The following is a 72,089-nucleotide window of genomic DNA, read 5'->3' as shown; positions in this document are numbered from 1 at the left end:
CAGCCATGTGGTGTAGTCTTTGGAATCAAGTGGAGTTTTCCAAAAATGGAGTCTAGCTTCTGCCCCATGCGGCATTGTAGGGACAATTGTGTTGCTGGGTGTCGTGTATATAGGGACAGGCAGCATGGGTAAGCTCAAGTACTTTCTAAACAAAGATTCTCAGCATTGACTGACTGCGCAGCGATTGTTCCTCACATGTGTAAGCTTTCTCTGCAATCATATTTGTCTTCTTGTTATTGTGAGCCATTTCTTTCTCTCTCTCCCTTCTCCTCTTCCCCTCTTATTTTCCCTTAAACGTAATTGTATTGTATTGTATTTCCCGTGTAGTTATCTGGTTAGGTAGTCTATGTTATATTGTAGTGTATGGCTTGTATTGTGTTAAATTCTTTTGCAAGTATATCATTCATAATATATATTTAGGCGTTGGACCCTGAGCACGGTATCTGTGTATTTCTTATAGTATTAAGTAATCTCAGAGCGTCGGTGACGCTCGAACAGCTTTTGAGGTAATAAGGTTATACTGTGTTGCATTTACACTCTACCACTACACAGAGGTTTACAGTATAAGTACATTCCTTAAGGTATAGTTAAGGGAGTACCCTTGCGGTACTTTTTGCGCCAATTGCGTACTGTGTTCTTTAACCTTTAACGTGTTTTTAATAAGATAAATATTTAGCTTTGTTAGATGGGGGCTCTGGTCCGCGATATCACGATCTTAATGATGCACTGTACATTACAAACGCGGCTGTAATTGACCGGCTAATGATGGACATCTCGCAAAATGCTGAAAAAAAAACACCCACGTTAATGTATTGTGGTATCAGTAAGACGCTGATAGGAAATTTTAAGGGACAAGGCGTTTCTCATAATATTTAAGATGCTAAAATGTATTTTTATTGTCGCAAAACCAGGTTCAAATGGATCATATCGTGTTTGATTAAGATTAGATTGTTTATCTGTTTAAGTAGGTTTAAAAGTACATTTAAAAGTTACTTTGGGAGCTAGCATGGTGATTTTCTTTATGGCAGGAGAGGCCGCATGGTCTGTCCACCATTTTGTGTGACCCTCATGGAGGTGGAAGGGGGAGGAGCAGCGGCCATTTTGGGAAGGTCAAATCTTTTTTTTTTTTTTTTTTAACGGCTGCTTTTCAGTTGACTCAGGAAATAATCAGCCATCCATTGTCAAAAAATAAATAAATAAATAAATAAAAATAAAAAATAAAAAATCACCATTTATGAGTTACCAATGCATTTATTTAACCAGTGTCATAGTCAATTATAAATAGTTCAGATAGGGCTTAATGAAAGTTGTTGTTTTGTTTTTTGTTGTTTTTTTTCTTTTTCCCCTCTCACCTCCAAGATTCTAGGATTCTCTGCTAGTTGTGAGATGGGCCATTGAAATGCAAATTGGAAGCACTGAATAAGGTCTCATATATGTAATAAGTGATTAGTACATATATGTAATGTCTATATGTCTGTGCTTACATCAATGTATGTTATTAGATTAATTTAGAATTGCATTTTCATCTGTGTACTTTCACATATCTCACCTTCCTGTTTGCCATTTGCATTGATAACGTGCTGAGAAAATTTGCTGCTATTTAAAAAAAAAAAAAAAGGTAAGGGAGTAATTGAAAAAAAACAAGCACACAGCATAGAAGATACTGTGTGGTGTTTGGTAAGCGTTTATATAGTGAAATATCGCTTACATTTATAGTAAGGCGATACAGAAGCCACAAGACAATAGCACACATTTGTTCAGTTTCCAAAATTTAGTTTAAATACCTTACTTTACTGTAACGCCTCTGGGGAGAGCTATCAGACTACGGGAAATGATTTTTCTGATCAGAAAACTATAAGAATGATAGTGGGTTGAAAACGGTATGAGTGTATTGAATCCCGCTTTGTGGACTTTGTGATCTATGTGATAAAACGGTATTGAATTCCGCTTTGTGGACTTTGTGATCTGTGTGATCTTTAGTGGAACGTGATGAGCACGGTCTGAGTGAAAACGTGCAACAGAGTGTGATAAAGTTTTCGTTGTATTACGCTCTGGCTGTTTTGGAGCACAGTAGGGAGACTCCAATGATCCTACCATTTATGGGCAACAAGTGTCTATAAGTGGTACGATTGGACCGCACGGTTGTATGTGTGACCAATAACGCAACGTGATATGAGGTCGTATATCCATGCGTAAATCTTGCCCTCATACGTGTTGTAGGGAGCACATGCAAGCGTGATTTGTGTAAAGAAAAAGGAAGGGAATTTTCTCAGGAAAATCTCTAGAGATAGGGCCTGCAACGGCTACACGTGTCTGCTAGAAGGCGGACCGGAGATACCCGGAGCAGAAGAAGTTCAGTGGAAGAGCTTTAAGGATTTCCAACGAAGTTCTGTGTTTGGTGCATTTTAGGAAGTTTTTCTGTGTTAAAAAGGTCCACAATGGCAGCCAAGTGCACAACACAGAGACGGTCGGAGGTCAGGATTCAGACTCCAGAGGCTTGCAGACCCCGAGGGTCTGCTCGGTTAGTAATGTGGGGGAAATATGGTCCCCACACTGAGACCTTTTGTGATGAATGGACACGAATGACTGCGGGGGATAAGGCACCATTTCCCGGGATAGGTAGTTTTGACTCAGAGGTGTTGCATAATTTAAGGCAAAGGATCAGTCTCATAAAATCCTGGAAACAACGAGTTAAACATGATGATTGTTTGCAGTTATGGCAACAGGAAAGTGAAATGCAAAGAAATGTAACTTACATATCTAACTTTCATCTTGAGAGGAGAGACATGGCAATGAAGAGGATTATGGTTGCAGAGAAATGGCACAATGTTGTATGATAAAAATGCACTTAGTAACTGTATTAAGAACGAAAGTAACAAATGTAATAATGTTTATAAAAATGAAAGTGTAAAAATCACAAATGTTAACCTGTGCAAGTCGCACCCCATGTCAAACTTCCCTCAGAATTATCAGCAAGAAAGTGAGCCCAGAACGATGTCGGCATCTCTTCCAGCAGCCATCCTACAAGACATCCAGGTGGACGCGACCAAATTGGTAAAGGCAATAATCAAACCCCCTAACGGAGGGTCAGGTGAGGTCGTGTCCACAGGTACGTACAATGTTTTATATCACGCACAAACAAATGTACCCCATATTGTAAGACCAAAACAAGGTGATGTAATTGAGTTTAGTCCTGTCAGGGTGATCACAGTCCCCAATGGGAAGACTGACGATCAGGGAACCATTCCCGTCAAGGACAGTGCAATGCGCCATCCCTGGTCCCGGACAGAATTGAGATCAATCATGTCTGATTACCCAGATCCTAGGAAAGATCTAACTGTATGATCAAAGATTCACAGAAGGTATATCAACTCCCTAGACAACGACATAATCATGGTATCCAAGGAATCAGGTAGGTACAGGGAAAGCGGTTGATGGTGATGAGCATCCAAGCGTTTGAGGAGGCATCAAATCAACCAAAACCCCAGGCCATTGGCACATGGAGGAACTTAAGGATTTGTGATCTGTGCAAAAGAGAAGGGCATTATGCCAGTAACTGCAACAGCCCACATAAAATCAGACCCCCTAGACATGAAAATGAGCAAAAGTTATGACACACCAAATTATAATCAGGGATCATATAGGAAGGATTTTGGGCCACACCCATAATATATAGTCAGGAAAGGTGATCATTAGGACTGATGGTAAGCCTGAGGTAATGGTTAATAAATTGGGAGGTCATTCACTGAAAGACACAGGAATGACCAGGTGAAACGTTGTAAATGTATCTGTGAAATGTTTTTTTCTCTCTCTCTCTCTATCCCCATCTCTGACGAGTATTGGTAAGAATTCACACATTGCATATCCACTTGGTCCTTGCAGAAGTCTACCAAACCCCAGCATGACCTCCGCCACAATGTATTTCTGGCCAGATACAGACAGTGGAGTAATGCAGGTGCTGGTGGGGAGGGACTGCTCAAGGAGACCATTAGACACGTAGATATGACAGCCTGATAATCTGACAATGTTTTCCTAATGCTGAACAATGTTTTAAAAAAATGCTTTGATTCTCTTTTCCTATTGATGGTTAATGTCGAGTTATGTAATATATATATGCATATGAATTGTTCTCTATCTCTTTTGTTTTTTTTTTTTGTTTTCTCTCTCTTCTCACTCATGTTTTCATGGTTTAAAGATGGTATGTCACCCCTCAGTTGGACCAATGGTAATGCCAGATTTTTGCTCCTTACAGAAAGATCGCCGGTTAGGAAGGAATATTGCATCACCAGAATGTTCGTTTGGAAGACTGAGAGACAGCACCTTTGAGAGGACAGCAGAACAAGAAGAACAACAAGACGAGAGAACTTATTATCGTAACAAGTTCTCTCCCCCTCAAACTGATTTCTTATACCCCCTTTACAAATTTCTTCTTTTCTCCTCCTGTAAGATGGACTTGCCCCAAGAGACTGTGATATGGATTTTCCTGTTGACCATGATGTTGACCAGAACAGTCTGTTTCGGTGAGAGTACCAGTGAGGTCGAGAAAGGATCCAGAAAGGTCCTGATGACTGAGACAGAGGTGTAAATTTCCAATAGCAACCCAATCACCAAGCAAAGGCGAGTACCGGGCACGATCTAACAACCATGTTATTTGTAAACAATTGTGAAGGATTGTTAGTTCAAAAAGAAAACTGTATCTGTAGGCTCTGTGACAATGGTTGAGGATGGATGCATAAAGAAATGCCAATCCAGTTTTAATATCCATATGGACCGGCATCCATTGAGTGACTATCACTCCTTAGTGGGTAGCGTGTTAAATAAAACAGATTGTTGGGTATGCTCTCAAGTACCTCAAGGTCATAGCAAATCAGGGCTAGTACCATTTCCTTTAACGGTAAGGGAGGTACTTGAGCTAAAGGGTGGGAGACCGGTGGACAGGAGGTTTAATATCTCCAGCCCTCCTAGTTTGAAGCTCCACCAATACCATGTGGATAGGTCCCTATTATGTTTTAACATCTCCAATCCCCGAAAGCCGGGAAATTGGGAAGTGTCATGGAGCAACCAAACCATGACCTTTTCGCATAGAGCAGATAGAATGCCTACAGATACAGAGCTTGTACGCCACATAGCCAGTAGAGGAAAATCTTTCCGGTATAGGTATACCTTAGGAAATAGGATTACGAGAGTTGGAGAAGTATCACCAGGATACTGTGCACATATCGTACAAACTGATACGTGTACTAAACAGATGGGAGAATTAGGGTTAGGAGAGTTCACATGGAAAATGTGTAACATGGTAATGACATATTCCGTCCCATATGTTCTACCGAACAAAACTTCAACCGACAGATGTACATTAACCTGACATAGAATACCACTGCATTTACCATAAGTGTTCTTTATCTTCATCTCTACAACCCTCAGGTAATGACACACATAGTCGATAGGGATTACAGGCACAGATATCAGCAATCACATACCTCCCCCATTCATGTATCATCAACTAAAATGTGCTCCCCCATTTTGTTACAACCACAGCCGAAATGAGCTCGGTAAAGTTTGACAGCCCATCCACAGACCCTTAGTACGGGATAAGAAGGAATTCAAATGTATACTTCGCAATACCTCGAAGCTTGATGTACAACACGTACGGCACGATGATACATGACCCCCCCAAACATGGATTCATACATACATACTTCTGCTATCTCACTAGGTCATACCTTTTTCCCACCTTCTTCTCTCCTCCCTTACCCAATCATAGAAATGTATTTACATATGACATATATTTTTCTCTTTTTGAAATGTTTTAGGAAGTGGCAGTTATTGGTGACTGCCAAAGGGTGGACTGTCAAAGTCAAAAATATTACATAGAGAGAACATTCAAACCACACACACATTTAAGTCGCTATACTTGCAAATATGCGCAGCAAGCACAGCAATATATGGAAACACACGCATTTGCTCGGACATGGCACGGAGATGGATTCGGCGCTTGTTTCATACAGTACATGGTTATAATAATGTCAAGCACCAGACATCATGGAGATTTAGAATTGGCTGATGAATTGATGTCATGAATACGTATCATTTGAACAGAACCAGATGTGCCCATCATGTTTGGTATTGAAGCAAGCAGAATGATGTGTGGGTTAGTTTGATGCTGGTTGTGAAGTTGTGGGACATTGCAGCAGATAGATATGATTATATGTATAAAAGCTAAGATCACATTGTTAGAACAATGGATGCTCAAGACAACCTTTTACTAAGTTTTCAGGGCTGAACCTGATCAGCATATACAAAGAAAGAAAGACCCCTCCCCCAGGTACTGGTCAAACAGGAAGGTAGTGGTCAGGTGTGGCCTCAGAGAACAGATGTAATGTAGCTACACTCAGAACAAAGCACACAGCAAGCATGGCTGGATCATCACCGGGCTCCTTAGAAAAGACTAAGTATCATCTCAATATCTCATGGCTGATTGGCATAGAATAGTTTTAAATATGTGTTTGTAGCAATGTAGTTGTAGAATGGTTGGCATAGATTAGTTAGTTTGGAAATACAAATGGCTTAAGGTTAACGAGGTTTGGGCAGTTGTGTGATTGTTGGGTGTTTGTGGATACTCTGTGAAGTCTGTGATGAATTGGAACAGTATACAATCTGTAGCATAGTATTTGTGGTATTTGTTTGCCTATGGAGATTTAAAATAGATTGTGCTGGTTAGTTATACTATATATCTTGTTAATCATAAATACCACCATGCAGTTACGTTTGTGTTAATTACATTGTGATCTGGTCTTGTGATGAATATGCTCTGGTTATTGAGATACTGAAGTTGTTTGGAATGTGAAATTATAAGATGGTTCTAGGAAGTTGGATTACATTGTGAAAGGTGATTTAGATTGTTTGGAATTGTAAAATCAGAACATATGCATTGTTTTGAGGCTTGGACATTTTGGAATAAAATGGAGTCTTGTGTTTTCTGCTATGTGATTGTGGTGTAGTAGAGAGTGCCATGTGTTTGGACCTGCAAATCTAAAATGGCTGCTGCCGGGTATTTTCCCCTCCCCCTTTCAGCCATGTGGTGTAGTCTTTGGAATCAAGTGGAGTTTTCCAAAAATGGAGTCTAGCTTCTGCCCCATGCGGCATTGTAGGGACAATTGTGTTGCTGGGTGTCGTGTATATAGGGACAGGCAGCATGGGTAAGCTCAAGTACTTTCTAAACAAAGATTCTCAGCATTGACTGACTGCGCAGCGATTGTTCCTCACATGTGTAAGCTTTCTCTGCAATCATATTTGTCTTCTTGTTATTGTGAGCCATTTCTTTCTCTCTCTCCCTTCTCCTCTTCCCCTCTTATTTTCCCTTAAACGTAATTGTATTGTATTGTATTTCCCGTGTAGTTATCTGGTTAGGTAGTCTATGTTATATTGTAGTGTATGGCTTGTATTGTGTTAAATTCTTTTGCAAGTATATCATTCATAATATATATTTAGGCGTTGGACCCTGAGCACGGTATCTGTGTATTTCTTATAGTATTAAGTAATCTCAGAGCGTCGGTGACGCTCGAACAGCTTTTGAGGTAATAAGGTTATACTGTGTTGCATTTACACTCTACCACTACACAGAGGTTTACAGTATAAGTACATTCCTTAAGGTATAGTTAAGGGAGTACCCTTGCGGTACTTTTTGCGCCAATTGCGTACTGTGTTCTTTAACCTTTAACGTGTTTTTAATAAGATAAATATTTAGCTTTGTTAGATGGGGGCTCTGGTCCGCGATATCACGATCTTAATGATGCACTGTACATTACAAACGCGGCTGTAATTGACCGGCTAATGATGGACATCTCGCAAAATGCTGAAAAAAAAACACCCACGTTAATGTATTGTGGTATCAGTAAGACGCTGATAGGAAATTTTAAGGGACAAGGCGTTTCTCATAATATTTAAGATGCTAAAATGTATTTTTATTGTCGCAAAACCAGGTTCAAATGGATCATATCGTGTTTGATTAAGATTAGATTGTTTATCTGTTTAAGTAGGTTTAAAAGTACATTTAAAAGTTACTTTGGGAGCTAGCATGGTGATTTTCTTTATGGCAGGAGAGGCCGCATGGTCTGTCCACCATTTTGTGTGACCCTCATGGAGGTGGAAGGGGGAGGAGCAGCGGCCATTTTGGGAAGGTCAAATCTTTTTTTTTTTTTTTTTTAACGGCTGCTTTTCAGTTGACTCAGGAAATAATCAGCCATCCATTGTCAAAAAATAAATAAATAAATAAATAAAAATAAAAAATAAAAAATCACCATTTATGAGTTACCAATGCATTTATTTAACCAGTGTCATAGTCAATTATAAATAGTTCAGATAGGGCTTAATGAAAGTTGTTGTTTTGTTTTTTGTTGTTTTTTTTCTTTTTCCCCTCTCACCTCCAAGATTCTAGGATTCTCTGCTAGTTGTGAGATGGGCCATTGAAATGCAAATTGGAAGCACTGAATAAGGTCTCATATATGTAATAAGTGATTAGTACATATATGTAATGTCTATATGTCTGTGCTTACATCAATGTATGTTATTAGATTAATTTAGAATTGCATTTTCATCTGTGTACTTTCACATATCTCACCTTCCTGTTTGCCATTTGCATTGATAACGTGCTGAGAAAATTTGCTGCTATTTAAAAAAAAAAAAAAGGTAAGGGAGTAATTGAAAAAAAACAAGCACACAGCATAGAAGATACTGTGTGGTGTTTGGTAAGCGTTTATATAGTGAAATATCGCTTACATTTATAGTAAGGCGATACAGAAGCCACAAGACAATAGCACACATTTGTTCAGTTTCCAAAATTTAGTTTAAATACCTTACTTTACTGTAACGCCTCTGGGGAGAGCTATCAGACTACGGGAAATGATTTTTCTGATCAGAAAACTATAAGAATGATAGTGGGTTGAAAACGGTATGAGTGTATTGAATCCCGCTTTGTGGACTTTGTGATCTATGTGATAAAACGGTATTGAATTCCGCTTTGTGGACTTTGTGATCTGTGTGATCTTTAGTGGAACGTGATGAGCACGGTCTGAGTGAAAACGTGCAACAGAGTGTGATAAAGTTTTCGTTGTATTACGCTCTGGCTGTTTTGGAGCACAGTAGGGAGACTCCAATGATCCTACCATTTATGGGCAACAAGTGTCTATAAGTGGTACGATTGGACCGCACGGTTGTATGTGTGACCAATAACGCAACGTGATATGAGGTCGTATATCCATGCGTAAATCTTGCCCTCATACGTGTTGTAGGGAGCACATGCAAGCGTGATTTGTGTAAAGAAAAAGGAAGGGAATTTTCTCAGGAAAATCTCTAGAGATAGGGCCTGCAACGGCTACACGTGTCTGCTAGAAGGCGGACCGGAGATACCCGGAGCAGAAGAAGTTCAGTGGAAGAGCTTTAAGGATTTCCAACGAAGTTCTGTGTTTGGTGCATTTTAGGAAGTTTTTCTGTGTTAAAAAGGTCCACAATGGCAGCCAAGTGCACAACACAGAGACGGTCGGAGGTCAGGATTCAGACTCCAGAGGCTTGCAGACCCCGAGGGTCTGCTCGGTTAGTAATGTGGGGGAAATATGGTCCCCACACTGAGACCTTTTGTGATGAATGGACACGAATGACTGCGGGGGATAAGGCACCATTTCCCGGGATAGGTAGTTTTGACTCAGAGGTGTTGCATAATTTAAGGCAAAGGATCAGTCTCATAAAATCCTGGAAACAACGAGTTAAACATGATGATTGTTTGCAGTTATGGCAACAGGAAAGTGAAATGCAAAGAAATGTAACTTACATATCTAACTTTCATCTTGAGAGGAGAGACATGGCAATGAAGAGGATTATGGTTGCAGAGAAATGGCACAATGTTGTATGATAAAAATGCACTTAGTAACTGTATTAAGAACGAAAGTAACAAATGTAATAATGTTTATAAAAATGAAAGTGTAAAAATCACAAATGTTAACCTGTGCAAGTCGCACCCCATGTCAAACTTCCCTCAGAATTATCAGCAAGAAAGTGAGCCCAGAACGATGTCGGCATCTCTTCCAGCAGCCATCCTACAAGACATCCAGGTGGACGCGACCAAATTGGTAAAGGCAATAATCAAACCCCCTAACGGAGGGTCAGGTGAGGTCGTGTCCACAGGTACGTACAATGTTTTATATCACGCACAAACAAATGTACCCCATATTGTAAGACCAAAACAAGGTGATGTCATTGAGTTTAGTCCTGTCAGGGTGATCACAGTCCCCAATGGGAAGACTGACGATCAGGGAACCATTCCCGTCAAGGACAGTGCAATGCGCCATCCCTGGTCCCGGACAGAATTGAGATCAATCATGTCTGATTACCCAGATCCTAGGAAAGATCTAACTGTATGATCAAAGATTCACAGAAGGTATATCAACTCCCTAGACAACGACATAATCATGGTATCCAAGGAATCAGGTAGGTACAGGGAAAGCGGTTGATGGTGATGAGCATCCAAGCGTTTGAGGAGGCATCAAATCAACCAAAACCCCAGGCCATTGGCACATGGAGGAACTTAAGGATTTGTGATCTGTGCAAAAGAGAAGGGCATTATGCCAGTAACTGCAACAGCCCACATAAAATCAGACCCCCTAGACATGAAAATTAGCAAAAGTTATGACACACCAAATTATAATCAGGGATCATATAGGAAGGATTTTGGGCCACACCCATAATATATAGTCAGGAAAGGTGATCATTAGGACTGATGGTAAGCCTGAGGTAATGGTTAATAAATTGGGAGGTCATTCACTGAAAGACACAGGAATGACCAGGTGAAACGTTGTAAATGTATCTGTGAAATGTTTTTTTTTCTCTCTCTCTCTATCCCCATCTCTGACGAGTATTGGTAAGAATTCACACATTGCATATCCACTTGGTCCTTGCAGAAGTCTACCAAACCCCAGCATGACCTCCGCCACAATGTATTTCTGGCCAGATACAGACAGTGGAGTAATGCAGGTGCTGGTGGGGAGGGACTGCTCAAGGAGACCATTAGACACGTAGATATGACAGCCTGATAATCTGACAATGTTTTCCTAATGCTGAACAATGTTTTAAAAAAATGCTTTGATTCTCTTTTCCTATTGATGGTTAATGTCGAGTTATGTAATATATATATGCATATGAATTGTTCTCTATCTCTTTTGTTTTTTTTTTTTTGTTTTCTCTCTCTTCTCACTCATGTTTTCATGGTTTAAAGATGGTATGTCACCCCTCAGTTGGACCAATGGTAATGCCAGATTTTTGCTCCTTACAGAAAGATCGCCGGTTAGGAAGGAATATTGCATCACCAGAATGTTCGTTTGGAAGACTGAGAGACAGCACCTTTGAGAGGACAGCAGAACAAGAAGAACAACAAGACGAGAGAACTTATTATCGTAACAAGTTCTCTCCCCCTCAAACTGATTTCTTATACCCCCTTTACAAATTTCTTCTTTTCTCCTCCTGTAAGATGGACTTGCCCCAAGAGACTGTGATATGGATTTTCCTGTTGACCATGATGTTGACCAGAACAGTCTGTTTCGGTGAGAGTACCAGTGAGGTCGAGAAAGGATCCAGAAAGGTCCTGATGACTGAGACAGAGGTGTAAATTTCCAATAGCAACCCAATCACCAAGCAAAGGCGAGTACCGGGCACGATCTAACAACCATGTTATTTGTAAACAATTGTGAAGGATTGTTAGTTCAAAAAGAAAACTGTATCTGTAGGCTCTGTGACAATGGTTGAGGATGGATGCATAAAGAAATGCCAATCCAGTTTTAATATCCATATAGACCGGCATCCATTGAGTGACTATCACTCCTTAGTGGGTAGCGTGTTAAATAAAACAGATTGTTGGGTATGCTCTCAAGTACCTCAAGGTCATAGCAAATCAGGGCTAGTACCATTTCCTTTAACGGTAAGGGAGGTACTTGAGCTAAAGGGTGGGAGACCGGTGGACAGGAGGTTTAATATCTCCAGCCCTCCTAGTTTGAAGCTCCACCAATACCATGTGGATAGGTCCCTATTATGTTTTAACATCTCCAATCCCCGAAAGCCGGGAAATTGGGAAGTGTCATGGAGCAACCAAACCATGACCTTTCGCATAGAGCAGATAGAATGCCTACAGATACAGAGCTTGTACGCCACATAGCCAGTAGAGGAAAATCTTTCCGGTATAGGTATACCTTAGGAAATAGGATTACGAGAGTTGGAGAAGTATCACCAGGATACTGTGCACATATCGTACAAACTGATACGTGTACTAAACAGATGGGAGAATTAGGGTTAGGAGAGTTCACATGGAAAATGTGTAACATGGTAATGACATATTCCGTCCCATATGTTCTCCCCGATGATGCATATTTCATATGCGGGAGAAAGGCGTATGAGCGGCTTTCCCCAAACTCTGAAGGATTGTGTTATATTGGAAAAGTACTACCTGAGGTAATGAGTCTAAGGAGTGAGGAAACTGTAATCCCAATGGATTTGATTTATGACCCAACGGTAGAAACAATGATGTAATGAAAATGCGATTATACGGTCCGTTTCTTTCACCTGTTTTTCCGTTTTCTCCAAGATAAAAAGACCTCCTTGGACGAGGAAGTTGACGAGACGCTATACAGACAACGAATAGACCAAAGAAGAAGTTTTGACAACCTTAGATACGGACACTTGATGAACTTTGCCATGGATCCCCAGTTTCCCTAGAATTCTTAAACTTACGCTAGCCCAACATTTTTTGTAAATCTATGAGCATTGACAAAGCTTTTTGCTCGCACCTAATGGGCAAAACAGCGCAAAGAAGACGACTTTCAACTGATACCGAACAAAACTTCAACCGACAGATGTACATTAACCTGACATAGAATACCACTGCATTTACCATAAGTGTTCTTTATCTTCATCTCTACAACCCTCAGGTAATGACACACATAGTCGATAGGGATTACAGGCACAGATATCAGCAATCACATACCTCCCCCATTCATGTATCATCAACTAAAATGTGCTCCCCCATTTTGTTACAACCACAGCCGAAATGAGCTCGGTAAAGTTTGACAGCCCATCCACAGACCCTTAGTACGGGATAAGAAGGAATTCAAATGTATACTTCGCAATACCTCGAAGCTTGATGTACAACACGTACGGCACGATGATACATGACCCCCCCAAACATGGATTCATACATACATACTTCTGCTATCTCACTAGGTCATACCTTTTTCCCACCTTCTTCTCTCCTCCCTTACCCAATCATAGAAATGTATTTACATATGACATATATTTTTCTCTTTTTGAAATGTTTTAGGAAGTGGCAGTTATTGGTGACTGCCAAAGGGTGGACTGTCAAAGTCAAAAATATTACATAGAGAGAACATTCAAACCACACACACATTTAAGTCGCTATACTTGCAAATATGCGCAGCAAGCACAGCAATATATGGAAACACACGCATTTGCTCGGACATGGCACGGAGATGGATTCGGCGCTTGTTTCATACAGTACATGGTTATAATAATGTCAAGCACCAGACATCATGGAGATTTAGAATTGGCTGATGAATTGATGTCATGAATACGTATCATTTGAACAGAACCAGATGTGCCCATCATGTTTGGTATTGAAGCAAGCAGAATGATGTGTGGGTTAGTTTGATGCTGGTTGTGAAGTTGTGGGACATTGCAGCAGATAGATATGATTATATGTATAAAAGCTAAGATCACATTGTTAGAACAATGGATGCTCAAGACAACCTTTTACTAAGTTTTCAGGGCTGAACCTGATCAGCATATACAAAGAAAGAAAGACCCCTCCCCCAGGTACTGGTCAAACAGGAAGGTAGTGGTCAGGTGTGGCCTCAGAGAACAGATGTAATGTAGCTACACTCAGAACAAAGCACACAGCAAGCATGGCTGGATCATCACCGGGCTCCTTAGAAAAGACTAAGTATCATCTCAATATCTCATGGCTGATTGGCATAGAATAGTTTTAAATATGTGTTTGTAGCAATGTAGTTGTAGAATGGTTGGCATAGATTAGTTAGTTTGGAAATACAAATGGCTTAAGGTTAACGAGGTTTGGGCAGTTGTGTGATTGTTGGGTGTTTGTGGATACTCTGTGAAGTCTGTGATGAATTGGAACAGTATACAATCTGTAGCATAGTATTTGTGGTATTTGTTTGCCTATGGAGATTTAAAATAGATTGTGCTGGTTAGTTATACTATATATCTTGTTAATCACAAATACCACCATGCAGTTACGTTTGTGTTAATTACATTGTGATCTGGTCTTGTGATGAATATGCTCTGGTTATTGAGATACTGAAGTTGTTTGGAATGTGAAATTATAAGATGGTTCTAGGAAGTTGGATTACATTGTGAAAGGTGATTTAGATTGTTTGGAATTGTAAAATCAGAACATATGCATTGTTTTGAGGCTTGGACATTTTGGAATAAAATGGAGTCTTGTGTTTTCTGCTATGTGATTGTGGTGTAGTAGAGAGTGCCATGTGTTTGGACCTGCAAATCTAAAATGGCTGCTGCCGGGTATTTTCCCCTCCCCCTTTCAGCCATGTGGTGTAGTCTTTGGAATCAAGTGGAGTTTTCCCAAAATGGAGTCTAGCTTCTGCCCCATGCGGCATTGTAGGGACAATTGTGTTGCTGGGTGTCGTGTATATAGGGACAGGCAGCATGGGTAAGCTCAAGTACTTTCTAAACAAAGATTCTCAGCATTGACTGACTGCGCAGCGATTGTTCCTCACATGTGTAAGCTTTCTCTGCAATCATATTTGTCTTCTTGTTATTGTGAGCCATTTCTTTCTCTCTCTCCCTTCTCCTCTTCCCCTCTTATTTTCCCTTAAACGTAATTGTATTGTATTGTATTTCCCGTGTAGTTATCTGGTTAGGTAGTCTATGTTATATTGTAGTGTATGGCTTGTATTGTGTTAAATTCTTTTGCAAGTATATCATTCATAATATATATTTAGGCGTTGGACCCTGAGCACGGTATCTGTGTATTTCTTATAGTATTAAGTAATCTCAGAGCGTCGGTGACGCTCGAACAGCTTTTGAGGTAATAAGGTTATACTGTGTTGCATTTACACTCTACCACTACACAGAGGTTTACAGTATAAGTACATTCCTTAAGGTATAGTTAAGGGAGTACCCTTGCGGTACTTTTTGCGCCAATTGCGTACTGTGTTCTTTAACCTTTAACGTGTTTTTAATAAGATAAATATTTAGCTTTGTTAGATGGGGGCTCTGGTCCGCGATATCACGATCTTAATGATGCACTGTACATTACAAACGCGGCTGTAATTGACCGGCTAATGATGGACATCTCGCAAAATGCTGGAAAAAAACCACCCACGTTAATGTATTGTGGTATCAGTAAGACGCTGATAGGAAATTTTAAGGGACAAGGCGTTTCTCATAATATTTAAGATGCTAAAATGTATTTTTATTGTCGCAAAACCAGGTTCAAATGGATCATATCGTGTTTGATTAAGATTAGATTGTTTATCTGTTTAAGTAGGTTTAAAAGTACATTTAAAAGTTACTTTGGGAGCTAGCATGGTGATTTTCTTTATGGCAGGAGAGGCCGCATGGTCTGTCCACCATTTTGTGTGACCCTCATGGAGGTGGAAGGGGGAGGAGCAGCGGCCATTTTGGGAAGGTCAAATCTTTTTTTTTTTTTTTTTAACGGCTGCTTTTCAGTTGACTCAGGAAATAATCAGCCATCCATTGTCAAAAAAAATAAATAAATAAATAAATAAATAAAAATAAAAAATAAAAAATCTCCATTTATGAGTTACCAATGCATTTATTTAACCAGTGTCATAGTCAATTATAAATAGTTCAGATAGGGCTTAATGAAAGTTGTTGTTTTGTTTTTTGTTGTTTTTTTTCTTTTTCCCCTCTCACCTCCAAGATTCTAGGATTCTCTGCTAGTTGTGAGATGGGCCATTGAAATGCAAATTGGAAGCACTGAATAAGGTCTCATATATGTAATAAGTGATTAGTACATATATGTAATGTCTATATGTCTGTGCTTACATCAATGTATGTTATTAGATTAATTTAGAATTGCATTTTCATCTGTGTACTTTCACATATCTCACCTTCCTGTTTGCCATTTGCATTGATAACGTGCTGAGAAAATTTGCTGCTATTTAAAAAAAAAAAAAAAGGTAAGGGAGTAATTGAAAAAAAACAAGCACACAGCATAGAAGATACTGTGTGGTGTTTGGTAAGCGTTTATATAGTGAAATATTGCTTACATTTATAGTAAGGCGATACAGAAGCCACAAGACAATAGCACACATTTGTTCAGTTTCCAAAATTTAGTTTAAATACCTTACTTTACTGTAACGCCTCTGGGGAGAGCTATCAGACTACGGGAAATGATTTTTCTGATCAGAAAACTATAAGAATGATAGTGGGTTGAAAACGGTATGAGTGTATTGAATCCCGCTTTGTGGACTTTGTGATCTATGTGATAAAACGGTATTGAATTCCGCTTTGTGGACTTTGTGATCTGTGTGATCTTTAGTGGAACGTGATGAGCACGGTCTGAGTGAAAACGTGCAACAGAGTGTGATAAAGTTTTCGTTGTATTACGCTCTGGCTGTTTTGGAGCACAGTAGGGAGACTCCAATGATCCTACCATTTATGGGCAACAAGTGTCTATAAGTGGTACGATTGGACCGCACGGTTGTATGTGTGACCAATAACGCAACGTGATATGAGGTCGTATATCCATGCGTAAATCTTGCCCTCATACGTGTTGTAGGGAGCACATGCAAGCGTGATTTGTGTAAAGAAAAAGGAAGGGAATTTTCTCAGGAAAATCTCTAGAGATAGGGCCTGCAACGGCTACACGTGTCTGCTAGAAGGCGGACCGGAGATACCCGGAGCAGAAGAAGTTCAGTGGAAGAGCTTTAAGGATTTCCAACGAAGTTCTGTGTTTGGTGCATTTTAGGAAGTTTTTCTGTGTTAAAAAGGTCCACAATGGCAGCCAAGTGCACAACACAGAGACGGTCGGAGGTCAGGATTCAGACTCCAGAGGCTTGCAGACCCCGAGGGTCTGCTCGGTTAGTAATGTGGGGGAAATATGGTCCCCACACTGAGACCTTTTGTGATGAATGGACACGAATGACTGCGGGGGATAAGGCACCATTTCCCGGGATAGGTAGTTTTGACTCAGAGGTGTTGCATAATTTAAGGCAAAGGATCAGTCTCATAAAATCCTGGAAACAACGAGTTAAACATGATGATTGTTTGCAGTTATGGCAACAGGAAAGTGAAATGCAAAGAAATGTAACTTACATATCTAACTTTCATCTTGAGAGGAGAGACATGGCAATGAAGAGGATTATGGTTGCAGAGAAATGGCACAATGTTGTATGATAAAAATGCACTTAGTAACTGTATTAAGAACGAAAGTAACAAATGTAATAATGTTTATAAAAATGAAAGTGTAAAAATCACAAATGTTAACCTGTGCAAGTCGCACCCCATGTCAAACTTCCCTCAGAATTATCAGCAAGAAAGTGAGCCCAGAACGATGTCGGCATCTCTTCCAGCAGCCATCCTACAAGACATCCAGGTGGACGCGACCAAATTGGTAAAGGCAATAATCAAACCCCCTAACGGAGGGTCAGGTGAGGTCGTGTCCACAGGTACGTACAATGTTTTATATCACGCACAAACAAATGTACCCCATATTGTAAGACCAAAACAAGGTGATGTAATTGAGTTTAGTCCTGTCAGGGTGATCACAGTCCCCAATGGGAAGACTGACGATCAGGGAACCATTCCCGTCAAGGACAGTGCAATGCGCCATCCCTGGTCCCGGACAGAATTGAGATCAATCATGTCTGATTACCCAGATCCTAGGAAAGATCTAACTGTATGATCAAAGATTCACAGAAGGTATATCAACTCCCTAGACAACGACATAATCATGGTATCCAAGGAATCAGGTAGGTACAGGGAAAGCGGTTGATGGTGATGAGCATCCAAGCGTTTGAGGAGGCATCAAATCAACCAAAACCCCAGGCCATTGGCACATGGAGGAACTTAAGGATTTGTGATCTGTGCAAAAGAGAAGGGCATTATGCCAGTAACTGCAACAGCCCACATAAAATCAGACCCCCTAGACATGAAAATGAGCAAAAGTTATGACACACCAAATTATAATCAGGGATCATATAGGAAGGATTTTGGGCCACACCCATAATATATAGTCAGGAAAGGTGATCATTAGGACTGATGGTAAGCCTGAGGTAATGGTTAATAAATTGGGAGGTCATTCACTGAAAGACACAGGAATGACCAGGTGAAACGTTGTAAATGTATCTGTGAAATGTTTTTTTTTCTCTCTCTCTCTATCCCCATCTCTGACGAGTATTGGTAAGAATTCACACATTGCATATCCACTTGGTCCTTGCAGAAGTCTACCAAACCCCAGCATGACCTCCGCCACAATGTATTTCTGGCCAGATACAGACAGTGGAGTAATGCAGGTGCTGGTGGGGAGGGACTGCTCAAGGAGACCATTAGACACGTAGATATGACAGCCTGATAATCTGACAATGTTTTCCTAATGCTGAACAATGTTTTAAAAAAATGCTTTGATTCTCTTTTCCTATTGATGGTTAATGTCGAGTTATGTAATATATATATGCATATGAATTGTTCTCTATCTCTTTTTTTTTTTTTTTTTTGTTTTCTCTCTCTTCTCACTCATGTTTTCATGGTTTAAAGATGGTATGTCACCCCTCAGTTGGACCAATGGTAATGCCAGATTTTTGCTCCTTACAGAAAGATCGCCGGTTAGGAAGGAATATTGCATCACCAGAATGTTCGTTTGGAAGACTGAGAGACAGCACCTTTGAGAGGACAGCAGAACAAGAAGAACAACAAGACGAGAGAACTTATTATCGTAACAAGTTCTCTCCCCCTCAAACTGATTTCTTATACCCCCTTTACAAATTTCTTCTTTTCTCCTCCTGTAAGATGGACTTGCCCCAAGAGACTGTGATATGGATTTTCCTGTTGACCATGATGTTGACCAGAACAGTCTGTTTCGGTGAGAGTACCAGTGAGGTCGAGAAAGGATCCAGAAAGGTCCTGATGACTGAGACAGAGGTGTAAATTTCCAATAGCAACCCAATCACCAAGCAAAGGCGAGTACCGGGCACGATCTAACAACCATGTTATTTGTAAACAATTGTGAAGGATTGTTAGTTCAAAAAGAAAACTGTATCTGTAGGCTCTGTGACAATGGTTGAGGATGGATGCATAAAGAAATGCCAATCCAGTTTTAATATCCATATGGACCGGCATCCATTGAGTGACTATCACTCCTTAGTGGGTAGCGTGTTAAATAAAACAGATTGTTGGGTATGCTCTCAAGTACCTCAAGGTCATAGCAAATCAGGGCTAGTACCATTTCCTTTAACGGTAAGGGAGGTACTTGAGCTAAAGGGTGGGAGACCGGTGGACAGGAGGTTTAATATCTCCAGCCCTCCTAGTTTGAAGCTCCACCAATACCATGTGGATAGGTCCCTATTATGTTTTAACATCTCCAATCCCCGAAAGCCGGGAAATTGGGAAGTGTCATGGAGCAACCAAACCATGACCTTTTCGCATAGAGCAGATAGAATGCCTACAGATACAGAGCTTGTACGCCACATAGCCAGTAGAGGAAAATCTTTCCGGTATAGGTATACCTTAGGAAATAGGATTACGAGAGTTGGAGAAGTATCACCAGGATACTGTGCACATATCGTACAAACTGATACGTGTACTAAACAGATGGGAGAATTAGGGTTAGGAGAGTTCACATGGAAAATGTGTAACATGGTAATGACATATTCCGTCCCATATGTTCTCCCCGATGATGCATATTTCATATGCGGGAGAAAGGCGTATGAGCGGCTTGCCCTAAACTCTGAAGGATTGTGTTATATTGGAAAAGTACTACCTGAGGTAATGAGTCTAAGGAGTGAGGAAACTGTAATCCCAATGGATTTGATTTATGACCCAACGGTAGAAACAATGATGTAATGAAAATGCGATTATACGGTCCGTTTCTTTCACCTGTTTTTCCGTTTTCTCCAAGATAAAAAGACCTCCTTGGACGAGGAAGTTGACGAGACGCTATACAGACAACGAATAGACCAAAGAAGAAGTTTTGACAACCTTAGATACGGACACTTGATGAACTTTGCCATGGATCCCCAGTTTCCCTAGAATTCTTAAACTTACGCTAGCCCAACATTTTTTGTAAATCTATGAGCATTGACAAAGCTTTTTGCTCGCACCTAATGGGCAAAACAGCGCAAAGAAGACGACTTTCAACTGATACCGAACAAAACTTCAACCGACAGATGTACATTAACCTGACATAGAATACCACTGCATTTACCATAAGTGTTCTTTATCTTCATCTCTACAACCCTCAGGTAATGACACACATAGTCGATAGGGATTACAGGCACAGATATCAGCAATCACATACCTCCCCCATTCATGTATCATCAACTAAAATGTGCTCCCCCATTTTGTTACAACCACAGCCGAAATGAGCTCGGTAAAGTTTGACAGCCCATCCACAGACCCTTAGTACGGGATAAGAAGGAATTCAAATGTATACTTCGCAATACCTCGAAGCTTGATGTACAACACGTACGGCACGATGATACATGACCCCCCCAAACATGGATTCATACATACATACTTCTGCTATCCCACTAGGTCATACCTTTTTCCCACCTTCTTCTCTCCTCCCTTACCCAATCATAGAAATGTATTTACATATGACATATATTTTTCTCTTTTTGAAATGTTTTAGGAAGTGGCAGTTATTGGTGACTGCCAAAGGGTGGACTGTCAAAGTCAAAAATATTACATAGAGAGAACATTCAAACCACACACACATTTAAGTCGCTATACTTGCAAATATGCGCAGCAAGCACAGCAATATATGGAAACACATGCATTTGCTCGGACATGGCACGGAGATGGATTCGGCGCTTGTTTCATACAGTACATGGTTATAATAATGTCAAGCACCAGACATCATGGAGATTTAGAATTGGCTGATGAATTGATGTCATGAATACGTATCATTTGAACAGAACCAGATGTGCCCATCATGTTTGGTATTGAAGCAAGCAGAATGATGTGTGGGTTAGTTTGATGCTGGTTGTGAAGTTGTGGGACATTGCAGCAGATAGATATGATTATATGTATAAAAGCTAAGATCACATTGTTAGAACAATGGATGCTCAAGACAACCTTTTACTAAGTTTTCAGGGCTGAACCTGATCAGCATATACAAAGAAAGAAAGACCCCTCCCCCAGGTACTGGTCAAACAGGAAGGTAGTGGTCAGGTGTGGCCTCAGAGAACAGATGTAATGTAGCTACACTCAGAACAAAGCACACAGCAAGCATGGCTGGATCATCACCGGGCTCCTTAGAAAAGACTAAGTATCATCTCAATATCTCATGGCTGATTGGCATAGAATAGTTTTAAATATGTGTTTGTAGCAATGTAGTTGTAGAATGGTTGGCATAGATTAGTTAGTTTGGAAATACAAATGGCTTAAGGTTAACGAGGTTTGGGCAGTTGTGTGATTGTTGGGTGTTTGTGGATACTCTGTGAAGTCTGTGATGAATTGGAACAGTATACAATCTGTAGCATAGTATTTGTGGTATTTGTTTGCCTATGGAGATTTAAAATAGATTGTGCTGGTTAGTTATACTATATATCTTGTTAATCATAAATACCACCATGCAGTTACGTTTGTGTTAATTACATTGTGATCTGGTCTTGTGATGAATATGCTCTGGTTATTGAGATACTGAAGTTGTTTGGAATGTGAAATTATAAGATGGTTCTAGGAAGTTGGATTACATTGTGAAAGGTGATTTAGATTGTTTGGAATTGTAAAATCAGAACATATGCATTGTTTTGAGGCTTGGACATTTTGGAATAAAATGGAGTCTTGTGTTTTCTGCTATGTGATTGTGGTGTAGTAGAGAGTGCCATGTGTTTGGACCTGCAAATCTAAAATGGCTGCTGCCGGGTATTTTCCCCTCCCCCTTTCAGCCATGTGGTGTAGTCTTTGGAATCAAGTGGAGTTTTCCCAAAATGGAGTCTAGCTTCTGCCCCATGCGGCATTGTAGGGACAATTGTGTTGCTGGGTGTCGTGTATATAGGGACAGGCAGCATGGGTAAGCTCAAGTACTTTCTAAACAAAGATTCTCAGCATTGACTGACTGCGCAGCGATTGTTCCTCACATGTGTAAGCTTTCTCTGCAATCATATTTGTCTTCTTGTTATTGTGAGCCATTTCTTTCTCTCTCTCCCTTCTCCTCTTCCCCTCTTATTTTCCCTTAAACGTAATTGTATTGTATTGTATTTCCCGTGTAGTTATCTGGTTAGGTAGTCTATGTTATATTGTAGTGTATGGCTTGTATTGTGTTAAATTCTTTTGCAAGTATATCATTCATAATATATATTTAGGCGTTGGACCCTGAGCACGGTATCTGTGTATTTCTTATAGTATTAAGTAATCTCAGAGCGTCGGTGACGCTCGAACAGCTTTTGAGGTAATAAGGTTATACTGTGTTGCATTTACACTCTACCACTACACAGAGGTTTACAGTATAAGTACATTCCTTAAGGTATAGTTAAGGGAGTACCCTTGCGGTACTTTTTGCGCCAATTGCGTACTGTGTTCTTTAACCTTTAACGTGTTTTTAATAAGATAAATATTTAGCTTTGTTAGCATAATGGAACTTAAGGTCCCCATACACTGCTGTAAATTCTCAGAGGGAAGAAGTCGCATACGTCTCCCTTGAACTGCTCGGCAGCTTCCTGGGCGGCAGGATTGCATATGATACATCGTGTACAGTCCTTTTGCATATGATGTATCGTATGCAATCCCAGCCAATGCTGCCAGAGGCCCTCGGATCCGAGAAATCTATAGTGCCGCCCTTGCGATCTACAGGCTCCAATCCAATGAGCACAGGATCACTTTTCATCTGATTTCTTGGACCGATGCGTCGGAATCAGATTAAAAGGGCCCAAATCGCACTAGTGTATGGTCACCTTTATGGTTCTACCAAAGCCAATGAGGGATCTTTCTGTAATGCAGTCCTTTCTCATTTCATGAACCTCCCAGAGTACCTGAGTGCTGCCCCTGGTGGATGTCTCCCTGGAAGAATGGAGGTGGGGCCCCTTCCTGAGTGTGTAGTCTGGGGGATGATGATCTCTTACTTCTTCCTAAAAAGCGGCAATGTAGGGCAGCTAGCATAGCACTGCCGTGTATGCAGCTCAAGGATTGATTTGTGCTGCCTGAGACTGGCTGTGCTCCTTGTTTCTCCTGTGAAGGGAGGGACAAGAGGGTAGGGACACTGTTGGCCTGTCTGCAATGCTAAACCAGACAGGCATGTTATACATTCATAGAATTAAGAGCAAGGAAAAAGCACGAGTGCGGCCGCAGTCTTTAAAATCTGCTTCTGCTGTCAGTTAAAGTAGCATACAGACCTTTATTCTTGTGCTGGCAACCTCAACCTACCCACACCCAGGACCCAGCTCCCCTAGGCAATTGCCTAAAGCTGCCTGATGGTAGCTCCAGTCTTTTTTTTTAATTAGCAGTGAGTTCTGATATCGTCAGTTCATTAACCAGTTAACTGACGATTTTTCCCCCAAAAAAACAATCCTAAATTGTCGGGGTTTTTATGAGTGAATTAGGTGAAGAACATGAATTTAACCTTATCCAAAATGATTTTAATTACAAAAAAAAATAATATTGTGGGGATTTTTTTAAATATAATTTTTCTGAAACATCGGAACATCGCTCAGGAATATTGGTAACATCGGTAACATCACGACCATCGCAACGTTACTTTTTACCCCCAAAAGAGCTGACAGGTACACAAGGGGGAGCTAAGGGAGGCTTGGAGAGGTTTATTTACCCTTTCCCAGCGGCTGCCATTGTCTGCAGCCGCTGGGTGGGGGGGGGGGAAGTCCTGTCGTTCTGTCTGATCAGCAGTGAGGGAAGGGTGCAGGGAGGCAGAGGGACTTTCTGGTCCCTCTGACAGCAGCAGTGGAAGGAAGTTTCCCATTCCCTGCCGCTGCTAACACTGTTAATCTGACTGGTCGCATACTGTGCGACCAGGTCAGATAAAACACTTGCTGGTGTGGTTTAGAGATGAGCGGGTTCGGTTCCTCGAGATCCGAACCCCCCCGAACTTCACACATTTTACACGGTTCCGAGGCAGCCTCGGATCTTCCAGCCTTGCTCGGTTAACCCGAACGAGGCCGAACGTCATCATCCCGCTGTCGGATTCTTGCGAGATTCGTATTCTATATAAAGAGCCGCGCGTCGCCACCATTTTCACTCATGCATTGGAGATTGAACGGAGAGGACGTGGCTGCGTTCTCTCCCTGAAAAGCTCCATAATCTGTGCTCAGTGTGCTGCAAATATCTGTGATCAGTGTGCTGCAAATATCTGTGCTCAGTGTGCTTAAAATATCTACGTTCTCGGCCTGAAAACGCTCCATATCTGTGCTCAGTGTGCTGCAAATATCTGTGCTCAGTGTGCTTTATTGTGGGGACTGGGGACCACCAGTATATAATTAATTATACTTATAGTAGTACAGTACAGTAGGCCATTGCTGTATCTTGCAGCTCTGTGTCACTGCAAGTATCCATTCCATATCTGTGCTGCATTTTTGTGAGCAGTATATAGTATTACAGTGCAGCATTTTGGTGACCGAACAGTATATAGTTGTGTACAGTAGGCCATTGCTGTATCTTGCAGCTCTGTGTCACTGCAAGTATCCATTCCATATCTGTGCTGCATTTTTGTGAGCAGTATAAAGTATTACAGTGCAGCATTTTGGTGACCCAACAGTATATAGTTGTGTACAGTAGGCCATTGCTGTATCTTGCAGCTCTATGTCACTGCAAGTATCCATCCATTCAATTTTCTTCCAGTGATTTGGACCAATAATACCATTGATTAGAACAAATAATTCCAGTGATTTTGTCATTTTCTTCCAGTGATTTGGACCAATAATACCATTGATTAGAACGAATAATTCCTGTGATTTTGTCATTTTCTTCCAGTGATTTGGACCAATAATACCATTGATTAGAACGAATAATTCCAGTGATTTTGTCATTTTCTTCCAGTGATTTGGACCAATAATACCATTGATTAGAACAAATAATTCCTGTGATTTTGTCATTTTCTTCCAGTGATTTGGGCCAATAATACCATTGATTAGAACGAATAATTCCAGTGATTTTGTCATTTTCTTCCAGTGATTTGGACCAATAATACCATTGATTTGAACAAATAATTCCTGTGATATTGAGGTGTTTGTGTCGCTTAGCTTAGCCGTCCAGCGACCACAGTGCACCTCTTTTTCTCTTTTCTTTGCATCATGTGCTGTTTGGGGCCAATTTTTTTAAGTGCCATCCTGTCTGACACTGCAGTGCCACTCCTAGATGGGACAGGTGTTTGTGCCACCCTCTTGGGTCGCTTTGCTTAGTCATCCAGCGACCTTGGTGCAAATTTTAATACTAAAAATAGTATTGTGAGGTGTGAGGTGTTCAGAATAGACTGGAAATGAGTGGAAATTGTGGTTATTGAGGTTAATAATACTATAGGATCAAAATTACCCCCAAATTCTATGATTTAAGCTGTTTTTGATGGTTTTTTTTTTAAAAAACACCCGAATCCAAAACACACCCGAATCCGACAAAAAATTTTCAGGGAGGTTTTGCCAAAACACGTCCGAATCCAAAACACGACCGCGGAACCGAATCCAAAAGCAAAACACAAAACCCGAAAAATTTCCGGTGCACATCTCTAGTGTGGTTGCATCTGATGCGACCATGCCAGGCAAGTGGTTAATAATATTTGTGAAATATAATTATTAGACACCACTGTGAATTACCGCCACCTGTATAAAATCACTCCGTATGCAGCCTTGTGCTTTGTCACAGCAGCTTTTAATATCTGTAATTTACATTATGAAGTACATAATCTCATAGATAAGATATAATTTAAAAACAATACTCAAAAGGAAACCTGCATTTTAATAGTTCCAGGGTTGGATAAAAACAGTTTTTTTTTAAAAAAAGAGAGGGGGGGGGGGGTCAGTTTAAACTGATTTTTATGGTTTTTAAACCATTTTTTTTTTTTTCCACTAATGTTTTAATGGGAAAAAATGGAATCATGAATTAGAGACCTCGATCAACCATGTTTTAATACTTTTTAATGTCATTAGGCTTTGATTTGAGTTATTTTACATATTTCAATAAACCACATTTTTATAGCTTATTATTCCTATAACATCTGAATATATGTAGATAGACTAAACATATTATTACATACAAAGTACACTCATAGATACAGTAGATGAAATTGAAAATAAGAACAACAAATGAATGTTAAGCATTAGTCTTACTGTTATTATAATTAAATCTGAATAGTTATACAAAATGGAAAATGCAAAAGCACTTTTCAGGGAAACACACACAAAGGAAGAGTTAAGCATAAGCATTGGCCATGTCACTGGCATTGAGCATTATGAATAAAAACACTTTTTTTAGTATAATAGGCTTTTTTTAATAAGTCGTGGCGCCGTGCCTGTACTAACAGCATAATAAAAAAACCAGAGTGGTTTTTACAAAAAAACAAAACAAAAAAACATTTGATTTAAACCAGCCAACCCTGAATAATTCTATAGAATGTAATGTAACTACTATTCTATCTTGATAATTGGATCTAGTCATGCGGACAGCACTCGGGATCCCCGCGGACACCGTGCCGAAGCCGGGATCCCGCCCGCTTACCAGCCCGGCAGTCCATGACACCCATAGAGTGGGAATATGACCTGTGGCGAGCACAGCGAGCTCGCAAGAGGCTTTGTTGCGCTCGCCTTTCCTCTCCCCCCCCCCCCCCTCTTCCCGGGCCGGCATTCTGCTACCGGGATTCCAGGCATACCTCTCAACTTTGCTGGCATCTAACGAAGGGCTTCAGCGTGCGGCCGAAATTAGGAGGCATGGCCTACAGAAAAGAGGGCATGGCCTCGCAGCAAGTGCTGCGATCACAAGCCACGCCCCCATTTTCATCATTATGGGGCATGGACAGCACTGTGAGAGCTGCTGGCCATGCCCCTTGTCCCTCTCTGCCAGGAATAGACGCTGTGCGCATGCGCACAGCGTCTATTCACTGCTGCTCTCTTCAGAGCAGCGAGTGACGGGGAGGGATCTCCCAACTGCCCCCCCACTCGTAGGACATTGCGACCCGCGGGTGGGTCAGCGGGACAGACTGGGGAAAACGGGACTGTCCCGCCAAAATCGGGACAGTTGGGAGGTATGTCCCAGGGTCGGTATGCTGACCACCGGGATCCTCAGCGCCAGTCTCCCAGTCCCAACACTTGATAATGGGTGTCATACAGCAGACATTACTATACACAATTTATTTTTATATGTAATAGATAAAGCTTACATTAAAGAGAATATTACAAATGTATATATAAACTACTGTTTGAGAGTGTTCAGGCAAGTGACACTCTGGGGGTCATTCTGAGTTGATTGCTCGCTAGATACTTTTAGCAGCCGTGCAAACGCATAGTCGCCACCCACGGGGCAGTGTATTTTCACTTTGCAAGTGTGCGAACGCCTTTGCAGCCAAGTGCAGCAAAAACATTTTGTGCCGTTTCAGAGTAGCTCTGAACTTACTCAGCCCTTGCGATCACTTCAGTTTTTTTGGTGCCGGAATTGACGTCAGACACCCCCAGAAAATGTTCAGTTGACACCCATAAACGCCCTCTTTCTGTCAATCACCTTGCGTTCGGCTGTATGAATGGAATCTTCGCTAAATCCATTGCCCAGCACAGATCCTCTGTGTACCCGTATGATGCGCCTGCGCATTGCAGTGCATACGCAAGCGTAGTTTTTAATTTTTTTTTTTTACCTAATCGCTGCGCTGCAAAAATCGGCAGCAAGCGATCAACTCGGAATGACCCCCTCTGTTCTACAAGGTAATGTGTTAGTCTTGCAGAAACTAATTAGTGTGCAGGTGGATGTGTTATGTCAGTAAAAGTCTGTGTCATGCTCTAAAAATCAAGTGGGTGCTACAATGACTCCAACTGTACTGGCATTACATTGAGCATGCAAATATTTTTTTTAAAGAAGCTCCTCTTCCTTTGGGTGAAGCCTGTTTTTAATAAATAATTAATTTTTCATAATTTGATGATTTGCAGAGGGACCATTGCAGGCAGATTTCTAACACTACTTATTGTTCTAGTGAGGCGTCTTTAACAGTTCTTACAGCTTACAATCAGGACAGTCCACCTGAACTTCCGGCATCCGCAGGAATCAGAACCATAGCTTAGCTTTTACCGCCAGGCTCTGATTCCAAAGCGAGTCAAATATCATCTTACCGGCGTTGGATCTTGTGTGTTTTGCATTTGATTTAAGTTCCTCCCGCTGTGATTCGGACGTCATTGCGCACATGACTGCCACAGAGCTGTGTGCTGACGGTCTGTGCTGGTGAATTGATGACTGCTTGGCTGACCTATCTGTCCATTCAGGCTCCTTAGTGTTGTTAATATTTGCTGAGCTATATACAGTAAATAATAGTCAGTTAGCAAGTAATAGATTTTTTTATTTTTTAAAGTGCAGGAGCTTGGAAGTTACATATTTTGTCTAAGTGTGTCACATTGGTGCTGTGTAATCCTAAGTGTCACACTGATGCTGAGCATTAACCATTGGTGCATCTGCATATTGGTGAAGTATTTTTTGTTTATTTATTTCACTGCCTACAGTGCAGCTACAGCCCAGAGCTCCATATGAGCATAGGCGTGCGCACGGGGGGTGCCTGGTGCACACAGGCACCACCTAATGTCCAGCACCCCCCACACGCCACGCCTGCAGCACAGTGATCGCCTGCCGAGCCTGCTGCTCATTGCTGTGTCCTCCTGCGCTGCCAGTAGCGGATTTACTGCTATGCAGACCTGACAGAATATTTTTTTCTTCAGCTGGAGGAGCTCAGGCAGTCTGGGCAGTGGGCTCCTCTCTTAACTCACACGCCGTACTGCATCAGCATCTGCCGCATCTCTGCTTAACCCCCTCCTCCTGCATCTCTGATATCCCCCCTCCTCCTGCGTCTCTTGCCGGGCTGCAGTGACCCCACCAGAGCCACTACACATCCCACCGTGCCTGACTGGAGGGACTGAGGAGCCTCCTCCCAACCTCCAGGTAAACTGCTCTCCCACTCCCTCCCTCCCATGCCCCTCTCTCTATCTTCCCCCAAAGCCTCTTTCTCTCACCATGCTCCTTCAACCTTCATGCCCTTTCTCTCCATGCTCTCTCTCGCTAAGTTGTGCTGTAGTTTAGGGTCACATTTGCTCAGTAGTGAGTGCTACTGCAGTGAGTAATATTATGGAGAGTGTGCATAAATGGCTGCATTGCATTTTACACTTTCGGCTCATACCGTGTGGCATAATGTGAATTTTCGCTCATACCATGTGACGTAATGTAAATTTCGACTCATACTGTGTGGTGTAATGTGAATGTGGCTCATGCTGTGTGGTGAAATGTGAATTTCGTGTCATACCATGTGGTGTAACGTGAATTTCGGCTCATACCATGTGGCATAATGTGAATTTTCACTCATACCATGTGACGTAAAGTAAATTTCAGCTCTTACTGTGTGGTGTAATGTGAATGTAGCCCCTATCATAATATTAAATGGAGAAACAAGGGGGGATAGTTCAAATGTACCACTGTGTATATTGAAATACTGTGGACAAGTGTAAATAAATGAATTATACTGTATATATATAACTTTAGATGTTTAATTATAATAAGGATTAAAGCCCGGTCTATGAAATATAGTGTGCAACCCGGGACCACAGGAGTTGGAATAATACCCAGGCACGAGGGGCTGGAGGGAGACTTCGAGAAGCCCCTCGCGCAAAGGAGGAGATCGATCGCGTGTGGGGAGGAAAGAGAGGACGGTTGGTGGCGCAGAGAGAGAGGAGATAGCAACGGTGACGGAGGAAGGGGTGAGCGGCGAGGACCGGGAGGAGAGGTGATAATCATACGGAGTAAGAGGGAAGGTTACCTCTAGCCGCGGGACCGCAAGATCGATCCATGGGAGGAGTAGTGAGAGAGAGCTGGGCGCCCTCGTAAACAGTGGTGCCGGAGGATCGTCAGTGAGAGAGGTCCTGGAGAGTTCATCCGCCTGAAAGTCAGCGCCGGCTATCGCAGGCAGAGGTACGCAGCATAGCGGGGGGTTGCTGCTGTTCCCTCCATGAAGAGAGAAAGTGCAGGATAGGAGATAAGAGTGAGTGCCTCCGGTAGACAGAGGGGACACGTACCTGCAGATTTAGTGGATATAGTTGCGGTATTGGCAAGTCGGGGGAGGAGTCCAGTGGCAGAAGCGTCACAGCAGAAAGGAGGACTCTGTCAATTAACAAAGATAGGAGAGAAACCAGTGAGTGGGAGAGTCTATCGAGGCAATACACCCCAGAGGGCTGCAATTAGCCTAAACTCCACCCGTTATATTGGAGACAAGGAGGGGGTGAACTCCCATCTCAACTTCCATTTGGCTGCCCAGGGAGGAGGATGCGGATAGGACTGTGAGTAACTGGCAACAGCCCCTCATCTTCAGCCTAGGGAGTAGAGACAGCACGGCCTAGGAGTATACACCCAGGGCATACTTTAGAGTTATATACTTATGCTTATGAACCCGACCACACTTAACAAGAGAAGTATAAGTGCCGTATAATCATAACATTATTACAGTTAGACTTCTATATTATCACACACTGTGCCCCATCAGATTCGAGGAAGGAACAGTTATCAGAACTGATAAGGAAAGGTGGCTAGGTCAACCTGATGCTGAATGGAAAGACATTATAATTCAGGTGATAAACCGTCACGGTATCCTAGTGCCTGGCCCATATCTCACCTCACCGATAATGGACACCTGTCACAGGAGCACTGAGGAGCCCCGATTATCCCCTCCACATAGGTCTCTTTGATTGGCTGCTGCACAGCTGTAAAGTAGGAGCCGCTCTCCGCCGGATTAAAATACAGAATACTAGATCGGGCAGTAACACCATCATCAGGGACTGTGACTAGGGAAGGACAGTTCGCAAGCCGCAAGGAAGTACCAGTTCCCTTCAGTACGATAAATGTTAGTGTATTATCACCGAGAAGTACATAAAATTGACTGCCTTAGTATAATTACACCAACTGAACCTGAACTTATCTAGTTATCCTGGGCCCCAACATGTGCACCAACGGTATACTTGAATAAACTATTCTGCTAAACTATTAACTGTATGCGCAGCGACTAACACGGTACCTTTTCTTTATAGAGTCGTTTTTTTGATACGGTTTTTTTTTTGTGATGCATGCAATTTGATTGTATAGAGGGGGAGGGCATAGATGATGAACCTACTATTTACCATTACTTAGATAAAATATACTAAAAGTTCAATACTGTGGCAGATTTATTCCCTAGTAAGGGGTATTGTATTCTTGATCTTTTAACACTTACCTGTACCTGGTGATTCCGGTGGAAGGTTGTTTCCGAAGAGGAGCTGGAAAACGAAGAATACCGACATTAGACAACCCCTTGGTAGGTGTATACATTACCATAACATCACTAGGTTAACTGGAAACATTAACAAAGGGCTTTCCCAAGCTAGCCCCAACAATATCAAAATTATATCAACAGCTTGGGTGGAGGCACGACTGGTATCTAATATTTCGTAACTCTAGTGTCTCAAGTGGTAACGATTGGGAGAGGGTTACATCTGGAGGCACTGCTGAGATCCTAAGACCTAGGTCTCCTGTTGCGCAATAAGTAGGATGGAAGGGGTAGGAAAGGAAGATATCTTCCGTTGGTGTAGGGAAAAGGAGATAAATGTCGAAAGCAGTTTTGGGTTAACTGGAAATTTGACGAGTGCTAGCGATGAGAGCATCATTAATTCAGTCAAGTTTTTGTATGGAGTAAGTGACCCGTGTATTGTGGATAAATGGAAAGGGTTAAATGGTAATATTACAGCAGTATTAATCAACAATAAGAAATTGATAGACCCAGTGTTGCTGCCCAGTATGGTGGTGGTGGATGGAGTCCCAGGTTGGAAAGTACATTTGGTATGGCCTGAGTGGAAACTCAGCGGGACAGGAACAGCTACCCCGGGTGAAGAGCAGGGGACAGGGGAGCCAAATATCTAATCTACTGGGGACACTGTTCCACCACCCATTGCAGACACCGAAGTATCCACGCAACATGATTACGTAATTGAAAGTAAAGTGGATACAGTAGTGGGCAAAATGGTTAGTCATTTGGAGAGATGGCACTTTGAAGGGGGATATCGACGCCTTAGGATATTTTTGGGAATCACCCCGATTCCAGCTGGAGAGGAAACATATGAATTGTGGAGAGAGGCGGCCACCCAACATTCGGTGAAATGGCAATGCCCTGACCATGTAAAACGACAGAGGGTGGTGGAAGGCCTGAGGGGGCCAGCTATGGGGGTAATTCAAGCTACACGAAGAAGCAACCCAAAAGCCACCCTGAAAGACTATCTGGAGTCCTTGGATTTCTCTTTTGGTACAATGGAAGATGTCGGAGATCTTTTAGCTCGACTGAACCATACCTATCAAGAACTTCGGGAAACCTTGACTCATTATGTGTACCGGGTAGATAGACTCATTTATAAAATAGATGACAAAGGGGGCATCGATAAAGATACAGTTGATAGCCGGAGACTGACGCAAGTACTAAAAGGAGCGTTAACCAACAATCCTGTAGCACAACGATTGAGATGCACCATGGCTGCGGCCCGGCCCCCTACTTTGAATGAACTAGTTAAAGAAGTGAAGTTAGAGGAGGTGCAAATTGAGAATAGGGAGAAAACCATCAAGAAGGTAAAAGTAGTGATACCGGCAAATGAACCACCATCCATTGACGAACAGTTATTGAAGCTCATTGAAGAACAAAATAAGAAACTTGAACAGTTAATAGCACTCCAGACGGTTAATCCATACAATCAGGTTTTGATTCCTGGATGTGATCGAGGAATGAGGTCAGGAAGAGAGAACCGACCTCCAATAATTTGTTATAGCTGTGGGCAAGCGGGTCATCGGTCATTCGAATGCCCTATGAACGGAAACAGTAACCGGAGGAATGGAAGTAGCAGTAATTATCAGAGGAGAAACTTACCTCTGGAAAACTCCAACGGGAGTGCTGTGAACCCCTCACAGGCTCCCCAATAATTACCGTTCATGCCATGGGGAGTGCTCAGTAATCCCCGGGGATTCCCGAGACTCTGATGGGCAATGCACCTAGAACCAAGGCTATGATTAATGGACATGCCTGTAATGTTCTGTTAGACAGTGGCTCCCAAATTTCCATAGTATTCGAATCCTGGTACCAGACTAACCCAATGAGTGGGCTCACCATCTGGGGGTTGAGCGAGCAAAAGTACCCTTATTTGGGGTATATCATCACACAAATTACATTTGAGCCTGGGCTGATATCCCCCAATGAGACGGTCCCATTTGTAGCCTTGGTTTGTCCAGACTCCCCTGGAGACAACGGGGAGTTACCAGTTATTGTAGGGACTAATACCAACATGTTTAAAAGCCTAATAAAATGGTGCGATAGGCAGAATATGAAAAGTGTGATAGTCGAGACGAGCCGATCGGAAGAACCTCTGATCCCATGCAAACGGGTGGATGCTAACTTTTCAGACTCGTGGGTGAGAAAATTGGAGTCCTGTTTCCAAGGGAGTGACATAGACCCCCACAACAAAGTGCTACTGTTGGAACAATTACAGCAGAGAGAGGCAGTATTCTCAAAAAGTGAGTTGGATCTAGGGACCGCCAAGGATGTAGAACATCGGATTAAATTGTCTGACGAGACCCCATTCAGGGAGCGATCTCGTCGATTGGCCCCCGCTGATTTCGAAGACGTCAGGACCCATTTGCGTAACCTCTTAAAGAATCAGGTGATTGCCGATTCGGAAAGCCAATATGCCTCCCCCATCGTGGTGGCCCGAAAGAAGAGTGGCGAGATCCGGCTGTGCATTGATTATCGGACGTTAAGTCAATGTACGGTACCGGACCAATATACTGTCCCCAAAATTGAAGAAGCTCTCGACTGTTTTCAAGGAAGTCAATGGTTTTCCGTACTAGATTTACGATGCGGGTATTATCAAATCCCAATGAACGACAATGATAGAGCAAAGACGGCGTTCATCTGTCCCATCGGATTTTTCGAATTCCTAAAAATGCCCCAGGGTATAACCGGAGCGACTGCCACCTTTCAGCGGACCATGGAAAAGACGGTGGGCGACATGTGCTACCGCGAGGTCCTAGTTTATTTGGACGACATCATAGTCTTCGGTAAAACCCTGGAAGAACACAACGAACGGCTCTTGAAAGTATTGGACCGACTTCAACGGCGAGGTTTGAAACTCTCCATTGAGAAATGCCAGCTATGCCGGTCCAAGGTGAAGTACCTGGGACATATTGTCAGCAGACAGGGGATAGCCACGGATCCTGATAAGGTAGCTACCGTTAGGAATTGGCCACGACCAAACACCCTTAAAGAACTGCGATCTTTTTTAGGGTTTTGTGGCTATTATAGAAAATTTGTCCCTAAATACTCTAAGCTAGCCAGACCATTGACGAATCTGACCAAAGGATATCCCCTGAGTACTACCAAAGGAAAGATTACTTCACAAAAGAGAACGGAGTACTTTTGTCCCAGGGAACCCTTTGGAAATAGGTGGAATGAGGAATGTGAAGAAGCCTTTACCAATCTAAAGGAACAACTGTCACAGTCGCCAGTGCTAGCTTATGCTGACCCGGAGCTTCCCTATGAGGTACATATTGACGCCTCCCTGGACGGCATTGGGGGAGTACTGTACCAATGGAGGGAAGATCATCTAAGAACAATTGCGTACGTAAGCCGGGGGTTATCTGGGAGTGAATGGAATTACCCAGCCCACAAATTAGAATTTTTGGCACTGAAATGGGCCATTAGTGAAAAAATCCACGATTATCTATACGGAGCATCTTTTACCGTATGTACTGATAATAATCCGTTAACATACATTAAGTCGACTGCCAAGCTGGATGCTACTGGTCACCGATGGCTGGCGGCTCTGTCTAACTACAACTTTACCATCAAATATAGGCCTGGTGTCAACAATAAGGATGCGGACGCATTGTCTAGAAGGGCTCACAATGAAGTGTCTTCACCCCTGGAAGAATGGATCGAGGTCCCGGCGGCGGCAGTAAAAGGCATATGTCAATGGGTTAAAATAAACCCAAGTGCTTCTTTAGCAGGGATAGTTCATACAGGAGCCTCCGCACAAGTTGAGCCAATCGGCGATGGAAGGCTTGGAAATGGTGAAGCTGGATCAATTATCACAAGAGCAACGAGATGATACCCATATTGGTCCTATATATCAGTATTTGGAAAACTCAGGGCCCATGATCTCCTGTTCTGGCCTATCTCGGGAAACCAGAGTGTTGTGGCGACAGGTCAAGCGACTAAAGATAAGGAAGGGAGTGCTGTATAGAAAGACCAGAAAGGTAGACGGCATTAATAGACTACAGACAGTATTACCCTCCAAATATAAATCGATGGTATTGGATGAGTTACATAATCATCATGGTCATGTGGGGCAAGAAAAGACCCTGGGATTGATAGCTGAGAGATTCTTCTGGCCTTTCATGAAGAGAGATGTAGAACAGTTCTGCAAATCGTGTGGAAACTGTGTACTGAGGAAAACGCTACCCTGCAATGCGGCCCCTCTTATCAATTTAAAGATCTCAGGACCCTTCGATTTAGTGTGTATCGATTTCTTATCCTTAGAAGGACCAGATGGACGTGAAAGTAATGTATTAGTAGTCACCGATCACTTTACCAGGTATGCGCAAGCATATGTGACAGTAAATCAAAAGGCAGTGACGGTGGCTCGTACTCTGTGGGAGAAATTTTTCGTCCACTATGGGCTGCCTGCACGAATTCATTCCGACCAGGGACGGGAGTTTGAAAGTAATTTAATTAAAGAATTGTGCTACTGTTGCGGCATAAAAAAATCTAGAACTACACCGTACCATCCGCAAGGGGATCCACAACCCGAAAGATTCAACTGGACTTTATTAAATATGTTGGGAACGTTGAATGAAAAACAAAAGCGGTTATGGAAACAACATATCACGTATCTAGTTCATGCCTATAACTGTACCAGGAATGATGCAATGGGGTATAGTCCATATCTACTTCTGTTCGGTCGGGAGGCACGGCTACCCATAGATGTGTGCTTACCTACACAAATTAACCCTTCTTCCTGGGGTTCTCATTCCCATTACTTGAGACAGTTACAGCAACAATTGCAAGAAGCCTATACCCTGGCTCGAAATACTGCCGAGAAAATGGGGGAGAAAATAGGATACATCACGATCGAAAAGTGATAGAGCATTGTTTACAACCCGGGGACAGGGTATTGATCAAACTGCTAGGAGTGCCCAGACGGCAGAAGCTCAAGAATAGATGGAAAACCGACCCCTATATAGTAGTGAAGCAACTACCTAATATTCCAGTATATCAGCTCATTCCGGAGAAGGGAGAAGGTGCTGTAGTGACTTATCATCGGCAACATATATTACCTATTGCACAAAACATTAGATTGGATGAGTCAGAGACTGGACCTCCAAAGGGGCAATCCAAACCAGCACCTGCATCATCAACCCTGTTGACACACTACCCAGAGGAAGAGGATAGTGATCCGGAAGAGGTACCATTTGGAAATGGGATATATTATAAAGACAAGGGGTGTATGGAATCTGGTAGTACAATGTCATCAACATGGGAACAGCCTGCCTTACAATCAACCGCTCCAGAGGGGGAAGTAACCGATACAGGTGGGAAGCAGAAAGGGGCATTGGAGGAAAGCCCTTGGTCTGAAGAGGATAATAATAGTCCTATTAGAAGATTTATTAATGAGGAGGACAATGCGAGTAGTGATTTAAATCTTAGGCACTGGGTCAGCTCACCCAGGCCCCAGAGAATAAGAAGACCACCCGAATACTTACCTATGAACACTTGGGTATGCCTACCGAGGTACCTTTGACTATTCATCCCAGTGTAGTAATGTCATGGCCTTATTTCGGATATGGAGTTGATAGGGGGTAAAACAATGTGGGATAGGATACTTCGTGTCCAATATAAGTAAAAGATGGGGATACCAATTCCACTTGGAAGGGGTAAGTTGGAATCCCCAGGGGGAGAGTGTAGCCCCTATCATAATATTAAATGGAGAAACAAGGGGGATAGTTCAAATGTACAACTGTGTATACTGAAATACTGTGGACAAGTGTAAATAAATGAATTATACTGTATATATATATATATAACTTTAGATGTTTAATTATAATAAGGATTAAAGCCCGGTCTATGAAATATAGTGTGCAACCCGGGACCACAGGAGTTGGAATAATACCCAGGCACGAGGGGCTGGAGGGAGACTTCGAGAAGCCCCTCGTGCAAAGGAGGAGATCGATCGCGTGTGGGGAGGAAAGAGAGGACGGTTGGTGGCGCAGAGAGAGAGGAGAGAGCAACGGTGACGGAGGAAGGGGTGAGCGGCGAGGACCGGGAGGAGAGGTGATAATCATACGGAGTAAGAGGGAAGGTTACCTCTAGCCGCGGGACCGCAAGACCGATCCATGAGAGGAGTAGTGAGAGAGAGCTGGGCGCCCTCGTAAACAGTGTTGCCGGAGGATCGTCAGTGAGAGAGGTCCTGGAGAGTTCATCCGCCCGAAAGTCAGCGCCGGCTATCGCAGGCAGAGGTACACAGCATAGCGGGGGGTTGCTGCTGTTCCCTCCGTGAAGAGAGAAAGTGCAGGATAGGAGATAAGAGTGAGTGCCTCCGGTAGACAGAGGGGACACGTACCTGCAGATTTAGTGGATATAGTTGCGGTATTGGCAAGTCGGGGGAGGAGTCCAGTGGCAGAAGCGTCACAGCAGAAAGGAGGACTCTGTCAATTAACAAAGATAGGAGAGAAACCAGTGAGTGGGAGAGTCTATCGAGGCAATACACCCCAGAGGGCTGCAATTAGCCTAAACTCCACCCGTTATATTGGAGACAAGGAGGGGGTGAACTCCCATCTCAACTTCCATTTGGCTGCCCGGGGAGGAGGATGCTGATAGGACTGTGAGTAACTGGCAACAGCCCCTCATCTTCAGCCTAGGGAGTAGAGACAGCACGGCCTAGGAATATACACCCAGGGCATACTTTAGAGTTATATACTTATGCTTATGAACCCGACCACACTTAACAAGAGAAGTATAAGTGCCGTATAATCATAACATTATTACAGTTAGACTTCTATATTATCACACACTGTGCCCCATCAGATTCGAGGAAGGAACAGTTATCAGAACTGATAAGGAAAGGTGGCTAGGTCAACCTGATGCTGAATGGAAAGACATTATAATTCAGGTGATAAACCGTCACGGTATCCTAGTGCCTGGCCCATATCTCACCTCACCGATAATGGACACCTGTCATAGGAGCACTGAGGAGCCCCGATTATCCCCTCCACATAGGTCTCTTTGATTGGCTGCTGCACAGCTGTAAAGTAGAAGCCGCTCTCCGCCGGATTAAAATACCGAATACTGGATCGGGCAGTAACACCATCATCAGGGACTGTGACTAGGGAAGGACAGTTCGCAAGCCGCAAGGAAGTACCAGTTCCCTTCAGTACGATAAATGTTAGTGTATTATCACCGAGAAGTACATAAAATTGACTGCCTTAGTATAATTACACCAACTGAACCTGAACTTATCTAGTTATCCTGGGCCCCAACATGTGCACCAACGGTATACTTGAATAAACTATTCTGCTAAACTATTAACTGTATGCGCAGCGACTAACACGGTACCTTTCCTTTTTAGAGTTGTTTTTTTGATACGGGTTTTTTTTGTGATGCATGCAATTTGATTGTATAGAGGGGGAGGGCATAGATGAACCTACTATTTACCATTACTTAGATAAAATATACTAAAAGTTCAATGCTGTGGCAGATTTATTCCCTAGTAAGGGGTATTGTATTCTTGATCTTTTAACACTTACCTGTACCTGGTGATTCCGGTGGAAGGTTGTTTCCGAAGAGGAGCTGGAAAACGAAGAATACCGACATTAGACAACCCCTTGGTAGGTGTATACATCACCATAACATCAATAGGTTAACTGGAAACATTAACAAAGGGCTTTCCCAAGCTAGCCCCAACAATATCAAAATTATATTAACAGCTTGGGTGGAGGCACGACTGGTATCTAATATTTCGTAACTCTAGTGTCTCAAGTGGTAACGATTGGGAGAGGGTTACATGAATGTAGCTCATACTGCGTGGTGTAATGTGAATGTAGCTCATACTGTGTGGTATAATGTGAATGTAGCTCATACTGTGTGGTATAATGTGAATGTGACTCATACTATGTGGCGTAATGTGAATGTGGCTCATACTATGTGGTGTAATGTGAATTTTGTCTCATACCATGTGCTATAATGTGAATTTTCTCTCATACCATGTGATGTAATGTGAATTTCGGCTCATACTATAAGACATAATGTGAATAAGGGGTACTAGTGTCAGTAGCTGGTGAGCATGGGGACATGTGTGACAAATGCTGGTGTCCTGCAGAGTAGGGATCTGATGGCACAGAAAGAGGCAGATGTGGCTCTGATGGCACATGTGTACATTTTAAACTTTACTTGTGTTTTTAAATCTCCTGTATTTTTCAGAGCGGCCAACTCAAAATCAGGATGTAGGTGCTAGGGGGTGCTAGGGGTGAGGTGTGTGTGTGTGTGTGTGTGTGTGTGTGTGTGTGTGTGCGTGTGTGTGTGTGTGTGTATGTGTGAGGGGGGGTATGCATATGCACCTAGGCCAGTGATGAGGAACCTTTGGCACTCCAGCTGTTGTTGAACTATACATCCTAGCATGCTGCAGTTTTGCTATTTGGTCATGCTAAAACTGTAGCAGGGCATGCCGTGATGTGTAGATCAACAACAGCTGGGGTGCCAAAGGTTCCTCATCACTCACCTAGGCCCACCACTCTGTGTGATTTGACATTTGCAAAAAAAAAACAAATGTTTTTATTGTGCAACTTGTCTCTGCTGTAGGTGCTGTACCTCACTGCACTCACATAAATATAAACACTGTGACTCATTTCATTGTACAACGTGTGTTCACTAAAGCTCAATAAATGCTGTACCCTACTGCATTCAAAAATATAAGCACTGAGTCAATATTGTTCATGATCAGTTGATAGAAGAGCAGGAGTAGTAACCAAGTACTAGTGGTGTGGCCAGGGCCGGCAACAGAAATCTTGGGGATCGGTACAATAAGATCTCTGGGGCCCCTCCTTCCCTCCCCCCTTAATATATATATATATATATATATATATATATATACACTGCTCAAAAAAAATAAAGGGAACACTTAAACAACACAATGTAACTCCAAGTCAATCACACTTCTGTGAAATCAAACTGTCCACTTAGGAAGCAACACTGATTGACAATCAATTTCACATGCTGTTGTGCATATGGAATAGGTGGAAATTATAGGCAATTAGCAAGATACCCCCAATAAAGGAGTTGTTCTGCAGGTGGTGACCACAGTCCCCTTCTCAGCTCTTATGGTTTCTGGCTGATGTTTTTGTCACTTTTGAAAGCTGGCGGTGCTTTCACTCTAGTGGTAGCATGAGACAGAGTCTACAACCCACACAAGTGGCTTAGGAAGTACAGCTCATCCAGGATGGCACATCAATGCGAGCTGTGGCAAGAAGGTTTGCTGTGTCTGTCAGCGTAGTGTCCAGAACATGGAGGCGCTACCAGGAGACAGGCCAGTACATCAGGAGACGTGGAGGAGGCCGTAGGAGGTCAACAACCCAGCAGCAGGACCGCTACCTCCGCCTTTGTGCAAGGAGGAACAGGAGGAGCACTGCCACAGCCCTGCAAAATGACCTCCAGCAAGCCACAAATGTGCATGTGTCTACTCAAACAATCAGAAACAGACTCCATGAGGGTGTTATGAGGGCCTGACGTCCACAGGTGGGGGTTGTGCTTATAGCCCAACACCGTGCAAGACGTTTGGCATTTGCCAGAGAACACCAAGATTGGCAAATTTGCCACTGGCGCCCTGTGCTCTTCACAGATGAAAGCAGGTTCTCACTGAGCACATGTGACAGACGTGACAGAGTCTGGAGATGCCAAGGAGAATGTTCTGCTGCCTGCAACATCCTCTAGCATGACCGGTTTGGAAGTGGGTCAGTAATGGTGTGGGGTGGCATTTCTTTGGGGGGCCGCACAGCCCTCCATGTGCTCGCCAGAGGTAGCCTGACTGCCATTAGGTACCGAGATGAGATCCTCAGACCCCTTGTGAGACCATATGCTGGTGCGGTTGGCCCTGGGTTCCTCCTAACGCAAGACAATGCTAGACCTCATGTGGCTGGAGTGTGTCAGCAGTTCCTGCAAGATGAAGGCATTGATGCTATGGACTGGCCCGCCTGTTCCTCAGACCTGAATCCAATTGAGCACATCTGGGACATCATGTCTCGCTCCATCCACCAATGCCACGTTGCACCACAGACTGTCCAGGAGTTGGCGGATGCTTTAGTCCAGGTCTGGGAGGAGATCCCTCAGGAGACCATCCGCCACCTCATCAGGAGCATGCCCAGGCATTGTAGGGAGGTCATACAGGCACATGGAGGCCACAGACACTACTGAGCCTCATTTTGACTTGTTTTAAGGGCATTACATCAAAGTTGGATCAGCCTGTAGTGTGTTTTTCCACTTTAATTTTGAGTGTGACTCCAAATCCAGACCTCCATGGGTTAATAAATTTGATTTCCATTGATAATTTTTGTGTAGTTTTGTTGTCAGCACATTCAACTATGTAAAGAACAAAGTAATAAGAATATTTCATTCATTCAGATCTAGGATGTGTTATTTTAGTGTTCCCTTTAGCAGTGGCACTCAGAGACTTAAAAAAAAATGAAGATGTGTATTCAAAAAATCACTACATGAAATCCAAAGTTTCGGGGTATCAGAACCCCATTGTCAAGGTGAGATGTTTAAAGAATGTAAGGAGCATCTTACTTAAATAAGAGAAGAGCCCGCCAAGTGAAAGTGAATAGAAAGGAGAACGCGTCTCCATGTAGTCACTTAGAGATGATGAGAGCCTGTGGGGACCCATGGCCTAGGCAACGCCTGCCGCCGCCAGGACGCTAGACGATCCATCTCTGTGAAAACAGAGTAAAGAAAAGGTCTGTTTGCCCTAATAAACAAATCAAGTGTGCATTTATGAGAGTACAAATAGTGCCACATATGGCAAAAATTGTGCAATATAGACAAATCGGCCATGTTGCCAGAAAGGGGATGAAATGTATAAAGAAGTCAGGTGCCTTTAAAGTAAAAGTTACCATATAACCATATACAGTCACCCAAGAGAGCTGTCAGAACAGATGGGTCGCAAAATGGGGAAAGGAACAGCTGTTGTAAAGACCCCCCAACTTAATGGATAGCTGTACAAGGTTAAAATGAATACGAATAATCACAAATAAATCTGTATTTCAAAGAGAAGTCTGGTTTGGGATCCACTGCAGATGTCTAGTGTCCAGGTGGCAACAGGTCCCCACGGGCACTCTGATGTCATCTCTAAGCGGCTGCAGAAAGATGCGGCGGACGCGTTCTCCTTCCATTTACTTCCACTTGGCGCGCTCTTCTTTTATTTAGGTAAGAATCAGGATGCCTGATGATGGGGTGAAACCCCAGGAGGGCACACAAGCAAGGTTCACTAGAAGGGGGTCGCGCTTCCCCATTTGAGTGCCAGGTTTGGATCAAAGATATATATATATATATATATATATATAAATATATATAGATGTGTGTATATATATATATATATATATATATATATATGTGTGTAAATATACGCACACACACACACATACAGTGTTAGAATAAAATAAAGTGTACACTTACACTTAAAAGCCACATAAGAGTACCCCGCCTCAGGGGTGGGAAAGGTCAGCAGAGCAGTCAGCTGGCTTACTACAGGGAGTATGTCAGAAGATCCGGCACAGGCACAGTCAGCGCCATGACAGCGCCATCATGCATTATGTGCACATGTGTGGTGCGTACATGGTAATGGGGGTTGCAGGGAGTCGACGGGGAAGAGGGCAACGTGCGGGGGATTACATTGACTAGACAGCTTGTATGTTTCTTAGGGCTGGCTGTGTAGCGCTGTCCTGTTTTGTATGTCTTTGAGCCTTGGGGCCCCCTGAAGCTCAGGTCCCAGGATGGCTGTCCCTTTTGTCGTCCCCCCCCCCCCTGTTGCCGGGCCTGGCTGTGGCTGCTACCAGTCCTGATAGCACTACAACCAGGGCTGTCTTTTCGTATGGGCTCAATGGGCTCTTGCCCAAGGGCCCCAGGAGTCTAAGGGCCATAGACTTGTAGCTGAGGGTCCCCCCTTTCCAGGGGTACCAGATTTTTGAAAATCGGCCCTGGGGAACCAGAGATATCTGACTTTGAAGCAGTGGTCCCCATCCAAGACTGTTAATTGCTCTTCCCAGCCAGATATCTTGGGTTCTGTCTGACTTATAGCTTTTCTGAGGGCACTCTCCAAAATATGGGATCCCTTACCTTTCTGTGGACACTGACAGCTTGACTCTACTATGCCCAGAACCGGAGATATAAGCCTTCAAGCAGCTGGTCACTGCTCCAGCTCCACACATCTGGTTTGCAGTTTTATATTTTTACTGGTGGATTGCTCTGGATCCTGAACTCTGATTCTCAAGTCCCTAGTACCTCCTGAAAGGTGGGACTCTCTAGTTTTTTTTTATCATATTCAAAGCTAAGAAATAATTTTCCAGGAACTGGAGATATCTTCAGTCAAGCAAGCTGCCCTCCCACCGGAAAATGTGGAATATTAAGCCCACTCCACTATCCACCCCTCCCCTGTGTATTACACTATTACACCCCCTACCACCCTGTAAGTCATGTACCGGGGCCCATTCATTCAGCCCAATGCCTCTTCTATAGTTTAGTGTTCTCCCTCCCGCCTCATCTTCCACCATCCGTGCAGTAAAGGAGTAATTAGCAGAAATTACTGCTCCAGGTCCTACATGCTGAGCGGAAGATAGAACACCTCCTACCATCCACTGATAGCACCCCCCCCCCTCCACACACCTACTGCTGGAGGATGGGTAGGGGGCCCAGTGCATTGCTGTGCCCAGGGGCCTACACTGCTGTTAAGACGGCCCTGACTACAACATCTAAAGGTGGTCCAGGGGGAAGAAAATTTTAGGAAAGAGCACTTGAAATTGAAATCTTTTACAATGTTAAAAATGGGGTAGAGTTGTCACCTTAAAAAGTGACAAATCATTTGCAAAAAAAGAAAAAGAAAATTAAGGCTGAAGAACAAACTGTGTGTTCACAAATCCTTGAGGGGAGTCCATGTTAGCTATGTGTGAGACTGACATTTCTCACACTGCTCATAGAGAAGCCTCTTTCACCTATAGTACTTTCACCATTTCTGCACCATCTGCACATGTGAGGATGAGCAGTACAAGTAAAGATGGTGATGATGACATAACAGAAATTGAGGATGCTAGTGTGGAAATTGAACAGGATGAGGGACATATTTGTGTAATATCTGATGCAAATGAGGATGTTGGAGATGTTGTTTGTTAAGTCAGCCATCAGTGGCAGCAATTCTTGCCCATGATAAAAAGAAAGTCATTTTGATACCTATGTAAGCCCAAAAAAGCCACCTCTTGGGTGTGGGATTATTTTTACCCAAATCCTGACAATGTTTCTGAGGGCATCTTCTCCATTTGTGAGGCCAAAATTAGTAGAGGTTAACCTCTGTTACTTTTCTAAGCAATTCCTCCCTGTTACGTAATTTGCAGCAAGTTCATTAAATTTATTATACAAAATAATAATTTAATTAACAGCCCCATCATCAACCGCCTCAATAGTGATCGGAGGTAGTCCTTCCAAAAAATTGATTTGTGGGGGCCCATACAAACCAAGTCCCTGTTGCTGAAGTGCTTGGTTTGTTAAACTGTGCATGTCATTTTTAATATACAATATAAGAGTGTAATTGCTGTATGGCAATATTTCATAGACATGCTATAAACTGGCGTGTGTTTGTGCCGCTGCTCTGACGCTTAGTAAACAGCCATCTCGCTGCAGTCTTTGACCTAAACAGGATAGAAACAATATTGTGAACTGTGAGATTGTCAAAATTGACTGGAAATGGTGGAAATGAAAGTCATTGAGGTTAAAATGCTATAGGAACAAAAAAGGCCTAAATTCTGTGATTACAAATTTTCTCTATCAATTTTTAAATTAAAAAAAAACATAACATAAATCCAGTGAGGCAGTTTTGGCAAACTCAAAACTAAAACCCAACCATGAATTAGAACCAAAACCTGCAAAAATGGGCCAATGCAAATCGCTAATAGTAATACAGTACATGCAAAACAAGCCTGATTTTACATTTATTATTACTGCCCTTTAAAATTCAGCCCTTAAAGTCACAGGAAATCATCGACTTTGAAAAACCAACCTTTAGTAAATATACCCCTGGCGTTTTCAGTCTTCTTTTTAAAATTTTCTGTATAATTTACTGTATCTAAAAGAGTTATGATGATATTTTCTTCAGTGTAACAAGCTAACTTATAAGGTTCAGAATTGTCATTGCCTTGGGAATGGACATAAAAATACAAATCAGTTTCATAGGCGTAAATGGGATATGCCTCAAGAATTATAATTAACAGATTTCACAATTAATTTTCATTGAATAAACAATAATAATTATATGGTCTGTTACTCAGGGATTGTCTATTAAAGTGATTTTACAGAATGTTCATATTCAAATTTGATTTAAAGTTATCTGTAGAAAATAAATAGGCCTCATAAAGCTCCACAAAAAAAAAGTAAAAAACATGAAAATAATACAAATATAAAACTATACCATTCACCCGTGCCCTAACAACTTTATGCACCATTCCAATCCTATAGCATGCTCATATATATATAAATATACACATTAATTGTACATACTGTATGCAATAAGTGTTTTCTTATTGTATATTATAGTGGAAATTTGATGTTTATTTTTTATTTATTTATTCTATTTTTGGGAGAGTGTTAAGACATTTTAGAAATAAATATATATATATATATATATATATATATATATACATACACGCATACACACACACACACACACACACACACACACACACACACACACACACGCGTTGGTCCTCCATTACTGTGACCTCCTGCCTTCTAAAAGATAAGACATACCTCCTATCTTTTGACATATGTTTTGTTTGTTTTTTTGTTTTTTTTGGGGGGGGCTCTCTTATACAACCTTTTATATATTTATTTTTTATTTTTTCATATACCACTTTTTTTAACTTACTATTGATAGGCTGATTTTTTGTCTTAGTCTAGCGCCACCTACAGGTCTGTTGAATTTTATCCTTTTTTTTTGTCCTAAATAAAATGCTCATGTTAATTTTTAATTGAATTTATTCTTTCTTGATTATTAGTACTGTAACAATACCATTGGTCGCTGATATCCCATTATATCTGATTATATATATTTATAAACAAAATGTATTTATTTTTGTAACTTTTTATATGTTGCTACACTTCCCAAATGTAATAAAAAGGGGCTGCTGATCAGGGTCCACATTTTTAATAAAGGTTCTTTTTGCATTCTTCATGGCACTTCAGAAATTTCCCAAATCCCCCTGCTGCCTTACACTTACCACATTGATACACAGCATTGTGACAGTGCATACTCTTAGCTACAGTATTCATCATTACTGCTAATTGCTTGAGCGGAGTAATTGCTTGATCAGAGTAAATTAGTAGATATTAAGACTCAAATAATTGTTCTTGTGCCTTTCAGCTGCATAATATTAATTTTAGAAACTTTTAAATCAGTTTTTGATTTCTCTATAGTGGAATGATTCAGACAATATGAGCTGAGAGGGAAGCAACACTGGGGGTAATTCTGAGTTGATCGCAGCAGCAAGTTTGTTAGCAATTGGGCAAAACCATGTGCACTGCAGGGGGGTCAGATATAACATTTGCAGAAAGAGTTAGATTTGGGTGGGTTATTTCGTTTCTGTGCAGGGTAAATACTGGTTGCTTGTTTTTACACTGCAATTTAGATTTCAGTTTGAACACACCCCACCCAAATCTAACTCTCTCTGCACATGTTATATCTGCCCCTCCTGCAGTGCACATGGTTTTGCCCAACTGCTAAAAACTTTCCTGCTGCGATCAACTTGGAATTACCCCCACTGTACAGTACCTCAGTTCTATTATTCTAGATATATTAGATATATTCAGACAGTGTTGGACTGGGGCATGAAGGGCCCTCCAGGGGAATGCAGTGATAGGGGCCCATGCTTAAGGGTGTGGCCAGCCTATAAAGGGGGTGTGGCCAGCCTCCACAGAGGCTTGAAATACACAATAGTCTAGTGTAGTGTAATGCAACATATCTACCATGTATAATACAAGTGCACAGTCTGGAACCTGATCCCTAGAGGATAGAGTGGGCCCTCAGGCAGTGGGGCCTACCGGTGGTTTCCCTGGTACCCCTGTGGGCCAGACATCTGATCTCTCTGTGCTAATACTGTATAGGGGATCTGTTCAGCATACCAGCATTTGGCATCCCGGCAGTTGGAATGCCGCCGCAGGAATCACGACACTGTTCGGTAATGCGGACGCCAGCATCCCAACATGGATCGGAATGCTGGCGCCGGATCACACATTCCAGAATCCCAAGCAAGCTCTACCAAGACTCCTGCATGGGAAGTCGGGGGGGGGGGGAGAATTGTTAGGTTTAGGCTGCATAGGTATGGTTAGCGTTAGGCTTCGGGGAGGGGGGTTAGGGTTCAGCACCCCCCAGGGAGGGTTAGGCTGCAGGGGTGGTAGGGATCAGATTAGGCTGTGTTCCTTACATGCCCCACAAACTTCCTTACATCTTACCACATCCCGTCAGACTTCCACACATATCAAGATATGTTCGCAAAAGTCAAAAACTTATCACAATTCTTAACTGACTGCTAATTCCAGTGTCCAAATAGTCTGACATGCCCACTCACTTTTCTATGGCATCCATAATTGCTGTGGAAGGACTGTTGGACTGGGGAGGAAAAAATGCACAAATGTCCACATGCTCCTCACATCTTTCCACAGGTGTACACACCACTCCTTTTCCCCTGCATGCATTCATAATCTATAGGAACCAGTCAGGTATTTTATTAAGCTGTTTCTCCACAGCAATGCCCTGCACTGGGCAATAGGTGAACAGCATGCATAATAAACCATACTAAACCAGTGATTTAGGGGGACATTTACTAAGCAGTGATAAGAGCAGAGAAGTGAGCCAGTGGAGAAATTGTCCCATCAACCAATCAGCAGCTCTGTATAATTTTATAGTATGCAAATTATAGATGTTACTTCACTGCTGATTGGTGCCCATGGGCAACTTCTCCACTGGCTCACTTCTCTGCTCTTATCACTGCTTAGTAAATGTCCTCCTTCGCAATGAGATTAGTGCAGAGGTGAAATAAGGATGAGGAGGAAACTGCTCCTGATAAGTTATATTCTAGTGTTGAATGCAGTGCATATACAGTATCAGGCTGGGGCATAAGGGGGCATCAGAAGAATGTAGTGATATGAGCCCTTGTTTAGGGGTGTGGCCAGTCACCGCAGTGGCTTGACTAACTATTAGAGAGTGCATGGTCTGGGCCCCATAAATCTATCTATCTATCTATCTATCTATCTATCTATCTATCTATCTATCTATCTATCTATCTATCTATCTCTCTCTCTCTATATATATATATATATATATATATATGGGTGGTCTTCAGTATGCCGACTGACGGGATCCCGGCGCACAGTATACCGGCGCCGGAATCCCGACAGCCAGCATACCGACACTTATTCTCCCTCGTGGGGGTCCACGACCCCCCTGGAGGGAGAATAAAATAGCGTGGCGAGCGCAGCGAGCCCGCAAGGGGCTCATTTGCGCTCGCCACACTGTCGGTAAGCCGGCGGTCGGGCTCCCGGCGCCGGTATGCTGGTCGCTGGGAGCTTGACCGCTGGCATACCGTAGTGAACCCTATATATATATATCTCCTATATATTTGCCTTGTGAGTCTGTGCCTGGCCCTCTAACGCTGGGTGGAGTTAGCAGCTCGTGCCCTGTCCCAGCACACCACTAGCAGAACGGAGCAGCAGCCACATTATAATCCACCCACCATCCCCACACAGAAGCCACCAGGGGACGGACCCACCACAGTGCCAGGTAACCATGGACACCCCAATGCCACCCGCACCAGACACCCCCAAACTCACCCTCCACCAGCTCCCACATGCAGCCACTGACGGCCCAGACACCCCCACACCCCACGCATAACGATCCCACCCTCCGCACAAGCCCAGCATCTCCCACAGCCATCTGCGGCACGGACGCGGTGGCCGGGCCCCGCCGCCCGTACCACGGCCAACCAGACAGACGCAGGCCGCACCACCCCTCCCGCCCTCCACACCCCCCCAGCGCCAGCTCCCTCATTGCAGCCGCGGCTTGGACCCACTGTCCCGCAAGACGCCGTCCGCTGAACGGACGAAGACAGTGAGGTTACAGCTCAGCATCACGCGCCTGACAGCTGCCGCCGCCACCATACACATTAGGAGGGACGGGTGGTGCAGGAGAAGGCTTCATAGCCCTCCCTGCACCGCGTACAGACACCTGCCGCCTCCTCCGCAGACCTAAGACACCATCCCCAGAGACCCGGACTGCACACCAAAGGGACTGGGCTGCCGGCTCCACAGGCCAGAGACGGGGGACAGCGCGCCTGGTACTGTGGACGCTGCACCAACCTCACAGGTAAGAGAGAGTGCACAGGCAGCTCTGCTTCCCCTCCCTGCCGCCCCGCGTCTCTGCGTCCCCTCCCTGCCGCCCCACATCTCTGCGTCCCCTCCCTGCCGCCCCATGTCTCTGCGTCCCCTCCCTGCCGCCCCGCGTCTCTGTGTCCCCTCGCTGCCGCCCCGCGTCTCTGCGTTCCATCTCTGCCGCCCCGCATCTCTGTATCCCCTCCCTGCCACCGTGTCCCCTCCCTGCCGACCTGCATCTATCCCCTCCATGGCGCCCGCATCTCTGCGTCCCCTCCCTGCCGCCCCGCTTCTCTGCGTCCCCTCCCTGCCACCGTGTCCCCTCCCTGCCGCCCGCATCTCTGTGTCCCCTCCCTGCCACCGTGTCCCCTCCCTGCCGCCCCGCGTCTCCTCCTTGCCGCCCCGCATCTCTGTGTCCCCTCCATGCCACCGTGTCCCCTCCCTGCCGACCTGCCTCTGTCCCCTCCCTGGCGCCCGCATCTCTGCGTCTCCTCCCTACCGCCCCGCGTCTCTGCGTCCCCTCCCTGCCGCCCTGCATCTCTGCGTCCCCTCCATGCCATCGTGTCCCCTCCCTGCTGCCCTGCATCTCTGCGTCCCCTCCCTGCCGCCCCGCGTCTCTGCATCCCCTCCCTGCCACCGTGTCCCCTCCCTGCCGCCCGCGTCTCTGCGTCCCCTTCCTGCCACCCCGCATCTCTGCGCCCCCTTTCTGCCGCCCCGCATCTCTGTGTCCCCTCCATGCCACGTGTCCATTCCCTGCTGACCTGCCTCTGTCCCCTCCCTGGCGCTCGCATCTCTGCGTCCCCTCCCTACCGCCCCACGTCTCTGTGTCCCCTCCCTGCCGCCCGCATCTCTGCATCCCATCCATGCCATCGTGTCCCCTCCCTGCCGCCCTGCATCTCTGCGTCCCCTTCCTGCGTCCCCTCACTGCCGCCATACGTCTCTGCGTCCCCTTGCTGCCGCCCCGCATCTCTGCGTTCCCTCGCTACTGCCCCGCATCTCTGCTTCCCCTCGCTGCCGCCCCGCGTCTCTGCGATCCATCCCTGCTGTACCGCATCTCTGCATCCCCTCCCTGCCACGTGTCTCCTCTCTGCCGACCTACCTCTGTCCCCTCCATGGCGCCCCGCATCTCTGCGTCCCCTCCCTGCCGCCCCACGTCTCTGCGTCCCCTCCCTGCCACCGTGTCCCCTTCCTGCCACCCTGCATCTCTGAGTCCCCTCCTTGGTGCCCGCGTCTCTGCGTCCTCTCCCTGCCGCCCCACATCTCTGTGTCCCCTCCCTGCCATCGTGTCCCCTCCCTGCCCCCCTGCGTCTCTGCGTCCCCTCCATGCCGCCCTGCGTCTCTGTGTCCCCTCCCTGCCGCCCCGCGTTTCTGCGTACCCTCCCTGCCGCCCGCATCTCTGCGTCCCCTCGCTACTGCCCCGCATCTCTGCTTCCCCTCGTTGCCGCCCCGCGTCTCTGCGTCCCCTCGCTGCCGCCCCACGTCTCTGCGTTCCATCCCTGCTGTACCGCATCTCTGCATCCCCACCCTGCCACCGTGTCTCCTCTCTGCCGACCTACCTCTGTCCCCTCCATGGTGCCCCGCATCTCTGCATCCCCTCCCTGCCGCCCCACGTCTCTGAGTCCCCTCCCTGCCACCGTGTCCCCTCCCTGCCGCCCGCATCTCTGAGTCCCCTCCCTGGTGCCCGCGTCTCTGCGTCCTCTCCCTGCCGCCCCACATCTCTGTGTCCCCTCCCTGCCATCGTGTCCCCTCCCTGCCTCCCTGCGTCTCTGCGTCCCCTCCATGCCGCCCTGCGTCTCTGTGTCCCTTCCCTGCCGCCCGCGTTTCTGCATACCCTCCCTGCCGCCCGCGTCTCTGCGTCCCCTCCCTGCCGCCCGCGTCTCTGCGCCCCCTCCCTGCCGCCCGCGTCTCTGCGTCCCCTCCCTGCCGCCCGCCTCTCTGCGTCCCCTCCCTGCCGCCCCGCCTCTCTGCGTCCCCTCCCTGCCGCCCTGCCTCTCTGCATCCCCTCGCTGCCGCCCCGCGTCTCTGCATCCCCTCGCTGCTGCCCCGCATCTCTGCGTCCCCTCGCTGCCGCCCTGCGTCTCTGTGTTCCATCCTTGCCACCCTGCATATCTGCATCCCCTCCCTGCCACCGTGTCCCCTCCCTGCCGACATGCCTCTGTCCCATCCATGGCGCCCCGCATCTCTGCATCTCCTCCCTGCCACCCCGCGTCTCTGCGTCCCCTCCCTGCCACCAAGTCCACTCCCTGCTGCCCTGCATCTGTGCGTCCCTTCCCTGCCGCCCCGCTTCTCTGCGCCCCCTCCCTGCCGTCCCGCATCTCTGCATCCCCTCCATGCCACCGTGTCCCCTCCCTGCTGCCCCGCCTCTCTGCCTCCCCTCCCTGCCGCCCCGCGCCCCCTCCCTGCCGACCTGCATCCCCTCCCTGCCGCCCCGCGTCTCTGCATCCACTCCCTGCCGCCCCGCGTCTCTGCGTTCCCTCCCTGCTGCCCCGCATCTCTGCATCCCCTCCCTGCCACCGTGTCCCCTCCCTGCCGACCTGCCTTTGTCCCCTCCCTGGTGCCCGCATCTCTACATCCCCTCCCTACCGCCCCGCGTCTCTGTGTCCCCTCCCTGTAGCCCCGCATCGCTGCGCCCCCTCCCTGCCGCCCCGCATCTCTGCGTCCCCTCCTTGCCGCCCCCGCATCTCTGTGTCCCCTCCCTGCCTCCCCGCACCCCCTCCCTGCCGACCTCCCGCCCCGCATCCCCTCCCTGCCGCCCCGCGTCTCTGCATCCACACCCTGCCGCCCCGCATCTCTGCGTTCCCTCCCTGCTGCCCCGCATCTCTGCATCCCCTCCCTGCCACCGTGTCCCCTCCCTGCCGACCTGCCTCTGTCCCCTCCCTGGCACCCGCATCTCTGCGTCCCCTCCCTACCACCCCGTGTCTCTGCGCCCCCTCGCTGCTGCCCCGCATCTCTGTGTCCCCTCCCTGCCGCCCCGCATCTCTGCGTCCCCTCCCTGCCGCCCCGCGTCTCTGCGTCCTCTCCCTGCCGCCCCGCGTCTCTGCGACCCTCCTTGCCGACCTGCCTCTGTGTCCCCTCCCTGCATCTCTGCATCTCCACCCTGCCTCTGTGTCCCCTCCCTGCCACCGTGTCCCCTCCCTGCCGACATGCCTCTGTCCCATCCATGGCGCCCCGCATCTCTGCGTCTCCTCCCTGCCACCCCGCGTCTCTGCGTCCCCTCCCTGACACGTGTCTGTGTCCCCTCCCTGCGTCTCTGCATCCCCTCCCTGCCGCCCCGCGTCTCTGCGACCCTCCTTGCCGACCTGCCTCTGTGTCCCCTCCCTGCATCTCTGCATCTCCACCCTGCCTCTGTGTCCCCTCCCTGCCACCGTGTCCCCTCCCTGCCGACATGCCTCTGTCCCATCCATGGCGCCCCGCATCTCTGCGTCTCCTCCCTGCCACCCCGCGTCTCTGCGTCCCCTCCCTGACACCGTGTCCACTCCCTGCTGCCCTGCATCTGTGCATCCCCTCCCTGCCGCCCCGCTTCTCTGCGCCCCCTCCCTGCCGTCCCGCATCTCTGCATCCCCTCCATGCCACCGTGTCCCCTCCCTGCTGCCCCGCGTCTCTTCCTTCCCTCCCTGCCGCCCCGCACCCCTCCCTGCCGACCTGCATCCCCTCCCTGCCGCCCCGCGTCTCTGCATCCACTCCCTGCCGCCCCGCGTCTCTGCGTTCCCTCCCTGCCACCGTGTCCCCTCCCTGCCGACCTGCCTCTGTCCCCTCCCTGGTGCCCGCATCTCTGCATCCCCTCCCTACCGCCCCGCGTCTCTGTGTCCCCTCCCTGTTGCCCCGCATCGCTGCGCCCCCTCCCTGCCGCCCCGCATCTCTGCGTCCCCTCCCTGCCGCCCCGCATCTCTGCGTCCCCTCCCTGCCGCCCCCGCATCTCTGTGTCCCCTCCCTGCCTCCCCGCACCCCCTCCCTGCCGACCTCCCGCCCCGCATCCCCTCCTTGCCGCCCCGCGTCTCTGCTTCCACACCCTGCCGCCCCGCATCTCTGCATTCCCTCCCTGCTGCCCCGCATCTCTGCATCCCCTCCCTGCCACCGTGTCCCCTCCCTGCCGACCTGCCTCTGTCCCCTCCCTGCTGCCCCGCATCTCTGCGCCCCCTCCCTGCCGCCCCGCGTCTCTGCGTCCTCTCCCTGCCGCCCTGCGTCTCTGCGTCCCCTCCCTGCCGACCTGCCTCTGTGTCCCCTCCCTGCTGCCCCGCATCTCTGCGTCCCCTCCCTGCCGCCCCGCGTCTCTGCGTCCTCTCCCTGCCGCCCCGCGTCTCTGCATCCACTCCCTGCCGCCCCGCGTCTCTGCGTTCCCTCCCTGCCACCGTGTCCCCTCCCTGCCGACCTGCCTCTGTCCCCTCCCTGGTGCCCGCATCTCTGCATCCCCTCCCTACCGCCCCGCGTCTCTGTGTCCCCTCCCTGTAGCCCCGCATCGCTGCGCCCCCTCCCTGCCGCCCCGCATCTCTGCGTCCCCTCCCTACCGCCCCGCGTCTCTGTGTCCCCTCCCTGTAGCCCCGCATCGCTGCGCCCCCTCCCTGCCGCCCCGCATCTCTGCGTCCCCTCCCTACCGCCCCGCGTCTCTGTGTCCCCTCCCTGTAGCCCCGCATCGCTGCGCCCCCTCCCTGCCGCCCCGCATCTCTGCGTCCCCTCCCTACCGCCCCGCGTCTCTGTGTCCCCTCCCTGTAGCCCCGCATCGCTGCGCCCCCTCCCTGCCGCCCCGCATCTCTGCGTCCCCTCCCTGCCGCCCCCGCATCTCTGTGTCCCCTCCCTGCCTCCCCGCACCCCCTCCCTGCCGACCTCCCGCCCTGCATCCCCTCCTTGCCGCCCCGCGTCTCTGCTTCCACACCCTGCCGCCCCGCATCTCTGCATTCCCTCCCTGCTGCCCCGCATCTCTGCATCCCCTCCCTGCCACCGTGTCCCCTCCCTGCCGACCTGCCTCTGTCCCCTCCCTGCTGCCCCGCATCTCTGCGCCCCCTCCCTGCCGCCCCGCGTCTCTGCGTCCCCTCCCTGCCGCCCCGCGTCTCTGCGTCCTCTCCCTGCCGCCCCCCGTCTCTGCGTCCCCTCCCTGCCGACCTGCCTCTGTGTCCCCTCCCTGCGTCTCTGCATCCCCTCCCTGCCACCCCGCGTCTCTGCGCCCCTCCTTGCCGACCTGCCTCTGTGTCCCCTCCCTGCATCTCTGCATCTCCGCCCTGCCTCTGTGTCCCCTCCCTGCCACCGTGTCCCCTCCCTGCCGACCAGCCTCTGTGTCCCCTCCCTGCGTCTCTGCATCCCCTCCCTGACGCCCCGCGTCTCTGCGTCCCCTCCCTGGCACCCCGCATCTCTGCGTCCCCTCCCTTGCGCCCCGCGTCTCTGCGTCCCCTCCCTGGCGCCTTGCCTCTCTGCGTCCCCTCTCTGGCGCCCCGCCTCTCTGTGTCCCCTCCCTGGCGCCCCACGTCTCTGCAGGAGTTAAAGGGGCGCAGCCCCTTCCGACGGTGTGAAGAGCGCCCGTAGGGTACGATGAAGCACCTAGTATATATAGTAAATATTGATATATAGTAAATAGTGCATGCATGAAAATGTACCTGAAGAATACCAGAAATGCACTGTAGAAAATACACCATAGTCATGTGCAGCATAAGGTAACATGTATAATGTATCATTCAAGTGCTCAGTCTAGAACCTGATCCCTGGAGGTGGGGCCCCAGGCAGTGGGGCCACCAGGGGTTTCCCATGTGGGTCAGTACAACCCTCTGCACATACTGTAGGTTCATTTACACATTACAGCACAGAGCCTGATATACCTGTTACTCAGCAGTGTTCCTAGAAATTAATTTTTAAATGTTTTCAACTTTGGAGCCCTGAGCTAGTGGAACATTATACCGTATGAGGATGAGAGATAAATAGGCATATATTTTTTTTTTACTACATTAATGTGAAAATGTATGTTTTCTTTTCCCATCCTTTTCACATTTTTTTAGTTTCACTTAAATCATGTATGAAGGGACTTTCACTTAAATGTATGAAGGGACGCTCACCACGCTGCTGCCACGCTATTCATTCTCCCTCCAGGGGTGTCGTGGACACCCCAAGAGGGAGAATAGTTGTCGGTATCCCGGCGCCGGCATGCTGAGCGCCGGGATCCCGACAGCTCGTATATCGAGTGCCACCCCTGTACAGTACTAATGTCAAAATGTAGAAAAACACCAGTGGAAGCCTTCCAATACCAACACCATCTTCAGGTGGTGGAGAGAGGCTTCGATTGTGGAGTAGTTCCGATAACAATGTGTGTTCAGGCAGAGAAGATTCTTGAAACTTCCTTCCCCAGCTCCCTCCCCTCCTCCTCTCTGCTGCAGTGGATCATACAGCTTAAGGAGCAGAGCCAGAGGAGTTCTGTGCCCCAAGTATCAGAGGCATTTTAAGAGAGAAGGGGACACACATGCAGCATCCGTCGTGGGCCCCCTCGTCTCTGCCATGTGCAGGTGCGCAGCCTCCAGTGCACATGTGCAAATCACTCGGAAATGGCCGTGGCGGCCATTTTCCGAGTGATTTGTGGCTGCACAGCATGGCCGCCGTCGTTGGACTAAGGAGGGGTAAGTATAATAAATGGGTGCAGTGTCGGCCCCCCTAGGCCCAGTGGCCCGTGTGCACCGCACACACTGCACCTATAATAGAAACGCCTATTCCACGTATGTATGTACTTGTACAACTACTTTTGTATGCAGCAAACCTTTTAGTTTTAAACTTGCTTGTTCTTATGCATCCAGCGTCCAGTGTGCAGTCAGCTCAGCAGCATGAGATATCTCTTTACAGCAGTGTCTGTAGCAGCTGCAGCTTACTCTCTGACACTTTGAGCATCTAGTAGCGGCACATGCGCAGTCATATTCAGGAATCTAGCAATTGCGATAACCAGTGCGAAAGTGCAGGGAGATGGATGCGCCAAGCTCTGGTCCGGCATGAGAGGGATGATACATTCTTGCAATTTAAATGAAAATCGCAAAGCGAGTATTGTCAAAAACTTTTCATCATAATCGCAAATTAATTGTGATTTGTGATAAATATGTTAATGCTGATTGATTGCTGTGGGCAACTGGTCCACTTCTTCACTCTTTTTCTCTGTTTCATACATCGACCTCTAAATCTCTGCACATATTAAATCTGCCCCACCTGCAGTGCAGCATGGTCTGTCCAGATGCACAGTTACTTGCTGTTGTTTGCTTTATTCCTAAATCAGAATCATGCCCTCAATATTTTATATATAGTGTGCTTATCAAAGAACACAATAGTGTTATATATTCACAGACATTGCTGGCCAAAATAGTTAGTGTACAATTATGTTATAGAACATTTTGTGAGCTTATCTGGTTTGTAGATCAGTGAGAAACATCAGAAACAAGTTTTGGTCATAAATTCACACTTAATGGGACATATTATTAAAAACTCGAATAGTAATAAAAGACAAATCGTCAGGCTTACCTGAAACATTAACCACTATCAGGAATACGGGTTCTCCTGTACGCCACTCATGTATATTCTGGGAATGCCTCTTGGGTCACTGTCTTGATTCATTTCTTCATATTAAAGGCAAAAAGTGGATAGAAGGGAGGGAGAGACAGCGAATTCCAACATTTCAGATATAACACAACTGAACCTTCCTCAAGGACAAGCAAAATTCTTCAATAGTATTCTGCACAACCTGTGATATTAAATTTTGTGGATTCTCAGTTTGGTTCTTTTTCAGCAGCAAAATAAATTATCTTGTAGGTTTCTTTCTTAAAGTACTTTTTCTTTATAACAGGAAAAATAGCAACATGGAGCACCCTGTGACCCCCCATCCCCCTTTCAACTAGAGATGAGCGGGTTCGGTTTGGCGAGAACCGAACCCTACCGAACTCCACTTGTAAAACACGGTTCCGAGCCCGGCTCAGTTATTCCCGCCTGACTCGGAAAACCCGATTGAGGCAAAACATCATCATCCCACTATCGGATTCTCGCGGGATTCGGATTCCATATAAAGAGACGCGCGTCGCTGCCATTTTCACTCGGGCATTGTAGAGAGTACAGAGAGGATGTGGCTACATTCTCTCAGTGTCAGTTCTCAGTATCAGTGCTCAGTATCAGTGCTCATTGTCTTGTGCTGCATCGTGCTGCTCAGTAATACTAGTACAATGTTTTGTGCTGCATCGTGCTGCTCAGTAATACTAGTACAGTGTTTTGTGCTGCATCTCGCTGCTGTAGGGTGCTGTGGTAGTAGTGTCCTGTGACTATGCGTCGGTCATCATCATTCCAGTCACAGTGGTATCTGGGGGGGTGACAATTCCAGAGTGCTTTTCTGCTGGACACTAATACTAATACTAGTACAGTGTCTTGTGCTGCATCGTGCTGCTCAGTGTCAGTTCTCAGTAGTATCATCAGTGCTCAGTATCACTGCTCATTGTCTTGTGCTGCATCGTGCTGCTCAGTAATATATTACTAATACTAGTACAGTGTCTTGTGCTGCATCTTGCTGCTGTAGGGTGCTGTGGTAGAGATAGTAGTGTCCTGTGACTGTGCATCAGTCATCATCATTCCAGTCACAGTGGTATCTGGGGGGGTGACAATTCCAGAGTGCTTTTGTGCTGCTCACTAATACTAATACTAGTACAGTGTTATGTGCTGCATCGTGCTGCTCAGTGTCAGCTCTCAGTAGTATCATCTCATCAGTGCTCAGTATCACTGCTCAGTAGTATCATCAGTGCTCAGTATCACTGGTCAGTGTTCAGTGTCTTGTGCTGCATCGTGCTGCTCAGTGTCAGTTCTCAGTAGTATCATCAGTGCTCAGTATCAATGCTCAGTAGTATCATCAGTGCTCAGTATCACTGGTCAGTGCTCAGTGTCTTGTGCTACATCATGCTGCTCAGTGTCAGTTCTCAGTATCACTGCTCAGTAGTAACATTAGTGCTCAGTATCACTGCTCAGTAGTATCATCAGTGCTCAGTATCACTGGTCAGTGATCAGTGTCTTGTGCTACATCATACTGCTCAGTGTCAGTTCTCAGTATCACTGCTCAGTAGTAACATTAGTGCTCAGTATCACTGCTCAGTAGTATCATCAGTGCTTAGTATCACTGGTCAGTGCTCAGTGTCTTGTGCTGCATCATGCTGCTCAGTGTCAGTTCTTAGTATCACTGCTCAGTAGTATCAGTGCTCAGTATCACTGCTCAGTAGTATCATCAGTGCTCAGTATCACTGGTCAGTGCTCAGTGTCTTGTGCTGCATTGTGCTGCTCAATGTCAGTTCTCAGTAATACTGCTCAGTAGTATCATCATTGCTCAGTATCACTGCTCAGTAGTATCATCAGTGCTCAGTATCACTGGTTAGTGCTCAGTGTCTTGTGCTGCATCGTGCTGCTCAGTGTCAGTTCTCTGTATCACTGCTAAGTAGTATCATCAGTGCTCAGTATCACTGCTCAGTAGTATCATCAGTGCTCAGTATCACTGCTCAGTAGTATCATCAGTGCTCAGTATCACTGCTCAGTGTTCCGTGTATTGTGCTGCATCGTGCTGCTCAGTGTCAGTTCTCAGTAGTATCAGTGCTCAGTATCACTGCTCAGTAGTATCATCAGTGCTCAGTATCACTGATCAGTGCTCAGTGTCTTGTGCTGCATCTTGCTGCTCTAGGGTGCTGTGGTAGTGTCCTGTCACTGTGCATAGGTCATCATTATTCCAGTCACAGTGGTATCTGGTATCTATTTAGTGGTATCTAATTCCAGACATTACTGCTGTCTAATTCCAGATATATTACTGGCATATAATTCCACACATTAAAAAATGGAGAACAAAAATTTGGAGGGTAAAATAGGGAAAGATCAAGATCCACTTCCACCTAGTGCTGAAGCTGCTGCCACTAGTCATGCAAGAGACGATGAAATGCCATCAACGTCGTCTGCCAAGGCCGATGCCCAATGTCATAGTAGAGAGCATGTAAAATTCAAAAAGCAAAAGTTCACTAAAATGACCCAAAAAAGATAAATTAAAATCGTCTGAGGAGAAGCATAAACTTGCCAATATGCCAATTAGGACACGGAGTGGCAAGGAATGGCTAAGGCCCTCTCCTATGTTCCTTATGACAAGTGAGTCAGCTTCACATGATGATGGAAGCACTCATCCTCCCACTAGAAAAATGAAAAGAGTTAAGCTGGCAAAAGCACAGCAAAGAACTGTGCGTTCTTCTAAATCACAAATCCCCAAGGAGAGTCCAATTGTGTCAGTTGCGATGCCTGACCTTCCCAACACTGGACAGGAAGAGGTGGCGCCTTCCACCATTTGCACACCCCCTGCAAGTGCTGGAAGGAGCTCCCACAGTCCAGTTCCTGATAATCAAATTGAAGATGTCACTGTTGAAGTACACCAGGATGAGAATATGGATGTTGCTGGCGCTGGGGAGGAAATTGACAAGGAGGATTCTGATGGTGAGGTGGTTTGTTTAAGTCAGGCACCCAGGGAGACAGTTGTTGTCCGTGGGATGAATAAGGCCATTGACATGCCTGTTCAAAATACAAAAAAAAAAATCACCTCTTCGGTGTGGAATTATTTAAACAGAAATGCGGACAACAGGTGTCAAGCCGTGTGTTGCCTTTGTCAAGTCGTAATAAGTAGGGGTAAGGACGTTAACCACGTAGGAACATCCTCCCTTATACGTCACCTGGAGTGCATTCATCAGAAGTCATTGACAAGTTCAAAAACTTTGGGTAACAGCAGAAGCAGTCCACTGACCACTAAATCCCTTCTTCCTCCTGTACCCAAGCTCCTGCAAACCACACCACCAACTCCCTCAATGTCAATTTCCTCCTTAGATAGGAAAGCCAATAGTCCTGCAGGGCATGTCACTGGCAACACTGATGAGTCCTCTCCTAACTGGGATTCCTCCGATGGATCCTTGAGTGGAACTCCTACTGCTGCTGTTGCTGCTGGCGCTGCTGTTGTTGCGGATAACTCAGGCGGATAACTCAGGCCTTGACAGCTATGTTGGTGTTAGACGTGCATCCGTTATCCACCATTAGTTCACAGGGACTTAGAGAATTGCTTGAGGTAGTGTGTCCCCGGTACCAAATCCCATCTAGGTTCCACTTCAGTAGGCAGGCGATACCGAGAATGTACACAGACGTCTGAAAAAGTGTCCTCAGTGTCCTAAAAAATGCAGTTGTACCCACTGTCCACATAACCACGGACATGTGGACAAGTGGAGCAGGGAAGACTATGGACTATATGACTGTGACAGCCCATTGGGTAGATGTATTGCCTCCCACAGCAACAACAGCGGCGGCACCAGTAGCAGCATCTCGCAAACGCCAACTCATTCCTAGACAGGCTACGCTTTGTATCACCGCTTTCCGTAAGAGGCACACCACTGACAACCTGTAACAGAAACGGAGGGACATCATCGCACATTGGCTTACCCCACTTAGACTCTCCTGGGGATTTGTGAAATTGGACAACGCCACCAATATTGTGCGTGCATTACAGGTGGGCAAATTCCAGCACGTCCCATGTTTTGCACATACAATTAATTTGGTGGTGCAGAATTTTTTGAAAAACGACAGGGGCGTGCAGGAGATGCTGTCGGTGGCCCGAAAAATTGCGGGCTACTTTCGGCATTCAGCCACCGCGTGCTGAAGACTGGAGCACCAGAAAACACTCCTGAACCTGCCCTGCCGTCACCCGAAGCAAGAAGTGGTAACGAGGTGGAATTCAACCCTCTATATGTTTCAGAGGATGGAGGAGCAGCAAAAGGCCATTCAATCCTATACATCCACCTACGATATAGGCAAAGGAGGGGGAATGCACCTGACTCAAGCGCAGTGGAGAATGATTTCCGTGTTGTGCAAGGTTCTCCAAGCCTTTGAACTTTCCACACATGAAGTCAGTTCAGACACTGCCAGCCTAAGTCAGGTCATTCCCCTCATCAGGCTTTAGCAGAAGAAGCTGGAGAGATTGAAGGAGGAGCTAAGACGGAGCGATTCCGCTAGGCATGTGGGACTTGTGGATGGAGCCCTTCATTCGCTTAACCAGGATTCACGGGTGGTTAATCTGTTGAAATCAGAGCACTACATTTTGGCCACCATGCTCGATCCTAGGTTTAAAGCCTACGTTGTATCTCTCTTTCCGGCAGACACAAGTGTGCAGATGTTCAAAGACCTGCTAGTGAGACAATTGTCAAGTCAAGCGGAACGTGACCCGACAACAGCTCCTCCTTCATTTTCTACTGCAACTGGAGCTGCCAGGAAAAGGATAAAATGTCTAAACCCACCCGCTGGTGGGGATGCATGGCAGTCAGGAGCAAGTGCTGACATCTGGTCCGGACTGAAGGGCCTGTCAACGATTACTGACATGTCGTCTACTGTCACTGCATATGATTCTGTCACCATTGAACGAATGGTGGAGGATTATATGGGTGACAGCATCACTATAGGCATGTCAGACAGTTCGTATGTATACTGGCAGGAAAAATAGGCAATTTGAAGGCCCTTGCACAAACTGGCTTTATTTTACCTAAGTTGCCACCCCTCCAGTGTGTACTCCGAAAGAGTGTTTAGTGCAGCCGGTCACCTTGTCAGCTATCGGCGTAGGAGGTTACTTCCACTAAATGTGGAGAAGATGATATTCATCAAAATTAATTATAAAGTCCTCCGTGGAGACATTTACCAGCAATTGCCTCCAGAAAGTACACAGGAACCTGTGATGGTGTGTTCCAGTGGGGACAAATTAATAATCTGTGATGAGGAGGAGGAGGATCTACACCCTGAAAGGGGTGAGGAATCTGAGGGTGAGGGTGAGGATGAGGCCTCTTTAGAGCCAGTTTGTGCAAGGAGAGATGAATTGCTTCTTTTTTGGTGGGGTGATTAATTTCTAGAGATGAGCGCCTGAAATTTTTCGGGTTTTGTGTTTTGGTTTTGGGTTCGGTTCCGCGGCCGTGTTTTGGGTTCGAACGCGTTTTGGCAAAACCTCACCGAATTATTTTTGTCGGATTCGGGTGTGTTTTGGATTCGGGTGTTTTTTTCCAAAAACACTAAAAAACAGCTTAAATCATAGAATTTGGGGGTCATTTTGATCCCAAAGTATTATTAACCTCAAAAACCATAATTTACACTCATTTTCAGTCTATTCTGAATACCTCACACCTCACAATATTATTTTTAGTCCTAAAATTTGCACCGAGGTCGCTGTGTGAGTAAGATAAGCGACCCTAGTGGCCGACACAAACACCGGGCCCATCTAGGAGTGGCACTGCAGTGTCACGCAGGATGTCCCTTCCAAAAAACCCTCCCCAAACAGCACATGACGCAAAGAAAAAAAGAGGCGCAATGAGGTAGCTGTGTGAGTAAGATTAGCGACCCTAGTGGCCGACACAAACACCGGGCCCATCTAGGAGTGGCACTGCAGTGTCACGCAGGATGGCCCTTCCAAAAAACCCTCCCCAAACAGCACATGACGCAAAGAAAAAAAGAGGCGCAATGAGGTAGCTGACTGTGTGAGTAAGATTAGCGACCCTAGTGGCCGACACAAACACCGGGCCCATCTAGGAGTGGCACTGCAGTATGTATGTATAAAGAAAGAAAAAAAAACCACGGTTAGGTGGTATATACAATTATGGACGGGCTGCCGAGTGCCGACACAGAGGTAGCCACAGCCGTGAACTACCGCACTGTACTGTGTCTGCTGCTAATATATAGACTGGTTGATAAAGAGATAGTATACTCGTAACTAGTATGTATGTATAAAGAAAGAAAAAAAAACCACGGTTAGGTCACTGGTATATACAATTATGGACGGGCTGCCGAGTGCCGACACAGAGGTAGCCACAGCCGTGAACTACCGCACTGTACACTGGTTGATAAAGAGATAGTAGTATACTCGTAACAACTAGTATGACGACGGTATAAAGAATGAAAAAAAAACCACGGTTAGGTGGTATATAATACAATTATGGTTGGACGGACTGCCTGCCGAGTGCCGACACAGAGGTAGCCACAGCCGTGAACTACCGCACTGTACACTGGTTGATAAAGAGATAGTAGTATACTCGTAACAACTAGTATGACGACGGTATAAAGAATGAAAAAAAAACCACGGTTAGGTGGTATATAATACAATTATGGTTGGACGGACTGCCTGCCGAGTGCCGACACAGAGGTAGCCACAGCCGTGAACTACCGCACTGTACACTGGTTGATAAAGAGATAGTAGTATACTCGTAACAACTAGTATGACGACGGTATAAAGAACGAAAAAAAAACCACGGTTAGGTGGTATATATTATAATACAATTATGGATGGACGGACTGCCTGCCGAGTTCCGACACAGAGGTAGCCACAGCCGTGAACTACCGCACTGTACACTGGTTGATAAAGAGATAGTAGTATACTCGTAACAACTAGTATGACGACGGTATAAAGAACGAAAAAAAAACCACGGTTAGGTGGTATATATTATAATACAATTATGGATGGACGGACTGCCTGCCGAGTTCCGACACAGAGGTAGCCACAGCCGTGAACTACCGCACTGTACACTGGTTGATAAAGAGATAGTAGTATACTCGTAACAACTAGTATGACTGACTATGACGGTATAAAGAATGAAAAAAAAACCACGGTTAGGTGGTATATATTATAATAATACAATTATGGATGGACGGACTGCCTGCCGAGTTCCGACACAGAGGTAGCCACAGCCGTGAACTACCGCACTGTACACTGGTTGATAAAGAGATAGTAGTATACTCGTAACAACTAGTATGACTGACTATGACGGTATAAAGAATGAAAAAAAAACCACGGTTAGGTGGTATATATTATAATACAATTATGGATGGACGGACTGCCTGCCGACTGCCGACACAGAGGTAGCCACAGCCGTGAACTACCGCACTGTACACTGGTTGATAAAGAGATAGTGGTATACTCGTAACAACTAGTATGACACTATGACGGTATAAAGAATGAAAAAAAAACCACGGTTAGGTGGTATATATTATAATACAATTATGGATGGACGGACTGCCTGCCGACTGCCGACACAGAGGTAGCCACAGCCGTGAACTACCGCACTGTACACTGGTTGATAAAGAGATAGTAGTATACTCGTAACAACTAGTATGACTGACTATGACGGTATAAAGAATGAAAAAAAAACCACGGTTAGGTGGTATATATTATAATAATACAATTATGGATGGACGGACTGCCTGCCGAGTTCCGACACAGAGGTAGCCACAGCCGTGAACTACCGCACTGTACACTGGTTGATAAAGAGATAGTAGTATACTCGTAACAACTACTATGACTATGACGACGGTATAAAGAAAGAAAAAAAAATACCACGGTTAGGTGGTATATAATTATACAATTATGGATGGACGGACTGCCTGCCGAGTGCCGACTGCCGACACAGAGGTAGCCACAGCCGTGAACTACCGCACTGTACTGTGTCTGCTGCTAATATAGACTGGTTGATAAAGAGATAGTATACAACAATATACTACTATACTGGTGGTCAGGCACTGGTCACCACTAGTCACACTGGCAGTGGCACTCCTGCAGCAAAAGTGTGCACTGTTTAATTTTAAATTAATATAATATTATGTACTCCTGGCTCCTGCTATAACAACCTGCAGTGCTCCCCAGTCTCCCCCACAATTATTATAAGCTTTTATACATTGATGTGCAGCACACTGGGCTGAGCTGAGTGCACACAGACTGAGTCACACTGTGTGACTGCTGTGTATCGTTTTTTTCAGGCAGAGAACGGATATAGCAGAGAACGGATATATTAAATAAAAGTTAACTTAACAACAACTGCACTGGTCACTGTGGTAAACTCTGTCTGCACAATCTCTCTCTCTCTCTCTCTCTCTTCTAATCTATTCTAATGGAGAGGACGCCAGCCACGTCCTCTCCCTATCAATCTCAATGCACGTGTGAAAATGGCGGCGACGCGCGGCTCCTTATATAGAATCCGAGTCTCGCGAGAATCCGACAGCGTCATGATGACGTTCGGGCGCGCTCGGGTTAACCGAGCAAGGCGGGAAGATCCGAGTCGCTCGGACCCGTGAAAAAAAAAGTGAAGTTCGTGCGGGTTCGGATTCAAAGAAACCGAACCCGCTCATCTCTATTAATTTCTTCTTTTTTTGTGGGGGTCCAAACAAACCAATAATTTCAGCCACAGTCGTGTGGCAGACCCTGTCGCTGAAATGATTGGTTTGTTAAAGTGTGCATGTCCTGTTTATACAACATAAGGGTGGGTGGGAGGGCCCAAGGACAATTCCATCTTGCACCTCTGTTTTTATTTATTGCTGTTTGGGGACTATTTTTTTAAGTGCCATCCTGTCTGACACTGCAGTGCCACTCCTAGATGTACCAGGTGTTTGTGCCGCTCACTTGGGTCGCTTAACTTAGTCATCCAGCGACCTTGGTGCAAATTTTAGGACTAAAAATAATATTGTGAGGTGTTCAGAATAGACTTCAAATCAGTGGAAATTACAGTTATTGAGGTTAATAATACTATATGATCAAAATTACCCCCAAATTCTATGATTAAAGCTGTTTTTGAGTTTTTTATAAAAATCACCCGAATCCAAAACATATACGAATCCAAAACCTGAAAGGGTGGTTTTGCCAAAATGCATCCGAATCCAAAACACGACCGCGGACTCAAATCCAAAACCAAAACACAAAACACGAAAAATGCCCGCTGCACATCTCTACTTTCAACCTTGGCACTGGGTTACTCATGTTTGGGGATTGTGGTGACAATTTAGAATTTGAATGTGGAGCTACTGGCCCTAGCAAGCCCAGAGAACCATTACTAGCTTAAGGGTCTATTTACTATTACTAAGCCTCGGATGGAGATAAAGTGGACGGAGATGAAGTACCAGCCAATCGGCTCCTAACTGTCATTTTTCAAACCCAGCATGTGACATGGCAGTTAGGAGCTAATTGGTGTTGGCAGAGTATTTTGGGCTATCTGGTGCAGTGACTTCAGTCCGCACACTTAGTGACTTAAACAGTAATGCAGGTTTATTTAGTGAACACAGGTGACTCAGATGTAACACTGATAGCGGTAATCAGGAGCCCATATATCACACAAGGTAACAGCATTAGGTAGTGGTACTTATCAGGAGAGGTCTGTGGTGGAAAAGCATGGAGGGCTGCACAGCCATGCAGTCTGACTCCTGCTGTAGAGAAGATGATGCATGCACTGGAACACTGTGAGTCTCTGTAGCTGAGATCTGCTCCCATTCTCAGCTCTGCACACTTGTACACAGGACTCTGTCTCTCAGTCTCTGTGTGTGTCACACTGTCCTTACTCTCTCTCTCTCTCTCTCTCTCTCTCTCTCTCTTAGATGGAGGAACAGGAACTTACATCAAATAACTCTGCCTCCGAGTGACTCCTGGCACTAAAGGTCTAACACTAGGGGATACACCCATAGACTGATACACAGAAGGAGACAGGTACAGAGCGCACCATATCCTAACAATTGTCTGGTCATTTATCTCCAAACACTTTATCTCCATCCAAGGCTTAGTAAATTGACCCCAAAGTCCCAACCAGCCAGTTCTTAACTATCATTTTTCACAGCCTTTGACATAACAGGAGCTGGTTGGCTGGTACTTTATCTCCATCCAAGGCTCTGTAAATAGACCCCTTAGTTCTTACAATGGATGGATAGGAAACCTGTTTAGTCGAGCTACCATAGAGAATTGGAAGTGGGTGTATTTGTGATTTAGTAATGTTGTTAGTAAAATAATGGCAGAGAGGTTTCCGTTAAGAAAAGTCTGATAGAATGAAAGTTGACAGTTGGATCACAATGAACTGAACACAAAGGGCTCCTCCAGAAGATTACAATTACCAAGCTGGCATCGACGAAAATAACCAACTAATGAAATATTCTGCAGACTTGCAGCGCTGCGGGCAAGAGACTAATCGATCAGAACAAATTTTTAGCTTATGTGTTTTTATATATGGAGTCAGGAACTTGACAGCCAATTAAAAATCATCAATTATTCAACCATAGAATGGCACATAAATGTAGATATGGCATTTTTATCCCAATCAGTGAAAGAAATTCATCTCTATATTTTTGTTCTCTTTCATAAAGTTTGAGTCTGTTTTGCTTTCTTCTCTAGTCTTCTGAATGAGACATATGAAAAAATAATGTAGAACTCTCAATTGAAATTGTGTCAGTTTTGAAAAATGCAGCTGCTTAAAGGGCTGTTGTATGCTCATAAATCCAAAAGAATTATTACATGTTAGTAGTGCATACTGGAGGCATTGCTGGAAATTGTAAAGAAAAAAAATGCCCTTTATTATGTGTAGGGCTAACGCATAGGGCTTCAGTTTATCCTAAAAGGACATTAGGGAGCATTTATTTACATTGTATTTATAGTTGCACAAATTTGCACAAAACCACAGCACTCAAGCAGCAAGTAGCTTATATACAGTATACAGTATGTCTACTGCAAGTTGATAATGAGAGCAAGTGTCTGATTAGTTGCTTTGTTTCAGACCAAATATTGGGGCAGATTTACTATTAACCGGGAGAAAGCATAAGGAAGTGATAAACCAGTGAAAAATGCAAGGTGATAAATGCACAAGCCAATCAGCTCCAATATGTATATTAATAGTTAGGAGCTGATTGCCTGGTGTGTTTATCACCTTGCATTTATCACTAGTTTATCACTTCCTTATGCTGTCTCCAGGTTAATACATCTGCCCCATTGTACTTGAATGCTAGTAAATTCCCCATTTTATCTTCCCTTAATTTATACTTATACAGTAATACATTCGGCGATGAGCAAATGCCGGATTTAGATTTTAACATGGTAGCTCCTCTTATGGATATGTGGGTTACCTGCATAGGAGTCCAGCCCAACTAGGAATTTAATGATCCCTCTGCACAGATTGCTCATAGATGCTACACTCTGGTTTGTCAACAAGACTCCGAGATTAGCGGTTGACCAATCAGGCTCCCAAAAGAGCAGGTACTCACCCTACAGAGTACAGTGGGCAGGGATGCGCAGGGATGTGCATTGATTATGCAAAACATGTTCTCAAGTCCCAACCACCTCAATAAAACAGCTCCAGCATACACTTGACCCATCCACCTAGTTGATGATATAAAGACATCAAATCACATCCACCTCATTTTTAAAAAATGTAGTTATCACTATATTTGGATTTACCTATTGTTACTATTTAGAAGTGTCATTATTAGGGTTGCCACCTCATCCTTTTAATTCTGGACACATATTAATTACACAGGCTGGCTGACTTCAAGATTCCATTTCACCTGGCATTAATCAGCCACAGAACCTGTGTACTTAATATGTGTCCAGAATTAAAGGAAAGAGGTGGCAACCCTAGTCATTATGAGCTTTGAAGTTAGAATACCTATACAAACTAAGACAATGGTGGAACTAAAGATGCATACACGCATTTGCTAATAAAGTAAACTACGTCACTCATTTCGAGCTTCCTGAGCGATGTTGTTTACTATATCGCTCAGTGTGTATGCTGGGAATGATGGGTGGCTCCGCTCATTGTCACCCTCCCACGGCTGTGCATGCAGCTCAATTTGGACTATTGTCTATGAGCTGTATGCATGAACTGGCTGCAGCTGACGACGCTGTGTGATATCGCTAGCCATATCACACAGTGTGTATGCCCGCCATCAGGCAGCCCGGCCCGGGTGGGGGACACGCTAGGCGATGTAGCACATCGAGCACATCGCATAGTGTGTACCCACCTTACCTGTGTCTTTGTTTATCATTTCATTAAACTCAATTTGTGGCCAATCCTCTGAAAATGGACATTAGAGATATCTTCTGTGGTCCCTCTTGTATCATTCACAATAGCAGTCTCCATAGCTGTCTTGGGAAGCTACAGTAATGCAAATTTACTAATGTCCAAAAAACTAATCTTCAGATGTCATCTGCCAGTAGTAGCCTATGGGCTACTGTATCACTATTAATTTTTTGGAGAGGGATCCTTTGAATCTCTCCCTATCAGCCTGTACTGGCACATGCACAGCTCCTGTTATTTTTTAAAAACAGCCTGTAACATGGCAGTTAGGAGCTGGTACTCTATCACTGTGCTATTTATCACTCTCCAAGGCTTGATAAATCTGGGCATTAGTCCCATGAAGTGCTTTCTTTGCATTTCAATTTCACCTGTTACATTCCTGCAGCCGCACTGGATATAATAGGACTGTGTATGACTGGTATTTCTATAGATGAGTAAAGTGCAGCCTCTCTCATCTTTTTTGAGAAATATAAGACCATCACTAGATGGCATTATGACTTCCTACCTGCAGAAACAGAGAAAAGCAGAGTAGAGGTACTCTCCTCCTGCTTTCCTCTGCTGCCCCTCTACTTCCCCAATGGCTCCCGTTCTCCCACTGGCTCCCTCTTCTGTGCTCCCCCAGGCTGTTTCACCAGCCAGACTTCACTGCCACTGATCAGCACATGCACAGGGCAGTCAAACAGCTTTCTCGAAAGTGAAAGGTGTTTGAAATCTGTACGCCAGGACTGGCCTTTACTGCAAGGGCTGTTCCAACACTTTAAATAGACCCTTTGTTCATTGACTTGGACAGGGCAGCCAGATAATTATAAACAATGGTTCTAGTAAAAGAAGTGTCATGTGTTGAAAGTCGAGGACACCACTGTGCAGACTCCATGTTTCTACTGCTCCAGGGAAGCTTCATTCCCTGTACCAAGGTGGACATCCAGGCTACTACTGAGCATGTGTAGAGCTATCTCGAGACTGTGTTAAAGTGCCACAGTAGTCTTCCACTTAGCTCCAATGAGATCAGTGTTTACCTGCTGTTTTAACCGCTGTTCCAACATGCTACACCACTAACCACTACTACTCCAATGATCAATACCCCATCTGAGAATACTTTTACCAGAATAGGGGGTATTGCTTGAACGCTTTATTGATAGGCCACTCCAGGTTATTGCCATGGTAGCCTCATAAATATATAAGGTGAGGAAAAAAGTAACCCTTCTGTTAGCAAAAGGCATGTTTTTGTTTTGTTCTTGTAGTAAATCAAACTGTGCTCTATAACCAAAACCATACTTCCAAGAGAAGCCACTGTTCAAGGGCCAGTCCGCCCAGTCTAAAATATTCCAGCCAACCCCTGAGATATACATGAAATAATAATATTTTCTTAGGTATTATGTATTCTCACTAGACCATTTTCACGTTTCTATCATATTTATCTATATAATAAAACTAAGTGCTGATAAAAATGATGTCAGATGGGCATGAATGTCATGCCTGATGTGCATGGGGCAAGCCTGGATATACTGTAACTATCTAGGATCCAGATTCCACTACAAAAAAAAAGAAAATACAAACCGTCACCTTTCACCAGCCTCCTCAGAGTCCCGTAGCATGAGGTAGATAGATGCTGGTGACTACCTCTGAGGATTCTTTTCTGCAAGCTCTCAACTGCGACACCTTGGGAGGGGATGTAGGAAGAGAGAAAGAGAAAGCTGGGATAACGGAGGAGAAGAGAGATATGGAGACACAGATAGAGAAATGGAAGTGGAACATCAGTGAGGAGAGAATTGAAAAGGGAAATGGGGGGGGGGGGGTGAGGGGATACAAAGAAAATCAGAGTAAAAAAGAGGCAATGCCTTGGAGAAAACCTAGTTTATCATATTTATAATGGCTCAGTACATAAGGGATGTGGTCAGCAATACCAACAGCGTAATCCCGGCTGTCAGAATCCCAACGATAAGTACTGAGGTTAGGGATAGGTACCAGGGGTAGGGTTTAGAGTTAGGCTGCGGGGTGGGGGTAGGGTGCGCTTAGGGTTAGGCTGCAGAAAGGTACAGCTAGGGTTAGGCTGCGAGAGGGGTGGGTTAGGGTTAAAATATTTACCGTGATATGTCAGGATTATGACCATCGGGATGCCA

At 45.3% G+C, this 72,089-nt stretch overlaps 2 long non-coding RNA genes across 2 annotated transcripts; both read right to left on the bottom strand.

Annotated features, from left to right (window-relative positions):
- Positions 1-26,492: 26,492 nt before the first annotated feature.
- LOC134986823 (uncharacterized) lies at positions 26,493-31,706 on the bottom strand. Its single transcript, XR_010192601.1, has 3 exons — positions 31,661-31,706; positions 30,474-30,558; positions 26,493-28,711 (listed from the first exon to the last, which is right to left on the bottom strand). It is a non-coding gene; the product is annotated as an uncharacterized LOC134986823 (long non-coding RNA).
- Positions 31,707-38,080: 6,374 nt separating this feature from the next.
- Positions 38,081-57,688, bottom strand: LOC134986812 (uncharacterized). Its single transcript, XR_010192598.1, has 3 exons — positions 57,605-57,688; positions 39,262-39,304; positions 38,081-38,163 (listed from the first exon to the last, which is right to left on the bottom strand). It is a non-coding gene; the product is annotated as an uncharacterized LOC134986812 (long non-coding RNA).
- Positions 57,689-72,089: the final 14,401 nt, after the last annotated feature.

This window comes from Pseudophryne corroboree, chromosome 2 (assembly GCF_028390025.1).
Source record: "Pseudophryne corroboree isolate aPseCor3 chromosome 2, aPseCor3.hap2, whole genome shotgun sequence".
NCBI classification, from domain to species: Eukaryota; Metazoa; Chordata; class Amphibia; order Anura; family Myobatrachidae; genus Pseudophryne; species Pseudophryne corroboree.
The sequence above is the reverse complement of the archived record's forward strand: the minus strand, read 5'-3'. Positions and strand labels throughout refer to the sequence as shown.